General features: G+C 48.4%; 3 protein-coding genes across 3 annotated transcripts; all 3 read right to left on the bottom strand.

Moving 5' to 3' along the window:
- Positions 1-1,375: 1,375 nt before the first annotated feature.
- Positions 1,376-19,954, bottom strand: dnajc27 (DnaJ (Hsp40) homolog, subfamily C, member 27; the record flags this gene model as incomplete). The annotated part of the gene is made up of 7 exons (XM_079583243.1): positions 19,523-19,954; positions 17,747-17,829; positions 17,611-17,680; positions 9,070-9,234; positions 8,409-8,531; positions 5,698-5,858; positions 1,376-1,508 (listed from the first exon to the last, which is right to left on the bottom strand). The coding sequence occupies exons 1-7, from the start codon at positions 19,607-19,609 to the stop codon at positions 1,376-1,378; spliced, it is 822 nt and encodes a 273-aa protein (XP_079439369.1). The 5' UTR covers positions 19,610-19,954.
- A 2,395-nt stretch (positions 19,955-22,349) lies between these two features.
- Positions 22,350-32,748, bottom strand: cd247 (CD247 molecule). Its single transcript, XM_079583245.1, has 8 exons — positions 32,632-32,748; positions 30,821-30,912; positions 30,703-30,744; positions 28,164-28,226; positions 28,061-28,093; positions 26,228-26,281; positions 23,157-23,189; positions 22,350-22,423 (listed from the first exon to the last, which is right to left on the bottom strand). Exons 1-8 carry the CDS (start codon positions 32,696-32,698, stop codon positions 22,370-22,372), a joined length of 438 nt encoding a protein of 145 aa, XP_079439371.1. The 5' UTR covers positions 32,699-32,748; the 3' UTR covers positions 22,350-22,369.
- A 4,459-nt stretch (positions 32,749-37,207) lies between these two features.
- creg1 (cellular repressor of E1A-stimulated genes 1) lies at positions 37,208-57,808 on the bottom strand. The gene is made up of 5 exons (XM_079583244.1): positions 57,606-57,808; positions 54,315-54,506; positions 50,544-50,663; positions 48,546-48,659; positions 37,208-37,369 (listed from the first exon to the last, which is right to left on the bottom strand). Exons 1-5 carry the CDS (start codon positions 57,720-57,722, stop codon positions 37,274-37,276), a joined length of 639 nt encoding a protein of 212 aa, XP_079439370.1. The 5' UTR covers positions 57,723-57,808; the 3' UTR covers positions 37,208-37,273.
- Between the last annotated feature and the right edge of the window lie 7,779 nt (positions 57,809-65,587).

Here is a 65,587-nt window from a genome sequence, read left to right as displayed (position 1 = left end):
ACACGTGACCCCAAACACGCGTGACCCCAAACACACGTGACCCCAAACACACGTGACCCCAACACACGTGACCCCAAACACACGTGACCCCCTACACACGTGACCCCAAACACACGTGACCCCTCACAAACCCCCTCAGAGCAGAGGAACTGGTTAAGGATTTTTTATTACGGACTGAACTCGGTCCGAAAGTTTGGTCTCTTCAGTTTGGCACAAAAACAACATTTAACAAATAAATAAATAATTTTAAATAACTTTAAATATTTTCATCAACGATAAGAAAACGACAGAGAAGAGAGAAAGGGGGAGAGAGGGAGGAGAGAGAGAGGGAGGGAGGAAGAGAGGGAGGAGAGAGGGAGGAGAGGGAGGAGGAGAGAGAGGGAGGAGAGGGAGAGAGGGAGGGAGGAGGAGAGAGAGAGAGGGAGGAAGAGAGAGGGAGGAGGAGAGAGGAGAGAGAGAGAGGGAGGAGAGAGAGGGAGGAGAGAGGGAGGAGAGAGGGAGGAGGAGAGGGAGGAGAGGGAGGAGGAGAGAGGGAGGGAGGAAGAGAGGGAGGAGAGGGAGGAGGAGAGAGGGAGGGAGGAAGAGGGAGGGAGGAGAGAAAGGAGGAAGAGACGGAGGGAGGAAGAGAGGGAGGGAGAGAGGGAGGAGGAGAGAGAGGGAGGGAGGAAGAGAGGGAGGAGAGGGAGGAGAGAGAGGAGAGGGAGGGAGGAGGAGGAGAGAGAGGGAGGGAGGAAGAGAGGGAGGAGAGGGAGGAGGAGAGAAAGGAGAAGAGGGAGGGAGGAGGAGAGGGAGGAGGAGAGAAAGGGGGAGAGAGGGAGGGAGGAGAGAGAGAGGGAGGAGAGAGAGAGGGAGGAGAGAGAGGGAGGAGAGAGAGAGGGAGGAGAGAGGGAGGGAGGGAGGAGGAGAGAAAGGAGGAGAGAGGGAGGAACAGGGTAGAGGAAAGGGAGGGAGGGAGAGAGGGAGGAGGAGAGAGAAGTGCTTCATAACAAACATTAATCTTTTGTCTTTGTTCAATGGTGGATCATGTTCATTTCAGTCGGGTCTGAGGCTCTTGACCCTTTGGGCTCCTGTTGTACATGTTTTAGTGATGTTTACTTGATGTTCTTCAGCAGGGACGTCCTTGAGGTGACTCTGGATCCTGTTGTACATGTTTTAGTGTTGTTTACTTGATGTTTTTCAGCAGGGACGTCCTGGAGGTGACTCTGGCTCCTGTTGTACATGTTTTAGTGATGTTTACTTGATGTTTTTCAGCAGGGACGTCCTGGAGGTGACTCTGACTCCTGTTGTACATGTTTTAGTGATGTTTACTTGATGTTTTTCAGCAGGGACGTCCTGGAGGTGACTCTGGCTCCTGTTGTACATGTTTTAGTGATGTTTACTTGATGTTTTTCAGCAGGGACGTCCTGGCGTTGACCACGGCCTTAAATGCGTCTTCACTTCCTGGAGCCACGCATTTGTCTGGATGCAGCAGAACGGCCAACTTCCTGTAGGCTTTATTCACTTCCTCCCTGCACAGGAAGTGACACAGTGGTTAGTCACATAAACCCTTTAACTTCCTGTAGGCTTTATTCACTTCCTCCCTGCACAGGAAGTGACACAGTGGTTAGTCACATAAACCCGTTAACTTCCCGTAGGCTTTATTCACTTCCTCCCTGCACAGGAAGTGACACAGTGGTTAGTCACATAAACCCTTTAACTTCCTGTAGGCTTTATTCACTTCCTCCCTGCACAGGAAGTGACACAGTGGTTAGTCACATAAACCCTTTAACTTCCTGTAGGCTTTATTCACTTCCTCCCTGCACAGGAAGTGACACAGTGGTTAGTCACATACACCTGTTAACTTCCTGTAGGCTTTATTCACTTCCTCCCTGCACAGGAAGTGACACATAAACCCGTTAGCTTCCCCGCTCATTCACAGCTCGCTACTTAAATTATCGTGTTGTAAATTAATAATTAGGAGAAAAAATTTGATTTATTTTTATTCACATTTTTATCTCTCTTTTCCAGTTGAATTCCTCCTTTCCTCCTGGGTTCGTGGTGAGCGGAGCTGAGAGTGATTCCCTTTAAACTCTAACACCGTTATTTCAGTGTAAAAGCCTTGAGGTAAAAACCGCACTAGAATAAGGATGTTGAACATCGCCGCCTCAGTGAGATACTGCTGTGCTCCCTAGCATTAGCCACGTTAGCATTAGCCACGTTAGCATTAGCCACGTTAGCATTAGCCACGTTAACATTAGCCACGTTAAGTTAGCCACGTTAGCACTAGCCACGATAGCATTAGCCACGTTAGCATTAGCAACGTTAACATTAGCCACGTTAGCATTAGCCACGTTAGCATTAGCCACGTTAGCATTAGCCACGATAGCATTAGCCACGTTAACATTAGCCACGTTAAGTTAGCCACGTTAGCATTAGCCACGTTAGCATTAGCCACGTTAGCATTAGCCACGTTAGGATTAGCCACGATAGCATTAGCCACGTTAGCATTAGCCACGTTAGCATTAGCCACGATGGCATTAGTCACGATAGCATTAGCCACGTTAGCATTAGCCACGTTAGCATTAGCCACGTTAGCATTAGCCACGTTAGCATTAGCCACGAAAGCATTGGCCACGATAACATTGGCCACGATAACATTAGCCCCTGACCCACCTGGTGATGCCCGGTTTGACCCCTGACCCTCCTGGTCATGCCCGGTTTGACCCCTGACCCTCCTGGTGACGCCCGGTTTGACCCCTAACCCACCTGGTGATGCCCGGTTTGACCCCTGACCCACCTGGTGACGCCCGGTTTGACCCCTGACCCTCCTGGTGACGCCCGGTTTGACCCCTGACCCTCCTGGTGACGCCCGGTTTGACCCCTGACCCTCCTGGTGACGCCCGGTTTGACCCCTGACCCTCCTGGTGACGCCCGGTTTGACCCCTGACCCTCCTGGTGACGCCCGGTTTGACCCCTGACCCCCCGGTTTGACCCCTGACCCTCCTGGTGGCGCCCGGTTTGACCCCTGACCCTCCTGGTGACGCCCGGTTTGACCCCTGACCCACCTGGTGACGCCCGGTTTGACCCCTGACCCTCCTGGTGACGCCCGGTTTGACCCCTGACCCACCTGGTGACGCCCGGTTTGACCCCTGACCCTCCTGGTGACGCCCGGTTTGACCCCTGACCCTCCTGGTGACGCCCGGTTTGACCCCTGACCCTCCTGGTGACGCCCGGTTTGACCCCTGACCCTCCTGGTGACGCCCGGTTTGACCCCTGACCCTCCTGGTGACGCCCGGTTTGACCCCTGACCCTCCTGGTGATGCCCGGTTTGACCCCTGACCCTCCTGGTGATGCCCGGTTTGACCCCTGACCCACCTGGTGACGCCCGGTTTGACCCCTGACCCTCCGGTTTGACCCCTGACCCTCCTGGTGATGCCCGGTTTGACCCCTGACCCCCCGGTTTGACCCCTGACCCTCCTGGTGACGCCCGGTTTGACCCCTGACCCTCCTGGTGACGCCCGGTTTGACCCCTGACCCTCCTGGTGATGCCCGGTTTGACCCCTGACCCTCCTGGTGACGCCCGGTTTGACCCCTTACCCACCTGGTGGCGCCCGGTTTGACCCCTGACCCACCTGGTGACGCCCGGTTTGACCCCTGACCCTCCTGGTGATGCCCGGTTTGACCCCTGACCCCCCGGTTTGACCCCTGACCCTCCTGGTGACGCCCGGTTTGACCCCTGACCCTCCTGGTGACGCCCGGGTTGACCCCTGACCCTCCTGGTCATGCCCGGTTTGACCCCTGACCCTCCTGGTGACGCCCGGTTTGACCCCTGACCCTCCTGGTCATGCCCGGTTTGACCCCTGACCCTCCTGGTGATGCCCGGTGTGACCCCTGACCCTCCTGGTGACGCCCGGTTTGACCCCTGACCCCCCGGTTTGACCCCTGACCCTCCTGGTGACGCCCGGTTTGACCCCTGACCCTCCTGGTGGCGCCCGGTTTGACCCCTGACCCTCCTGGTGACGCCCGGTTTGACCCCTGACCCTCCTGGTGACGCCCGGTTTGACCCCTGACCCTCCTGGTGGCGCCCGGTTTGACCCCTGACCCACCTGGTGGCGCCCGGTTTGACCCCTGACCCACCTGGTGACGCCCGGTTTGACCCCTGACCCTCCTGGTGACGCCCGGTTTGACCCCTGACCCTCCTGGTGACGCCCGGTTTGACCCCTGACCCTCCTGGTGACGCCCGGTTTGACCCCTGACCCTCCTGGTGACGCCCGGTTTGACCCCTGACCCTCCTGGTGATGCCCGGTTTGACCCCTGACCCACCTGGTGACGCCCGGTTTGACCCCTGACCCTCCTGGTCATGCCCGGTTTGACCCCTGACCCTCCTGGTCATGCCCGGTTTGACCCCTGACCCTCCTGGTGACGCCCGGTTTGACCCCTGACGCTCCTGGTGACGCCCGGTTTGACCCCTGACCCTCCTGGTGGCGCCCGGTTTGACCCCTGACCCTCCTGGTGACGCCCGGTTTGACCCCTGACCCACCTGGTGACGCCCGGTTTGACCCCTGACCCTCCTGGTGACGCCCGGTTTGACCCCTGACCCTCCTGGTGACGCCCGGTTTGACCCCTGACCCTCCTGGTGGCGCCCGGTTTGACCCCTGACCCACCTGGTGGCGCCCGGTTTGACCCCTGACCCTCCTGGTGACGCCCGGTTTGACCCCTGACCCTCCTGGTAATGCCCGGTTTGACCCCTGACCCACCTGGTAATGCCCGGTTTGACCCCTGACCCACCTGGTAATGCCCGGTTTGACCCCTGACCCACCTGGTAATGCCCGGTTTGACCCCTGACCCACCTGGTGACGCCCGGTTTGACCCCTGACCCTCCTGGTGGCGCCCGGTTTGACCCCTGACCCACCTGGTGACGCCCGGTTTGACCCCTGACCCACCTGGTGACGCCCGGTTTGACCCCTGACCCTCCTGGTGATGCCCGGTTTGACCCCTGACCCACCTGGTGGCGCCCGGTTTGACCCCTGACCCTCCTGGTAATGCCCGGTTTGACCCCTGACCCACCTGGTAATGCCCGGTTTGACCCCTGACCCACCTGGTGACGCCCGGTTTGACCCCTGACCCTCCTGGTGGCGCCCGGTTTGACCCCTGACCCTCCTGGTGACGCCCGGTTTGACCCCTGACCCTCCTGGTGGCGCCCGGTTTGACCCCTGACCCTCCTGGTGGCGCCCGGTTTGACCCCTGACCCTCCTGGTGGCGCCCGGTTTGACCCCTGACCCTCCTGGTGACGCCCGGTTTGACCCCTGACCCTCCTGGTGACGCCCGGTTTGACCCCTGACCCACCTGGTGATGCCCGGTTTGACCCCTGACCCACCTGGTGGCGCCCGGTTTGACCCCTGACCCACCTGGTGGCGCCCGGTTTGACCCCTGACCCACCTGGTGGCGCCCGGTTTGACCCCTGACCCACCTGGTGACGCCCGGTTTGACCCCTGACCCACCTGGTGGCGCCCGGTTTGACCCCTGACCCACCTGGTGACGCCCGGTTTGACCCCTGACCCACCTGGTGATGCCCGGTTTGACCCCTGACCCACCTGGTGACGCCCGGTTTGACCCCTGACCCTCCTGGTGACGCCCGGTTTGACCCCTGACCCACCTGGTGATGCCCGGTTTGACCCCTGACCCTCCTGGTGGCGCCCGGTTTGACCCCTGACCCACCTGGTGGCGCCCGGTTTGACCCCTAACATGTCCCAGGAGTCCTTGCTGGTGCGGATGCGGCGGATGGTGTCGGCCTGTTCCTTGGTGAAGCCGACGCCGCTGTCGGCCACGGGACGTTTCCCACCGTTCTCACACATGTCCACGATCGACGAGAAGAACGACTGGGAACAAGTAAACAACAACAAACCGTAAACAACAACAAACCGTAAACAACAACAAACCGTAAACAACAACAAACCGTAAACAACAATAAACAATCGTAACTGGAACATCTCGTTGATGCCTCTCCGCTCTGAGCTGAAGGTGAGGGACAGTTTGAGGGACAGTCTGTTACCTGGAACATCTCGTTGATGCCTCCGCTCTGAGCTGAAGGTGAGGGACAGTCTGTTACCTGGAACATCTCGTTGATGCCTCCGCTCTGAGCTGAAGGTGAGGGACAGTTTGAGGGACAGTGTTACCTGGAACATCTCGTTGATGCCTCTGCTCTGAGCTGAAGGTGAGGGACAGTTTGAGGGACAGTGTTACCTGGAACATCTCGTTGATGCCTCTGCTCTGAGCTGAAGGTGAGGGACAGTTTGAGGGACAGTCTGTTACCTGGAACATCTCGTTGATGCCTCTGCTCTGAGCTGAAGGTGAGGGACAGTCTGTTACCTGGAACATCTCGTTGATGCCTCTGCTCTGAGCTGAAGGTGAGGGACAGTTTGAGGGACAGTCTGTTACCTGGAACATCTCGTTGATGCCTCTGCTCTGAGCTGAAGGTGAGGGACAGTGTTACCTGGAACATCTCGTTGATGCCTCCGCTCTGAGCTGAAGGTGAGGGACAGTTTGAGGGACAGTCTGTTACCTGGAACATCTCGTTGATGCCTCCGCTCTGAGCTGAAGGTGAGGGACAGTGTTACCTGGAACATCTCGTTGATGCCTCCGCTCTGAGCTGAAGGTGAGGGACAGTTTGAGGGACAGTGTTACCTGGAACATCTCGTTGATGCCTCTGCTCTGAGCTGAAGGTGAGGGACAGTTTGAGGGACAGTCTGTTACCTGGAACATCTCGTTGATGCCTCCGCTCTGAGCTGAAGGTGAGGGACAGTTTGAGGGACAGTCTGTTACCTGGAACATCTCGTTGATGCCTCTGCTCTGAGCTGAAGGTGAGGGACAGTCTGTTACCTGGAACATCTCGTTGATGCCTCCGCTCTGAGCTGAAGGTGAGGGACAGTCTGTTACCTGGAACATCTCGTTGATGCCTCCGCTCTGAGCTGAAGGTGAGGGACAGTTTGAGGGACAGTGTTACCTGGAACATCTCGTTGATGCCTCTCCGCTCTGAGCTGAAGGTGAGGGACAGTTTGAGGGACAGTGTTACCTGGAACATCTCGTTGATGCCTCTGCTCTGAGCTGAAGGTGAGGGACAGTTTGAGGGACAGTCTGTTACCTGGAACATCTCGTTGATGCCTCTGCTCTGAGCTGAAGGTGAGGGACAGTCTGTTACCTGGAACATCTCGTTGATGCCTCTGCTCTGAGCTGAAGGTGAGGGACAGTCTGTTACCTGGAACATCTCGTTGATGCCTCTCCGCTCTGAGCTGAAGGTGAGGGACAGTTTGAGGGACAGTCTGTTACCTGGAACATCTCGTTGATGCCTCTGCTCTGAGCTGAAGGTGAGGGACAGTCTGTTACCTGGAACATCTCGTTGATGCCTCTGCTCTGAGCTGAAGGTGAGGGACAGTGTTACCTGGAACATCTCGTTGATGCCTCCGCTCTGAGCTGAAGGTGAGGGACAGTTTGAGGGACAGTGTTACCTGGAACATCTCGTTGATGCCTCCGCTCTGAGCTGAAGGTGAGGGACAGTGTTACCTGGAACATCTCGTTGATGCCTCCGCTCTGAGCTGAAGGTGAGGGACAGTTTGAGGGACAGTGTTACCTGGAACATCTCGTTGATGCCTCTGCTCTGAGCTGAAGGTGAGGGACAGTTTGAGGGACAGTCTGTTACCTGGAACATCTCGTTGATGCCTCTGCTCTGAGCTGAAGGTGAGGGACAGTTTGAGGGACAGTGTTACCTGGAACATCTCGTTGATGCCTCTGCTCTGAGCTGAAGGTGAGGGACAGTCTGTTACCTGGAACATCTCGTTGATGCCCTCTCCGCTCTGAGCTGAAGGTGAGGGACAGTCTGTTACCTGGAACATCTCGTTGATGCCTCCGCTCTGAGCTGAAGGTGAGGGACAGTTTGAGGGACAGTGTTACCTGGAACATCTCGTTGATGCCTCTCCGCTCTGAGCTGAAGGTGAGGGACAGTTTGAGGGACAGTCTGTTACCTGGAACATCTCGTTGATGCCCTCTCCGCTCTGAGCTGAAGGTGAGGGACAGTTTGAGGGACAGTGTTACCTGGAACATCTCGTTGATGCCTCTCCGCTCTGAGCTGAAGGTTAGGGACAGTTTGAGGGACAGTCTGTTACCTGGAACATCTCGATGATGCCTCTCCGCTCTGAGCTGAAGGTGAGGGACAGTCTGTTACCTGGAACATCTCGTTGATGCCTCTCCGCTCTGAGCTGAAGGTGAGGGACAGTTTGAGGGACAGTCTGTTACCTGGAACATCTCATTGATGCCTCTGCTCTGAGCTGAAGGTGAGGGACAGTTTGAGGGACAGTCTGTTACCTGGAACATCTCGTTGATGCCTCTCCGCTCTGAGCTGAAGGTGAGGGACAGTTTGAGGGACAGTCTGTTACCTGGAACATCTCGTTGATGCCCTCTCCGCTCTGAGCTGACGTCTCAAAGTAATGGAAGCCTCTGGACTCGGCCCAAAGTCGACCTTCTCCTTCATCCACCACACGTCGCTTGGTCAGGTCCACCTGGAACAGAACCAAAAAAACGTCATATCACTGAGGCTCCACCAGGGGGAGCAGACCCTAAAACCACAACCTCAGGCTAACTCTGAAAACGAGAACGTTCAGGAGTAAAACATACTGAGTAGTATGACAGATTCCAGAACTAAACACGTTCAAGTTAAACTCTGGAATTCTTTGAGTGTGGAATTTAAATGTGTTCACAAATGTAGAAAGATAGACAAATGAGGCTGTTTTTGTGATTTGGTGTTTGGTGACCTGGTGAGAAGTTGGCGTTGAATTATGGGGAATCAAATGTTTAAGTTGTTATTAGTAACAGATAATACAAGATTTCTCTTCCCTCTGGTATTTTATGTTCATGTTACGTAATGATATGACATGAACAAATAAATAAATGAAAAATCCCTCAGCAGCTGCAGAGGAGAACGTTTAGCTGCAAAAACAGACGGTAGTTGTTGTTTTGATGGGGACTGTACTATGTAAAGTCTTTCGGTCCAGTCCCGGTTTAGTCCTGGTCCAGTCTCAGTCCCGTCCTTGTCCGGACCTTGTTGGCGCAGACGATGAAGACGATGCTGTCGACGTTGGCCTGGGAGCCCATCTCCTGCTTCATTTCCCCGAGCCACGAATCCAACGCCTCGAAACTCTCCCTCAGCCCCACGTCGTAGACCAGCAGCACCCCCTGGGAGTCTTTGTAGAACTCGTTACGCACCTGAAACACGAGACACAGGGTTATTAAAGTCCCCAGACACAGCTCTGTATCTCTGTTCCTTTAGCGCCCCCTACAGACGATCATCACTCCTTCTGTTGGACATTCACAGCTCTGTATCTCTGTTCCTTTAGCGCCCCCTACAGACGATCATCACTCCTTCTGTTGGACATTCACAGCTCTGTATCTCTGTTCCTTTAGCGCCCCCTACAGACGATCATCACTCCTTCTGTTGGACATTCACAGCTCTGTATCTCTGTTCCTTTAGCGCCCCCTACAGACGATCATCACTCCTTCTGTTGGACATTCACAGCTCTGTATCTCCTGTTCCTTTAGCGCCCCCTACAGACGATCATCACTCCTTCTGTTGGACATTCACAGCTCTGTATCTCCCCGTTCCTTTAGCGCCCCCTACAGACGATCATCACTCCTTCTGTTGGACATTCACAGCTCTGTATCTCTGTTCCTTTAGCGCCCCCTACAGACGATCATCACTCCTTCTGTTGGACATTCACAGCTCTGTATCTCTGTTCCTTTAGCGCCCCCTACAGACGATCATCACTCCTTCTGTTGGACATTCACAGCTCTGTATCTCCTCTGTTCCTTTAGCGCCCCCTACAGACGATCATCACTCCTTCTGTTGGACATTCACAGCTCTGTATCTCTGTTCCTTTAGCGCCCCCTACAGACGATCATCACTCCTTCTGTTGGACATTCACAGCTCTGTATCTCCCCGTTCCTTTAGCGCCCCCTACAGACGATCATCACTCCTTCTGTGGGACATTCACAGCTCTGTATCTCCTGTTCCTTTAGCGCCCCCTACAGACGATCATCACTCCTTCTGTTGGACATTCACAGCTCTGTATCTCCTTTGTTCCTTTAGCGCCCCCTACAGACGATCATCACTCCTTCTGTTGGACATTCACAGCTCTGTATCTCTGTTCCTTTAGCGCCCCCTACAGACGATCATCACTCCTTCTGTTGGACATTCACAGCTCTGTATCTCCTGTTCCTTTAGCGCCCCCTACAGACGATCATCACTCCTTCTGTTGGACATTCACAGCTCTGTATCTCCCCGTTCCTTTAGCGCCCCCTACAGACGATCATCACTCCTTCTGTTGGACATTCACAGCTCTGTATCTCTGTTCCTTTAGCGCCCCCTACAGACGATCATCACTCCTTCTGTTGGACATTCACAGCTCTGTATCTCTGTTCCTTTAGCGCCCCCTACAGACGATCATCACTCCTTCTGTTGGACATTCACAGCTCTGTATCTCCTGTTCCTTTAGCGCCCCCTACAGACGATCATCACTCCTTCTGTTGGACATTCACAGCTCTGTATCTCCCCGTTCCTTTAGCGCCCCCTACAGACGATCATCACTCCTTCTGTTGGACATTCACAGCTCTGTATCTCTGTTCCTTTAGCGCCCCCTACAGACGATCATCACTCCTTCTGTTGGACATTCACAGCTCTGTATCTCTGTTCCTTTAGCGCCCCCTACAGACGATCATCACTCCTTCTGTGGGACATTCACAGCTCTGTATCTCCTGTTCCTTTAGCGCCCCCTACAGACGATCATCACTCCTTCTGTGGGACATTCACAGCTCTGTATCTCTGTTCCTTTAGCGCCCCCTACAGACGATCGTCACTCCTTCTGTTGGACATTCACAGCTCTGTATCTCCTCGTTCCTTTAGCGCCCCCTACAGACGATCATCACTCCTTCTGTTGGACATTCACAGCTCTGTATCTCTGTTCCTTTAGCGCCCCCTACAGACGATCATCACTCCTTCTGTTGGACATTCACAGCTCTGTATCTCCTGTTCCTTTAGCGCCCCCTACAGACGATCATCACTCCTTCTGTTGGACATTCACAGCAGGGGGACTGGGTTAGGGGGACTGGGTTAGGGGGACTGGGTTAGAGGGACTGGGTTAGGGGGACTGGGTTAGGGGGACTGGGTTAGGGGGACTGGGTTAGGGGGACTGGGTTAGAGCAGGGGGACTGGGTTAGGGGGACTGGGTTAGGGGGACTGGGTTAGAGGGACTGGGTTAGGGGGACTGGGTTAGAGCAGGGGGACTGGGTTAGGGGGACTGGGTTAGGGGGACTGGGTTAGGAGGACTGGGTTAGGGGGACTGGGTTAGAGGGACTGGGTTAGAGCAGGGGGACTGGGTTAGAGGGACTGGGTTAGGGGGACTGGGTTAGGGGGACTGGGTTAGAGCAGGGGGACTGGGTTAGAGCAGGGGGACTGGGTTAGGGGGACTGGGTTAGAGCAGGGGGACTGGGTTAGGGGGACTGGGTTAGGGGGACTGGGTTAGGGGGACTGGGTTAGGGCAGGGGGACTGGGTTAGGGCAGGGGGACTGGGTTAGGGGGACTGGGTTAGGGGGACTGGGTTAGAGGGACTGGGTTAGAGGGACTGGGTTAGAGCAGGGGGACTGGGTCAGGGGGACTGGGTTAGGGGGACTGGGTTAGGGGGACTGGGTTAGGGCAGGGGGACTGGGTTAGGGGGACTGGGTTAGGGGGACTGGGTTAGGGGGACTGGGTTAGGGGGACTGGGTTAGGGGGACTGGGTTAAGGGGACTGGGTTAGAGCAGGGGGACTGGGTTAGGGGGACTGGGTTAGGGGGACTGGGTTAGGGGGACTGGGTTAGGGGGACTGGGTTAGAGCGACTGGGTTAGAGGGACTGGGTTAGGGGGACTGGGTTAGGGGGACTGGGTTAAGGGGACTGGGTTAGAGCAGGGGGACTGGGTTAGGGGGACTGGGTTAGGGGGACTGGGTTAGGGGGACTGGGTTAGGGGGACTGGGTTAGAGCGACTGGGTTAGAGGGACTGGGTTAGGGGGACTGGGTTAAGGGGACTGGGTTAGAGCAGGGGGACTGGGTTAGGGGGACTGGGTTAGGGGGACTGGGTTAGGGGGACTGGGTTAGGGGGACTGGGTTAGGGGGACTGGGTTAAGGGGACTGGGTTAGAGCAGGGGGACTGGGTTAGGGGGACTGGGTTAGAGCAGGGGGACTGGGTTAGGGGGACTGGGTTAGAGGGACTGGGTTAGAGGGACTGGGTTAGGGGGACTGGGTTAGAGCAGGGGGACTGGGTTAGGGGGACTGGGTTAGAGGGACTGGGTTAGAGCAGGGGGACTGGGTTAGGGCAGGGGGACTGGGTTAGAGCAGGGGGACTGGGTTAGGGGGACTGGGTTAGGGGGACTGGGTTAGGGGGACTGGGTTAGGGGGACTGGGTTAGAGGGACTGGGTTAGAGGGACTGGGTTAGAGGGACTGGGTTAGGGGGACTGGGTTAGGGGGACTGGGTTAGGGGGACTGGGTTAGAGGGACTGGGTTAGAGGGACTGGGTTAGAGGGACTGGGTTAGAGGGACTGGGTTAGAGGGACTGGGTTAGAGGGACTGGGTTAGGGGGACTGGGTTAGAGGGACTGGGTTAGGGGGACTGGGTTAGAGGGACTGGGTTAGAGGGACTGGGTTAGAGGGACTGGGTTAGAGGGACTGGGTTAGAGGGACTGGGTTAGGGGGACTGGGTTAGAGGGACTGGGTTAGAGGGACTGGGTTAGAGGGACTGGGTTAGAGGGACTGGGTTAGAGGGACTGGGTTAGAGGGACTGGGTTAGAGGGACTGGGTTAGGGGGACTGGGTTAGAGGGACTGGGTTAGAGGGACTGGGTTAGAGGGACTGGGTTAGGGGGACTGGGTTAGAGGGACTGGGTTAGAGGGACTGGGTTAGGGGGACTGGGTTTGGGGGACTGGGTTAGGAGGACTGGGTTAGAGCAGGGGGACTGGGTTAGGGGGACTGGGTTAGGGCAGGGGGACTGGGTTAGGGGGACTGGGTTAGAGGGACTGGGTTAGAGCAGGGGGACTGGGTTAGGAGGACTGGGTTAGAGCAGGGGGACTGGGTTAGGGGGACTGGGTTAGAGGGACTGGGTTAGAGGGACTGGGTTAGAGGGACTGGGTTAGAGGGACTGGGTTAGAGGGACTGGGTTAGAGCAGGGGGACTGGGTTAGGAGGACTGGGTTAGAGCAGGGGGACTGGGTTTGGGGGACTGGGTTAGAGGGACTGGGTTAGGGGGACTGGGTTAGGGGGACTGGGTTAGGGGGACTGGGTTAGGGGGACTGGGTTAGAGCAGGGGGACTGGGTTAGGGGGACTGGGTTAGAGCAGGGGGACTGGGTTAGGGGGACTGGGTTAGAGCAGGGGGACTGGGTTAGAGGGACTGGGTTAGAGCAGGGGGACTGGGTTAGGGGGACTGGGTTAGGGGGACTGGGTTAGAGCAGGGGGACTGGGTTAGGGGGACTGGGTTAGAGCAGGGGGACTGGGTTAGGGGGACTGGGTTAGAGCAGGGGGACTGGGTTAGAGGGACTGGGTTAGAGCAGGGGGACTGGGTTAGAGGGACTGGGTTAGGGGGACTGGGTTTGGGGGACTGGGTTAGAGGGACTGGGTTAGAGCAGGGGGACTGGGTTAGGGGGACTGGGTTAGGGGGACTGGGTTAGGGGGACTGGGTTAGGGGGACTGGGTTAGGGGGACTGGGTTAGAGCAGGGGGACTGGGTTAGGGGGACTGGGTTAGAGCAGGGGGACTGGGTTTGGGGGACTGGGTTAGGGGGACTGGGTTAGGGCAGGGGGACTGGGTTAGGGGGACTGGGTTAGGGGGACTGGGTTAGGGGGACTGGGTTAGGGGGACTGGGTTAGAGGGACTGGGTTAGAGGGACTGGGTTAGAGGGACTGGGTTAGGGGGACTGGGTTAGAGCAGGGGGACTGGGTTAGGGGGACTGGGTTAGGGGGACTGGGTTAGGGGGACTGGGTTAGGGGGACTGGGTTAGAGGGACTGGGTTAGGGGGACTGGGTTAGAGGGACTGGGTTAGAGGGACTGGGTTAGGGCAGGGGGACTGGGTTAGGGGGACTGGGTTAGGGGGACTGGGTTAGGGGGACTGGGTTAGGGGGACTGGGTTAGAGGGACTGGGTTAGGGGGACTGGGTTAGAGGGACTGGTTTAGGGGGACTGGGTTAGGGGGACTGGGTTAGAGGGACTGGGTTAGGGGGACTGGGTTAGGGGGACTGGGTTAGAGGGACTGGGTTAGGGGGACTGGGTTAGGGGGACTGGGTTAGGGGGACTGGGTTAGAGGGACTGGGTTAGGGGGACTGGGTTAGAGGGACTGGGTTAGGGGGACTGGGTTAGAGGGACTGGGTTAGAGGGACTGGGTTAGAGGGACTGGGTTAGGGGGACTGGGTTAGGGGGACTGGGTTAGGGGGACTGGGTTAGAGGGACTGGGTTAGGGGGACTGGGTTAGGGGGACTGGGTTAGGGGGACTGGGTTAGAGGGACTGGGTTAGAGGGACTGGGTTAGAGGGACTGGGTTAGAGGGACTGGGTTAGAGGGACTGGGTTAGAGGGACTGGGTTAGGGGGACTGGGTTAGAGCAGGGGGACTGGGTTAGGGGGACTGGGTTAGGGGGACTGGGTTAGAGCAGGGGGACTGGGTTAGGGGGACTGGGTTAGGGGGACTGGGTTAGAGCAGGGGGACTGGGTTAGGGGGACTGGGTTAGGGGGACTGGGTTAGAGCAGGGGGACTGGGTTAGAGCAGGGGGACTGGGTTAGGGGGACTGGGTTAGGGGGACTGGGTTAGGGGGACTGGGTTAGGGGGACTGGGTTAGAGGGACTGGGTTAGAGGGACTGGGTTAGAGGGACTGGGTTAGGGGGACTGGGTTAGGGGGACTGGGTTAGAGGGACTGGGTTAGGGGGACTGGGTTAGGGGGACTGGGTTAGGGGGACTGGGTTAGAGGGACTGGGTTAGGGGGACTGGGTTAGAGGGACTGGGTTAGGGGGACTGGGTTAGGGGGACTGGGTTAGAGGGACTGGGTTAGGGGGACTGGGTTAGGGGGACTGGGTTAGGGGGACTGGGTTAGGGGGACTGGGTTAGGGGGACTGGGTTAGGGGGACTGGGTTAGGGGGACTGGGTTAGGGGGACTGGGTTAGGGGGACTGGGTTAGGGGGACTGGGTTAGGGGGACTGGGTTAGGGGGACTGGGTTAGGGCAGGGGGACTGGGTTAGGGGGACTGGGTTAGAGGGACTGGTTTAGGGGGACTGGGTTAGGGGGACTGGGTTAGGGGGACTGGGTTAGGGGGACTGGGTTAGGGGGACTGGGTTAGGGGGACTGGGTTAGGGCAGGGGGACTGGGTTAGGGGGACTGGGTTAGGGGGACTGGGTTAGAGGGACTGGTTTAGGGGGACTGGGTTAGGGGGACTGGGTTAGGGGGACTGGGTTAGGGGGACTGGGTTAGGGGGACTGGGTTAGGGGGACTGGGTTAGGGCAGGGGGACTGGGTTAGGGGGACTGGGTTAGAGGGACTGGGTTAGGGGGACTGGGTTAGGGGGACTGGGTTAGGGGGACTGGGTTAGGGGGACTGGGTTAGAGCAGGGGGACTGGGTTAGGGGGACTGGGTTAGGGGGACTGGGTTAGGGGGACTGGGTTAGGGGGACTGGGTTAGGGGGACTGGGTTAGGGCAGGGGGACTGGGTTAGGGGGACTGGGTTAGGGGGACTGGGTTAGGGGGACTGGGTTAGGGGGACTGGGTTAGGGCAGGGGGACTGGGTTAGGGGGACTGGGTTAGGGGGACTGGGTTAGGGGGACTGGGTTAGGGGGACTGGGTTAGAGCAGGGGGACTGGGTCAGGGGGACTGGGTTAGAGCAGGGGGACTGGGTTAGGGGGACTGGGTTAGGGGGACTGGGTTAGGGGGACTGGGTTAGGGGGACTGGGTTAGAGCAGGGGGACTGGGTTAGGGGGACTGGGTTAGGGGGACTGGGTCAGGGGGACTGGGTTAGGGGGACTGGGTTAGGGGGACTGGGTTAGAGGGACTGGGTGAGAGCAGGGGGACTGGGTTAGGGGGACTGGGTTAGGGGGACTGGGTTAGAGGGACTGGGTTAGAGGGACTGGGTTAGAGGGACTGGGTTAGGGGGACTGGGTTAGAGGGACTGGGTTAGAGGGACTGGGTTAGAGGGACTGGGTTAGGGGGACTGGGTTAGAGGGACTGGGTTAGAGGGACTGGGTTAGGGGGACTGGGTTAGGGGGACTGGGTTAGAGGGACTGGGTTAGGGGGACTGGGTTAGAGGGACTGGGTTAGAGGGACTGGGTTAGGGGGACTGGGTTAGGGGGACTGGGTTAGAGCAGGGGGACTGGGTTAGGGGGACTGGGTTAGGGGGACTGGGTTAGGGGGACTGGGTTAGGGGGACTGGGTTAGGGGGACTGGGTTAGGGGGACTGGGTTAGGGGGACTGGGTTAGGGGGACTGGGTTAGAGCAGGGGGACTGGGTTAGGGGGACTGGGTTAGGGGGACTGGGTTAGGGGGACTGGGTTAGAGCAGGGGGACTGGGTCAGGGGGACTGGGTTAGGGGGACTGGGTTAGGGCAGGGGGACTGGGTTAGGGCAGGGGGACTGGGTTAGGGGGACTGGGTTAGGGGGACTGGGTTAGGGGGACTGGGTTAGGGGGACTGGGTTAGGGGGACTGGGTTAGGGGGACTGGGTTAGGGGGACTGGGTTAGGGGGACTGGGTTAGGGGGACTGGGTTAGGGGGACTGGGTTAGGGGGACTGGTTTAGGGGGACTGGGTTAGGGGGACTGGGTTAGGGGGACTGGGTTAGGGGGACTGGTTTAGGGGGACTGGGTTAGGGGGACTGGGTTAGGGGGACTGGGTTAGGGGGACTGGGTTAGGGGGACTGGGTTAGGGGGACTGGGTTAGGGGGACTGGGTTAGGGGGACTGGGTTAGAGGGACTGGGTTAGGGGGACTGGGTTAGGGGGACTGGGTCAGGGGGACTGGGTTAGGGGGACTGGGTTAGGGGGACTGGTTTAGGGGGACTGGGTTAGGGGGACTGGGTTAGGGGGACTGGGTTAGGGGGACTGGGTTAGGGGGACTGGGTTAGGGGGACTGGGTTAGAGGGACTGGGTTAGGGGGACTGGGTTAGGGGGACTGGGTCAGGGGGACTGGGTTAGGGGGACTGGGTTAGGGGGACTGGGTGAGAGCAGGGGGACTGGGTTAGGGGGACTGGGTTAGGGGGACTGGGTGAGAGCAGGGGGACTGGGTTAGGGGGACTGGGTCAGGGGGACTGGGTTAGAGCAGGGGGACTGGGTTAGGGGGACTGGGTTAGGGGGACTGGGTTAGAGCAGGGGGACTGGGTTAGGGGGACTGGGTTAGAGCAGGGGGACTGGGTGAGAGCAGGGGGACTGGGTTAGGGGGACTGGGTTAGGGGGACTGGGTTAGGGGGACTGGGTTAGGGGGACTGGGTTAGGGGGACTGGGTTAGGGGGACTGGGTTTGGGGGACTGGGTTAGAGGGACTGGGTTAGAGCAGGGGGACTGGGTTAGGGGGACTGGGTTAGGGGGGCTGGGTTAGGGGGACTGACCTCGTAGAAGAAAGGGTGCCCGGCCATGTCGAAGATGTTCACTTTGATCTCTCGGTCTCGCACCTGCACTCTGCAAAAACAACAGGGTCAGGACTCTGCAGCGCCCCCTCCTGGACAGACCTGTTCATGCACTCACTTGGTGACTCCATAGTCGATGCCGATGGTCGCCAGGTATTTGGGCACGAAGCGCTTCTCACAATAACGTTTGATGATGCAGCTCTGGAGAAACAACACAAAAATACAAACCGGGACTAGAACCTGTGACCTCCAGGACCACAACAAGTGACCTCCAGGACCACAACTAGTGACCTGTGACCTCCAGGACCACAACAAGTGACCTGTGACCTCCAGGACCACAACAAGTGACCTGTGACCTCCAGGACCACAACTAGTGACCTGTGACCTCCAGGACCACAACCTGTGACCGCAGGGACATCTCTTCTTTTTTAAACTAAAGTATTTTCAGATTCTTCTACTACAATTATTACCTAATAATCAGATGAGGTTTTTATGATTAAAACTCCGGGTTTTCCATGAGCCACAGCAGCTTGGACTTTTTAGAGAAACTGAATGTGTATTTATGTATTTGACAGGGACATTGTAGACGCTGTTTTTGCCTTTTTGTTTCCATCCTACAGGCCGGTGTAACGTCGAGATGCACTTCTTTGTCGAGCTGCACTGACAGTATCAGCGCATGTGCTCATGTCTTTGTCTCTCATTAAAAACGAGTTATGAACAGCTGGTAAACTTTGTCTTGCATAAAATTACGTAACTAAAGAGCAGACGACTCTTTCCCCAGCAACTTTTATTACATTTAAACGGTCATGCTTTATGATTATTGACTTGTACTTTTTTTTTGTTTTTAAAGCCTATATTTACAACAGACAGATTTTTAAAGGCAAATTGTTTTAGCAGCTGCATCATTTACTATTTACATGGAGAATAAACTGCCTAATTCGACAGTAAAGTTTATGAAATCATGTTTTTTGCTGAAAAAGCGTAACTCGACGGCTGAATGTAAAATGACTCGATAGTTCTGCACATGCGCAGCAACGAGAAGTAGTGCAACTCGACAAGCCGTCTGTTTCCATTGTACACCGGTGCGATGCCACATTTGAAAGCCAGACCTTGAGTGTAAGATGATGATCTGTGAGGGTCAAATGGTGGATCGAATATAGATCATTCTTTCATTACATGACACTGGCCTGAGAAAAGTCACAATTTATCCCACAAATACCACATAAAAATGTAGAAAACCTGGTTATTTTACACATGCTTCGATTGGACCAGAGCCGACTGAAGCTGCAGTTATGTTTGTATTTATATCTGTGTTTATATCTGTGTGATATAATGCTGTATTGACACATGCTGAAGGGTTTTTTCTGTTATGAAGCTGGTCATGTTTGTGTTTATATCTGTGTGATATAATGCTGTATTGACACATGCTGAAGGGTTTTTTCTGTTATGAAGCTGCAGTTATGTTTGTATTTATATCTGTGTGATATAATGCTGTATTGACACATGCTGAAGGGTTTTTTCTGTTATGAAGCTGGTCATGTTTGTGTTTATATCTGTGTGATATAATGCTGTATTGACACATGCTGAAGGGTTTTTTCTGTTATGAAGCTGGTCATGTTTGTGTTTATATCTGTGTGATATAATGCTGTATTGACACATGCTGAAGGGTTTTTTCTGTTATAAAGCTGCAGTTATGTTTGTATTTATATCTGTGTGATATAATGCTGTATTGACACATGCTGTAGGAGTATTTCTGTTATAAAGCTGCAGTTATGTTTGTAGTTATATCTGTGTTTATATTTGTGTGATATAATGTTGTATTGGCACATGCTGAAGGGTTTTTTCTGTTATGAAGCTGGTCATGTTTACATACATGAGATAAAATGGACCGTACCTTCCCCACCTCCGCGTTGCCCAGGCTGATCACCTTCACCCGCAGAGACTTCTTTCCCTCTCGCCGCTTCGTGGCCGCAGTCTCCATTTTCACAAAGTTATTTCACAGAAACATGAAGCATCGACTGTTTTCACGGAGGTCTGTGGCTAATGCTAACAGGCTAACGGCGCTCACGGGCTTCAAACTCCACACAGCCGCGGGGACACGGCAACAAACGGGACATTCAATAAAGATTTCGCTCTAAATCGGCAGAAACTGGGGGCATGTGTCTGACTTTGGGTGTTTTTCTGCGCTTTTTTGTGGAAAACGCTGCGGCAGAGGTTCCTGGCCGTGATGCTAAAGGCTAATGTTGTTAGCTGCGGCCGGTGTTACGGTGAAATGTGCCCCCGCTGCAGAATGTGTTCACGGCGTTTGGATTCAGGGAAACTTGGCTAACTGACCCGCTATAATTTAACCTAACAACATAAAACGCATCTATGTTCTATTCAAACTGCTAAACGAGTCTCAAAGTCTACTTTTATCAGAACATAGCCAGCATTAGATGATGGTTCAGTGACAGAATGTGCTCCCCGTTTATTTTGTCACTGTTTTGATCAAAGTATACACACTGAACAATTTAATGTAGAGGCTATCGATATGGTCGAATGTATGAGTGTCACGGCTCATGATGTGTATCAAGCCATAAAAAAGCTGACAGACAATAAAACCTGTGGTGCTGATGCTATTTTTGCTGAACATCTGAAAAATGCCAGCAATAGACTATCTCCCCTTCTGGCAATTTGCTTCACCAGCTGTATGACCCATGGGATTCTGCCTGATGCACTCCTTTCTATCACCCTGGTCCCAGTCATAAAGGACAAAGCGGGTAGAATGGGAAGCTCGGACAACTATAGGCCCATTGCCCTTGCCAGCATTGTATCAAAGGTCCTTGAGAAAGTACTGTTGTGTAGATTACAAGATGTGATATACTCTGCAGATAACCAATTTGGTTTCAAGGCAAAGCATGGCACAGACTTATGCATATTTGCCTTAAAGGAAATTATCAGAAAGTATAAGAGTAAAAACTCCTCTATGCTCATATGCTTCATTGATGCATCCAAGGCATTTGACCGTGTGAACCATGTAAAGTTATTTATCAAGCTGCGTCAGCGAGGAGTACCTAAGTATATATTGAGAAGCTTAGCCTCCTGGTACGCCCACCAGGTGATGCAGGTGAGATGGGGCAGTAGTGTGTCGGCTCCATTTGGTGTTTCCAATGGAGTGAGACAAGGTGGAATCCTCTCTCCTGTACTGTTTAGTTTGTATATGGATGAATTGTCACAACTGTTAAATGTGTGCAGGACCGGCTGTATGATTGGGTCTACTCTTGTAAATCATCTCATGTACGCCGATGATGTTGTTGTTTTTAGTCCAAGCAGTGCTGGGATGCAGGAACTTTTAAACGTGTGTTCCAAATATGGTGTGGACTATGACATCAAATATAATGCAAACAAGAGTGTCATAATGATTTGCAGAACAAGAGACGATAAGGTTTTGAACTTTCCGTCATTTAATTTGTGCGGGAATAATCTGACCTTGTGCAGCAAATACAAATATTTGGGACATTTTATCTCTGATGATTTGGCAGACGATGATGACGTGCTCCGACAGTGCCGCATGATGTATGTGCAGGCTAATATTCTTGTGCGCAGGTTTGGTGCGTGTACAAATGTAGTGAAAAGGACACTGTTTAATGCCTATTGTACCCCACTTTATACAGCACACCTGTGGTCAAACTATAAACGTTCGAGCATACGGAAACTTAACGTGGCATATAACGACTGTCTAAGAATTTTGCTGAAAAGACCTCGATGGGAGAGTGCCAGCCACTTATTTGTTTCTGCTGGCATCCGAACTTTTCATGCTGTTTTGAGAAATTTAATGTACAGATTTATATGTCGGCTCAACAGCTGTGCCAATATGATTATTATGAGCTTGACAAACGTCAAAGTCAGTGCCACGCGCTACCAGTCTGAACTGTGGCAGCATTGGTACAGTTGTCTGCTCTAAATGTTGTTGTGTGTTTGTTTTTTCGTTTTTAACTGGACCTCGAGTCTGCAATAAAGGTTGATGAAAGAAGAACGAGAGTCTCAGGGAAGTGTTTATTATAAAACTCTAACATCTATTCCAAACATTACAGAAAACACGTATTCTCATAAAAAAACAGAACAATTAAAGCTTTTACAAAGTGGATAAATTCTCAGGAAATACAATGGGCCCAGTTTTACACAAGTTACAAATTAATTTTCATGAGCTATATTTTGTATTTAACCGACCCACGTTTTAAAAAGGATCATTATTATTCTGGAACTAATTATCTTTATATCATGAGTGAAACTGGGCCCTAAATAAAGGACTGTTCAAACATTTCTCATTCTCAATTATGAAAGAAAACACTTTTTAAAGAAACAAAGATGTTTTTCTTCAGGCCAACGCAGACGGTGGTTTTCTACGGCAGTTAATCATGATTATGTCTTTACTGGAATAATGTTTGAGTCATGTAATGTTAACGTTCAAACGGAGAGAAACTGGTGCAGGTAAGTGGTGTAGGTGTTGTAGGTGTTGTAGGTGGTGTAGGTGTTGTAGGTGGTGTAGGTGGTGTAAGTGGTGTAGGTGTTGTAGGTGGTGTAAGTGGTGTAGGTGTTGGTTACAGACACAAAGGCATGAGGTTATTATTCAAGACAAGAGGAAAACACTGAGGATTTGTTTTGTCTTCTATAAATGTGACGCTAAAAGTTCTGCAGAAACAGAGTCACGTGATCATGAGGCTGCAGTGTCGTGCGTTGGCCTGGTGGTGGCGCTGTGGGGTCAGCGCTGCTGCTGCAGAGAATCGTAAGTGTCTCTGGTGGCTGCGCTCAGGCCCTGCACAAACCAACAACAACCCAGTACAGATGACTGTCTGAACAAAAGCCCTAAAACCGTCGAATATGAACAAAAAAAAACATTTAAACCAACAACAACCCAGTACAGATGACTGTCTGAACAAAAGCCCTAAAACCGTCGAACATGAACAAAAAAAACATTTAAACCAACAACAACCCAGTACAGATGACTGTCTGAACAAAAGCCCTGAAACCGTCGAACATGAACAAAAAAAACATTTAAACCAATTACTGTGAAACAAGTTCATACGTTTATCAGGCCGACTGTGAGTAACAGCTGGTTATGAAGGAGGGTTAGGATCTTTCTACTGCCGATGCCGATTTGCATGGCCGATATTTTTGACCGATATTTTTGACTGATTTTTCCAAATGTTTGGTCTATAATCCAGTATTTTGCCGCTCCAGCAGTGGCCATTTATTACTTTAGGTGAATCATTAGCTGCCATTAGCATTAGCATATAATTGCTAGCATTAGCATGTTGTTGCTAGCCGCGGTATTTTGCTTGCTGCTTCAGAATGAGACACAGCAGGCCCATATTCACCGAGCTGCAGTGAAACTCACGGATTGTTGCGTTTTCATTCTTTTTCCATCTCATTTTGTTGCTATTTTGACACTTTTTTCCAGAAGCTTTTCAGATTTGGGTAAAGCCAAACTGGAGAAAATGTGCTCGGTTCAGGAGGTTAATGAAATAATGAAATAGAGATAATTGTACCTGATAAACCTGCTCGTTCTTCCTCTGTCTCTGCTGCAACAAACACATCAAACTCATAAGTAATGTTTAGTTAACAGCAATAAAGTGTGAAGTAATGTTTAGTTAACAGTAATAAAGTGTAAGTAATGTTAGTTAACAGTAATAAAGTGTGAAGTACCTCTTTCCTATAAGTAATGTTAGTTAACAGTAATAAAGTGTAAGTAATGTTAGTTAACAGTAATAAAGTGTGAAGTAATGTTAGTTAACAGTAATAAAGTGTGAAGTAATGTTTAGTTAACAGTAATAAAGTGTGAAGTAATGTTAGTTAACAGTAATAAAGTGTGAAGTAATGTTAGTTAACAGTAATAAAGTGTAAGTAATGTTTAGTTAACAGTAATAAAGTGTAAGTAATGTTAGTTAACAGTAATAAAGTGTGAAGTAATGTTTAGTTAACAGTAATAAAGTATGAAGTAATGTTAGTTAACAGTAATAAAGTGTAAGTAATGTTTAGTTAACAGTAATAAAGTGTGAAGTAATGTTAGTTAACAGTAATAAAGTGTGAAGTAATGTTTAGTTAACAGTAATAAAGTGTGAAGTAATGTTAGTTAACAGTAATAAAGTGTGAAGTAATGTTAGTTAACAGTAATAAAGTGTAAGTAATGTTTAGTTAACAGTAATAAAGTATGAAGTAATGTTAGTTAACAGTAATAAAGTGTAAGTAATGTTTAGTTAACAGTAATAAAGTATGAAGTAATGTTAGTTAACAGTAATAAAGTGTAAGTAATGTTAGTTAACAGTAATAAAGTGTAAGTAATGTTTAGTTAACAGTAATAAAGTGTAAGTAATGTTTAGTTAACAGTAATAAAGTGTGAAGTACCTCTTTCCTATAAGTAATGTTAGTTAACAGTAATAAAGTGTAAGTAATGTTAGTTAACAGTAATAAAGTGTGAAGTAATGTTTAGTTAACAGTAATAAAGTATGAAGTAATGTTAGTTAACAGTAATAAAGTGTAAGTAATGTTTAGTTAACAGTAATAAAGTGTGAAGTAATGTTAGTTAACAGTAATAAAGTGTGAAGTAATGTTTAGTTAACAGTAATAAAGTGTGAAGTAATGTTAGTTAACAGTAATAAAGTGTGAAGTAATGTTAGTTAACAGTAATAAAGTGTAAGTAATGTTTAGTTAACAGTAATAAAGTATGAAGTAATGTTAGTTAACAGTAATAAAGTGTAAGTAATGTTTAGTTAACAGTAATAAAGTATGAAGTAATGTTAGTTAACAGTAATAAAGTGTAAGTAATGTTAGTTAACAGTAATAAAGTGTAAGTAATGTTTAGTTAACAGTAATAAAGTGTAAGTAATGTTTAGTTAACAGTAATAAAGTGTGAAGTACCTCTTTCCTATAAGTAATGTTAGTTAACAGTAATAAAGTGTAAGTAATGTTAGTTAACAGTAATAAAGTGTAAGTAATGTTAGTTAACAGTAATAAAGTGTGAAGTACCTCTTTCCTATAAGTAATGTTAGTTAACAGTAATAAAGTGTAAGTAATGTTAGTTAACAGTAATAAAGTGTAAGTAATGTTAGTTAACAGTAATAAAGTGTAAGTAATGTTAGTTAACAGTAATAAAGTGTAAGTAATGTTAGTTAACAGTAATAAAGTGTGAAGTACCTCTTTCCTATAAGTAATGTTAGTTAACAGTAATAAAGTGTAAGTAATGTTAGTTAACAGTAATAAAGTGTGAAGTAATGTTAGTTAACAGTAATAAAGTGTGAAGTAATGTTAGTTAACAGTAATAAAGTGTGAAGTACCTCTTTCCTATAAGTAATGTTTAGTTAACAGTAATAAAGTGTAAGTAATGTTTAGTTAACAGTAATAAAGTACAAGTAATGTTTAGTTAACAGTAATAAAGTGTAAGTAATGTTTAGTTAACAGTAATAAAGTATGAAGTAATGTTAGTTAACAGTAATAAAGTACAAGTAATGTTTAGTTAACAGTAATAAAGTGTAAGTAATGTTAGTTAACAGTAATAAAGTATGAAGTATTGTTAGTTAACAGTAATAAAGTGTGAAGTAATGTTAGTTAACAGTAATAAAGTGTGAAGTACCTCTTTCCTATAAGTAATGTTTAGTTAACAGTAATAAAGTGTAAGTAATGTTTAGTTAACAGTAATAAAGTGTAAGTAATGTTTAGTTAACAGTAATAAAGTATGAAGTATTGTTAGTTAACAGTAATAAAGTGTGAAGTAATGTTAGTTAACAGTAATAAAGTGTGAAGTACCTCTTTCCTATAAGTAATGTTTAGTTAACAGTAATAAAGTACAAGTAATGTTAGTTAACAGTAATAAAGTGTAAGTAATGTTTAGTTAACAGTAATAAAGTACAAGTAATGTTTAGTTAACAGTAATAAAGTGTAAGTAATGTTTAGTTAACAGTAATAAAGTGTAAGTAATGTTAGTTAACAGTAATAAAGTGTGAAGTACCTCTTTCCTATAAGTAATGTTTAGTTAACAGTAATAAAGTACAAGTAATGTTTAGTTAACAGTAATAAAGTGTAAGTAATGTTTAGTTAACAGTAATAAAGTATGAAGTAATTTTAGTTAACAGTAATAAAGTATGAAGTAATGTTAGTTAACAGTAATAAAGTGTAAGTAATGTTTAGTTAACAGTAATAAAGTATGAAGTAATGTTTAGTTAACAGTAATAAAGTATGAAGTAATGTTTAGTTAACAGTAATAAAGTATGAAGTAATGTTTAGTTAACAGTAATAAAGTATGAAGTAATGTTTAGTTAACAGTAATAAAGTGTGAAGTAATGTTAGTTAACAGTAATAAAGTGTGAAGTAATGTTAGTTAACAGTAATAAAGTGTAAGTAATGTTTAGTTAACAGTAATAAAGTATGAAGTAATGTTTAGTTAACAGTAATAAAGTATGAAGTAATGTTTAGTTAACAGTAATAAAGTATGAAGTAATGTTTAGTTAACAGTAATAAAGTATGAAGTAATGTTTAGTTAACAGTAATAAAGTGTGAAGTAATGTTAGTTAACAGTAATAAAGTGTGAAGTAATGTTAGTTAACAGTAATAAAGTGTGAAGTACCTCTTTCCTGGGCAGCTCGCGGTACTCACTGTCATCTCCGCGCCGAGTCAAGCCCTGACAAAACACACTCATTTATATTATGTTATATTAATAATAAAGCCTTAAATGTGACTCAATGCAACATAAATCTAAAGTTCTGGTCCAGCTGCAGTTATGTTTGTTTCGTTTGTTTCGTTTGTTTCGTTTGTTTCGTTTGTTTCGTTTGTTTCGTTTGTTTCGTTTGTTTCGTTTGTTTCGTTTGTTATGTTTGTTATGTTTGTTATGTTTGTTGTGTTTGTTTTGTTTGTTATGTTTGTTATGTTTGTTATGTTTGTTATGTTTGTTTTGTTTGTTGTGTTTGTTGTGTTTGTTGTGTTTGTTTTGTTTGTTTTGTTTGTTGTGTTTGTTGTGTTTGTTGTGTTTGTTGTGTTTGTTGTGTTTGTTGTGTTTGTTGTGTTTGTTTTGTTTGTTTTGTTTGTTTTGTTTGTTTTGTTTGTTTTGTTTGTTGTGTTTGTTTTGTTTGTTGTGTTTGTTGTGTTTGTTGTGTTTGTTGTGTTTGTTGTGTTTGTTGTGTTTGTTGTGTTTGTTGTGTTTGTTGTGTTTGTTATGTTTGTTATGTTTGTTTTGTTTGTTATGTTTGTTATGTTTGTTATGTTTTGTTTGTTTTGTTTGTTTGTTATGTTTGTTTTGTTTGTTATGTTTGTTATGTTTGTTATGTTTGTTATGTTTGTTATGTTTGTTTTGTTTGTTTTGTTTGTTTTGTTTGTTGTGTTTGTTGTGTTTGTTGTGTTTGTTGTGTTTGTTGTGTTTGTTGTGTTTGTTTTGTTTGTTTTGTTTGTTTTGTTTGTTTTGTTTGTTTTGTTATGTTTGTTTTGTTTGTTTTGTTTGTTGTGTTTGTTGTGTTTGTTGTGTTTGTTGTGTTTGTTGTGTTTGTTGTGTTTGTTGTGTTTGTTGTGTTTGTTGTGTTTGTTGTGTTTGTTGTGTTTGTTTTGTTTGTTTTGTTTGTTTTGTTTGTTTTGTTTGTTTTGTTTGTTTTGTTTGTTTTGTTTGTTTTGTTTGTTTTGTTTGTTGTGTTTGTTGTGTTTGTTGTGTTTGTTGTGTTTGTTGTGTTTGTTGTGTTTGTTGTGTTTGTTTTGTTTGTTATGTTTGTTATGTTTGTTTTGTTTGTTTTGTTTGTTTTGTTTGTTATGTTTGTTATGTTTTGTTTGTTTTGTTTGTTTGTTTTGTTTGTTTTGTTTGTTTTGTTTGTTATGTTTGTTATGTTTGTTATGTTTGTTATGTTTGTTTTGTTTGTTTTGTTTGTTATGTTTGTTATGTTTGTTATGTTTGTTATGTTTGTTTTGTTTGTTGTGTTTGTTGTGTTTGTTGTGTTTGTTGTGTTTGTTGTGTTTGTTGTGTTTGTTTTGTTTGTTTTGTTTGTTATGTTTGTTATGTTTGTTGTGTTTGTTGTGTTTGTTGTGTTTGTTGTGTTTGTTGTGTTTGTTGTGTTTGTTTTGTTTGTTTTGTTTGTTATGTTTGTTATGTTTGTTTTGTTTGTTTTGTTTGTTGTGTTTGTTGTGTTTGTTGTGTTTGTTGTGTTTGTTGTGTTTGTTGTGTTTGTTGTGTTTGTTGTGTTTGTTATGTTTGTTTTGTTTGTTTTGTTTGTTATGTTTGTTTTGTTTGTTTTGTTTGTTGTGTTTGTTGTGTTTGTTATGTTTGTTTTGTTTGTTATGTTTGTTATGTTTGTTTTGTTTGTTTTGTTTGTTATGTTACGCTGGCCCTGAGGACTGAGGTTCCTCTGCCTGATGGAACGTCTCAGTTAGGTCTAATTAGTAACAAGAACGTGTGAGAAGCTTCATGATCGAAAGGATTTACCGTGTAGAGCGAGTCGTCGTGTCGCCGCGCGCCCTGGAAACAGAAACATGAACGTTACGCTCAGTGGAGGCGATTTGAGACTGAAATGATCAGAAAGACTCACTCGAGCTCCGCGTTCAGCGTCGAAGCGAAGCCCGTCGTATCCGGGGTCTTGGCCACGAAGACTCTGAAAGTCCAGAAACACGTCTTTAAGCACGAATGTTCTTTACATGGAGCGTTAACCTACAGCCAGTTACAGCTCCACCAACTCCACCAGCTCCACCAGCTCCACCAGCTCCACCAGCTCCACCAGCTCCACCAGCTCCACCAACTCCACCAGCTCCACCAACTCCACCAGCTCCACCAACTCCACCAACTCCACCAACTCCACCAGCTCCACCAACTCCACCAGCTCCACCAACTCCACCAGCTCCACCAGCTCCACCAGCTCCACCAGCTCCACCAGCTCCAGCAGCTCCAGCGACTCCCGATGTTCCTGATGTTCTGATGTCCTTTTCTACCTTCATCAGGCCTAAAGCGCTTTACAGCAAAGATCCACTCACCCATTCATACACTAGTGCAGACCCTGGAGCTGAGGACGGGGAAGTGTCTTGCCCAAGGACACAACAACAGCGTGCCCATTCAGGAGCTGGGATTCGAACCCTCGACCTTCTGACAGACAAGCTGAACTTTAAAGATGATACAGACATGCTGTGTCAGCAGCACCTCTTCCATGTGGACTTTATTCCAGAAATCCTGTGTTGAGTCAGGGCTAACGTTCTCCCAGACCAGAGGAGAAGGTGGTTCTCCCAGACCAGAGGAGAAGGTGGTTCTCCCAGACCAGAGGAGAACGTGGTTCTCCCAGACCAGAGGAGAACGTGGTTCTCCCAGACCAGAGGAGAACATGGTTCTCCCTGACCAGAGGAGAACGTGGTTCTCCCAGACCAGAGGAGAAGGTGGTTCTCCCAGACCAGAGGAGAACGTGGTTCTCCCAGACCAGAGGAGAACGTGGTTCTCCCAGACCAGAGGAGAACGTGGTTCTCCCAGACCAGAGGAGAACGTGGTTCTCGTGGTCTGGGAGAACGTGGTGAAACTCAACGTTAAATCCAAAATGTCCCTGAGGTGGACAGTGGATCTGAGCTCCGCAGACGTGACACAATTACAAAGACTCACCTTTTTCCTAATCCAATAAGGCAGTAAGAATTATCACTAAAGCAGATTAATATCACCAACAAACCCTATTTTTGTAGAGCTTAATCTACTGAAAATCCATGATCTTGATGATCTACATACATGAGTAAAAGTGTATAAGGCCCATAATAATAATCTCCTCCTCCCATCCAGGAGCTTTTGGAACAAAGTCAGTAGAACCTCAGAGGAACCAGTGTTTTCAGAAAAGCAAAAGCTCGAAAGAATTAAAAAAGTCGATGTATTTCTGTAAGAGCCGTCCCAAACAGTCAAAGCTTTTAAAAAGATTTATAAATCTACTAAATGAATAACATTCCATAACGGATGAAATCTTCTGTTTGATGCTTGTTATAAATGTTTGTTTCTGGTGGACGTCTGTAAACTGGGTTAGGCAGAAGAACTTCAGCCTAAACCGTTTCACACGTGTTGTCCATGAATAATGTTTGTTTCATGTTTAAACTTGTACGACGTCACTTTCTGAAAAGCTTTGAGCTTCTGTCCAACGACCCAAACATCTGCAGATCTTTACCCAAACATCTGCAGATCTTTACCCAAACATCTGCAGATCTTTACAAACACCCAAACATCTGCAGATCTTTACCCAAACATCTGCAGATCTTTACAAAGACCCAAACATCTGCAGATCTTTACCCAAACATCTGCAGATCTTTACCCAAACATCTGCAGATCTTTACCCAAACATCTGCAGATCTTTACCCAAACATCTGCAGATCTTTACAATGACCCAAACATCTGCAGATCTTTACAAAGACCCAAACATCTGCAGATCTTTACCCAAACATCTGCAGATCTTTACCCAAACATCTGCAGATCTTTACCCAAACATCTGCAGATCTTTACCCAAACATCTGCAGATCTTTACAATGACCCAAACATCTGCAGATCTTTACAATGACCCAAACATCTGCAGATCTTTACAATGACCCAAACATCTGCAGATCTTTACCCAAACATCTGCAGATCTTTACAATGACCCAAACATCTGCAGATCTTTACAAAGACCCAAACATCTGCAGATCTTTACAATGACCCAAACATCTGCAGATCTTTACAAAGACAGAGAATAAACATCTGCAGATCTTTACCCAAACATCTGCAGATCTTTACCCAAACATCTGCAGATCTTTACCCAAACATCTGCAGATCTTTACCCAAACATCTGCAGATCTTTACAATGACCCAAACATCTGCAGATCTTTACAATGACCCAAACATCTGCAGATCTTTACCCACACATCTGCAGATCTTTACCCACACATCTGCAGATCTTTACAAAGACAGAGAATAAACATCTGCAGATCTTTACCCAAACATCTGCAGATCTTTACCCAAACATCTGCAGATCTTTACCCAAACATCTGCAGATCTTTACAAAGACCCAAACATCTGCAGATCTTTACCCAAACATCTGCAGATCTTCACAAAGACAGAATAAACATCTGGAAGTGACTCACGCTGTAGAGGCCGTCGTCCGCCGCAGCTTTGGGCCTGAAAAACTAAAGCAAAGTCATGTTAGAGAGTCGTCTAGACTGGGCTTTGGCTTCTGTAACAGCCCGGTCCAGACGACTGTACCTTCTCCCGCACAAACATGGCGGTGATGAAGAGTCCATAGAGTCCGAGGAACCCGTCCAGGATGAAGCAGAGTCTGGGATTGTACACGAGCTCTAAGGGTCAGAGGTCACAAGAACCATGTTAAACTTTTTCAACTACAAGTTGTAGTTACACAGGGTTCCCACTCTTTACTTGAAATCACTGTCAAGGTCATTTCCAAGATTTTCAAGGACATTTTAAAGTGCAAAAAAATACAAAGTAAGCGATCACATCTGCGGAAACCTGCCCTCCCCAGTGAGTCCCTTTGTGAGTTCCTCTTCATTTTGATCCGTGATCAGATAATGTAATCCATGGTGACAGACGTAGTTGTTTAGGTCTGAAGAGAAAAGGAGCAAACACATGGCGTCTGCAGGTTCGAGGAATCATACAAAAACTGAGGTTCATTGGGGGAAAACAACAAAAAGCGAGCTGAGTTCGGGTTGACCAGGTCTAAACCAGAACTGAACCAGGACCAGGTCAGGACAAAGACAATAATGAATTAGGTGTAAACCAGCTATGAACCAAATGCAGTCCAGATCTTATCCCATGAAAATGGGATAAGATCTGGTGCAATCTGATGCATTTTGAGATGCATTTTTTTTTGCCAACCTTGGGAGAACTGGAGAAACTGAACCTCAGCCAGGATTAAAAAATATGACGGCCTCCATATGCATTTACAGTATATGAGGCACAATGTATAAGGGCACCACAAATGCTTAATGCATGACCTCCACAAGAGACGGTGGACGGGCTGTAACTTAACTGTGATTGACCCATCGTGACGCCAATACAATGTTCTGCCATTCAGATTTTAATACACTTTATTGGCAAAGACAACCTAAAAACACAATAGTGGTTTCCAGCACAGTGGAGGAGCTCTATGGACCTGATTCATGTACAATTCGTGCAAACACTTAATATATATATGGGAGGTAAAATACAAGTATAGACCAAAGTGTAAAATCAATATTTTAAAAATGATTGAATAAATGAAGTCTATGACGTCTCGTACATGTTTTGTTAATCACAGGCTGTTGGTTAGATTTGGCTACAGCTCTGAGACTGAGCCCAAAGGAAAACTTAGTGCTTGTGTCCAGTGGGTCAACTCTGGACGCAGGCTAAGAACGCCCTGTACTGGAACTGGTCGGGCCTCTTTTATTCCAGAGGCTGTTGCGAAGGTAAAGGATCATATGTTGCTCAGTGAAGCTGCTGCACATGAGGCTTTACTTGATCTTCTTCTGACTGTGTGACTGATGATGCTGTGACTGTAGGATCTTTGTCCCAAACACAATTGTCTCACTGTGTTTTAATTGTTTGTTTTTGCTTCATTATGTGTGGACTCCTGCTGCATAATCATTTCCTCCGGGACATTAATAAAGTTGAACCTTGAACCTTAACACTCGCTACTGTAGGCGCGTGGTCATTGTTTTGGTTTCCGAGAGAAGCGCGTTAGTGAAGCTGCATGAGAGATGCATTCAGGGACTGAAAGAAGTGCGGGAAAGGCGACTTTTTTCCCCACAAACGCGGAAAATCGGGACAAATATAACAGTGTAATTATTTAAAATAATGACATTTATATTTATCTACAACGGCAACATAAATGAAGCAGAAATATTTTCAGAGGCTACTTTTTTTTTCAAGGACGTTTGACGTTTTTCTCCATGACTTGAAAAGAGACATGTTATTTTCCAGGTTTTCCAGATTTTCAAGGACGCGTGGGAACCCTGGGGGAGTCAAAGGCCCTGATGAAAAGCCGTAATTCTTTAAAGGAAACTCGGTTAAATAAACTTCACCTGTGGAGGCGGAAACGGTCCCGGCGCCGAGCACGAGCATCACCATGACGACGCTGCTCCCCTGCATCTTCAGCTTTGCCAAAGTACTTCAAATACTTCAAATACTCCTCTGATACTCCACAGATACTCGCAGGACTCGGGCCGCAGCCGTGCTGACGTTCTCCTGCAGGGGGCGAGCTGTAAACAAGGAACAGAACCCCAGAGTCAAGACTAAACACGGTGATGTAACCCCCCCTGAACCCAGCACATTTTCCCCAGTTCAGCTTTACCCAAATCTAAAAGCTTCTGGAAAAAGGCGTCAAAATGGAGACAGAACGAGACGTAAATGAGGATGTGACGAAACGCAATGAAAAACCTGAACCCGAACAATAGAGCGGCATCACTGAGGAAAAACATCCCTTTAAATCTAACCCTGTGAGGAAAAACATCCCTTTAAATCTAACCCTGAGGAAAAACATCCCTTTAAATCTAACCCTGTGAGGAAAAACATCCCTTTAAATCTAACCCTGAGGAAAAACATCCCTTTAAATCTAACCCTGTGAGGAAAAACATCCCTTTAAATCTAACCCTGAGGAAAAACATCCCTTTAAATCTAACCCTGTGAGGAAAAACATCCCTTTAAATCTAACCCTGAGGAAAAACATCCCTTTAAATCTAACCCTGTGAGGAAAAACATCCCTTTAAATCTAACCCTGTGAAAAACATCCCTTTAAATCTAACCCTGTGAGGAAAAACATCCCTTTAAATCTAACCCTGTGAGGAAAAACATCCCTTTAAATCTAACCCTGAGGAAAAACATCCCTTTAAATCTAACCCTGTGAGGAAAAACATCCCTTTAAATCTAACCCTGAGGAAAAACATCCCTTTAAATCTAACCCTGTGAGAAAAAACATCCCTTTAAATCTAACCCTGAGGAAAAACATCCCTTTAAATCTAACCCTGTGGAAAAACATCCCTTTAAATCAAACCCTGTGAGGAAAAACATCCCTTTAAATCTAACCCTGAGGAAAAACATCCCTTTAAATCTAACCCTGTGGAAAAACATCCCTTTAAATCTAACCCTGAGGAAAAACATCCCTTTAAATCTAACCCTGTGAGGAAAAACATCCCTTTAAATTTAACCCTGAGGAAAAACATCCCTTTAAATCTAACCCTGTGAGGAAAAACATCCCTTTAAATCAACTTTTCAGACGAGGCGTCTAGAAGCTTTTAGATTTGGGTAAGTACTAAGTAATCTTTATTTATACAGCACCTTTCACAGGCAAAGGCCACAAAGTGCTTCACAACACAGTTAAAGCAGAAATTACAAACAATATAAAAGGGGTCAAAACAACACAGAAATCACAGCAGCCCAAAAGTAGCTCATTAAAAGCTTGAACAAATAAATGTGTCTTAAGTTCACTTTTGAAAGAATCAACAGAGTCAATAGAAGATCATTCCAGAGCCTGGAGCAACAGCCTGGAAGGATCGGTCGCCTCTAGTACGAAAACTTGTACGAGGAACCTTTAGCAGATTCTGATCCACAGACCTCAGAGCCTCACAGGGTGTAAGGCTGGACCAGAGCACTGAGATAAGGAGGAGCCTGACCCTCAGACCTCAGAGCCTCACAGGGGTGTCAGGCTGGACCAGAGCACTGAGATAAGGAGGAGCCTGATCCTCAGACCTCAGAGCCTCACAGGTGTCAGGCTGGACCAGAGCACTGAGATAAGGAGGAGCCTGACCCTCAGACCTCAGAGCCTCACAGGGGTGTCAGGCTGGACCAGAGCACTGAGATAAGGAGGAGCCTGATCCTCAGACCTCAGAGCCTCACAGGTGTCAGGCTGGACCAGAGCACTGAGATAAGGAGGAGCCTGATCCTCAGACCTCAGAGCCTCACAGGTGTCAGGCTGGACCAGAGCACTGAGATAAGGAGGAGCCTGATCCTCAGACCTCAGAGCCTCACAGGTGTCAGGCTGGACCAGAGCACTGAGATAAGAAGGAGCCTGATCCTCAGACCTCAGAGCCTCACAGGGTGTAAGGCTGAACCAGAGCACTGAGATAAGAAGGAGCCTGATCCTCAGACCTCAGAGCCTCACAGGGAGTCAGGCTGGACCAGAGCACTGATATAAGAAGGAGCCTGATCCTCAGACCTCAGAGCCTCACAGGGAGTCAGGCTGGACCAGAGCACTGACATAAGGAGGAGCCTGACCCTGCACGGCTCTGAAGGCTAGAACCAGAACTTTAAACTTGATCCTAAAAGACACTGGCAGCCGATGAAGCTGTTTTAAAATAGCAGATATGTGGGTCCTCCTGAATTCTCACTGCAGAGTTTTGCACTGATTGCAGTCGAGAAGCTCCTTCTTGTTAAGACATGAAAACAAACCGTTACAGTCGTCTAAACGTGAAGACACAAATGCATGGATGATCAGCTCCAAATCATTACGTGAGACCATATTCCTAAGTTTAGAGATGTTCCTCAGTTGAAAGAAGCAGTTCCTGGTTAGCTGCTCACAGTGCTGCACTAATGACATGTCTTTGTCAAAAATAACTCCCAAGTTTCGAAGGCTCGGTTTCGCAGACTGGCCTAAGTCACCCAGGAACTGTTTAATCCCTGGAACTGAATCATCAGGTGTGATTACCAGGGTTTCCGTTTTGCCTGTATTTAGCTGCAAAGAGTTATCGCTGAGCCGTTGTTTTATTTCCAATGGAGTAAAGCTGAACTGAACAGACTCTGCTGTGTCTTTAAGATAAGATGTGTCGCCTCTGGACGACTGAGAGCCTGTAAGTTCAGTCACTCCTGGACGACTGAGAGTCTAAGTTCAGTCACTCCTGGACGACTGAGAGCCTGTAAGTTCAGTCACTTCTGGACGACTGAGAGCCTGTAAGTTCAGTCACTCCTGGACGACTGAGAGCCTGTGAGTTCAGTCACTCCTGGACGACTGAGAGCCTGTGAGTTCAGTCACTCCTGGACGACTGAGAGCCTGTAAGTTCAGTCACTCCTGGACGACTGAGAGCCTGTAAGTTCAGTCACTCCTGGACGACTGAGAGCCTGTAAGTTCAGTCACTCCTGGACGACTGAGAGCCTGTAAGTTCAGTCACTCCTGGACGACTGAGAGCCTGTGAGTTCAGTCACTCCTGGACGACTGAGAGCCTGTGAGTTCAGTCACTCCTGGACGACTGAGAGCCTGTAAGTTTAGTCGCCTCTGGACGACTGAGAGCCTGTAAGTTCAGTCACTCCTGGACGACTGAGAGCCTGTAAGTTCAGTCACTCCTGGACGACTGAGAGCCTGTAAGTTCAGTCACTCCTGGACGACTGAGAGCCTGTGAGTTTAGTCACTCCTGGACGACTGAGAGCCTGTAAGTTCAGTCACTTCTGGACGACTGAGAGCCTGTAAGTTCAGTCACTCCTGGACGACTGAGAGCCTGTAAGTTCAGTCACTCCTGGACGACTGAGAGCCTGTGAGTTTAGTCACTCCTGGACGACTGAGAGCCTGTAAGACTCCGTAAACGATGACGGTTGTTTTTAGCGGAGCTGGAGGAGTTTAGTCACTTCCTTTCTGTCGTTTTCAAAGATTTTGAATCAATATGAACAAAGTTCAGGTTTAGTTTAACCTCTTAACTCCCACTTTAAACCAGCTTTACCCAAATGTAAAAGGACAACGGCATTTGAAAGCTAAGATCTACAAAACTAACCCGTCTTCATGGCTCGTTTGTGGCTCGTTCGTGGCTTCCTTGTTGATTTGTTCATTGCTCTTTAGTCGTGTTTTGTCTCTTTTTGTCGTGTTTTGTCTCTTTAGTCGTGTTTTGTCTCTTTAGTCGTGTTTTGTCTCTTTTTGTCGTGTTTTGTCTCTTTTAGTCGTGTTTTGTCTCTTTAGTCGTGTTTTGTCTCTTTAGTCGTGTTTTGTCTCTTTTTGTCGTGTTTTGTCTCTTTAGTCGTGTTTTGTCTCTTTAGTCGTGTTTTGTCTCTTTTTGTCGTGTTTTGTCTCTTTTGGTTATTGTTCATTTTCCATCTCATTTTTGCAGCACATTTTTGTGGCTCTTTTGCCACGTTTTTTTAGATTTGGGTAAAGACGAACTGTAGAAAATGTGGTTGAACCAAACCTTTAGTTCATGTGTGTTTTCATAAAAACAGTTGTTCCAATGTAGAATCATAAGTATTTGACACATTTAGAGAAAATAAACGTTACTCACTGAGTTTAGTTGAACTTGTTGCAGGTTTTTTGTCCGTTTTGTCGCAGACGAGTCGTCGCTGAAGCTGCAGAGGCTTCGATGAAACGAGAAACTGAGACAAACTGAGAGACTGATGGAAGCTCTGAAACAGGAAGTGGTGAAGCAGGTGTCGAAAACCCAGAGCAGCAGGAAACCGACAAAACCGAATGAGCGCGAGCAGAGACAAAGACACTCGTTTAGAATCACCTTTATTATGTTACTCTCTTCATCTGAGCCACTCCCAACAAACACACTTTTATTTTCTATAAAAATAAAGTCACAGCAAAAAGAGAGAGTTCAAAAAACAAAGAAAAGTCTTAAAATCCAAAGAAATGATTCAGTTTTTTCCTCCAAAGACACAAAGATCACATCAGAAAGAGAGAATATATTAATGTAAAGACACATCAGTCCATCAGAAAGACTCCAGTTCCCATCATGCCTCAGCACTTCCTCTTCAGGGCCAGTACTTCCTGTTTTCCTCCGGAGACGCTTGAAAATATTCGTCTGGACTCACAGTCTTCACCCCCCCGAAGTAATCCAGCACCCAGACCTGCAGCAGAGAAAAGGGTCACAACTGAGGAAGAACTGGACAAACGGGCCAGAACCGGGCCAGAACGGGTCAGAACTGGACAAACGGGCCAGAACCGGGCCAGAACCGGGTCAGAACCGGGTCAGAACTGGGTCAGAACTAAAGAAACCGGGTCAGAACTGGACAAACGGGCCAGAATCGGGTCAGAACTAAAGAAACCGGGTCAGAACTGGGTGAGAACTAAAGAAACCGGGTCAGAACTGGACAAACCGGGTCAGAACCGGGTCAGAACTAAAGAAACCAGGTCAGAACCGGGTCAGAACCAGTTCCTCATCCATCAACACTAGACCAGCCTCATTAATATGCAAATCAGTGACATTAAACAACATTTGTTTTCATTTATATTTGTAAGTTATTAGTTTTGGCCACTAGGGGAGACACTCGTCTACTAGACTTATGTAATTAGTCTATATTAAGTCTTTACTTTCGTGAACAGCAACATGAAAAAAAAAAGAAGTAAAACTAATTAACAAAATAGACTCTGATAAAGCCCGTCTTTATTTGTTTCCTCCAAACCAGCTGAGTCTTTAAGCGCCGGGTTAACAGTTATTGTGCCCATTAGGAGGAGATTCATTAGTTTTACCCCAATCTAAAAGCTGGACTGGAGAGGAACAGGGGAGACAGACAGAGTCACAGACAGAGTCACAGACAGAGTCACAGAGTCACAGAGTCACAGAGTCACAGAGTCACAGACAGAGTCACAGACAGAGTCACAGAGTCACAGAGTCACAGAGTCACAGACAGAGTCACAGAGTCACAGACAGAGTCACAGAGTCACAGAGTCACAGACAGAGTCACAGAGTCACAGAGTCACAGAGTCACAGAGTCACAGACAGAGTCACAGAGTCACAGACAGAGTCACAGAGTCACAGAGTCACAGAGTCACAGACAGAGTCACAGAGTCACAGACAGAGTCACAGAGTCACAGAGTCACAGAGTCACAGACAGAGTCACAGAGTCACAGACAGAGTCACAGAGTCACAGAGTCACAGAGTCACAGACAGAGTCACAGACAGAGTCACAGAGTCACAGAGTCACAGACAGAGTCACAGAGTCACAGAGTCACAGAGTCACAGACAGAGTCACAGACAGAGTCACAGACAGAGTCACAGAGTCACAGAGTCACAGAGTCACAGACAGAGTCACAGACAGAGTCACAGACAGAGTCACAGACAGAGTCACAGAGTCACAGAGTCACAGAGTCACAGACAGAGTCACAGACAGAGTCACAGAGTCACAGAGTCACAGACAGAGTCACAGAGTCACAGAGTCACAGAGTCACAGAGTCACAGAGTCACAGAGTCACAGACAGAGTCACAGAGTCACAGAGTCACAGAGTCACAGAGTCACAGAGTCACAGAGTCACAGAGTCACAGAGTCACAGACAGAGTCACAGAGTCACAGACAGAGTCACAGAGTCACAGAGTCACAGACAGAGTCACAGAGTCACAGAGTCACAGAGTCACAGACAGAGTCACAGACAGAGTCACAGAGTCACAGACAGAGTCACAGACAGAGTCACAGAGTCACAGACAGAGTCACAGACAGAGTCACAGACAGAGTCACAGACAGAGTCACAGACAGAGTCACAGAGTCACAGACAGAGTCACAGAGTCACAGAGTCACAGACAGAGTCACAGAGTCACAGACAGAGTCACAGAGTCACAGACAGAGTCACAGAGTCACAGAGTCACAGTCAGAGTCACAGACAGAGTCACAGAGTCACAGACAGAGTCAGAGACAGAGTCAGTGTCACAGACAGAGTCACAGACAGAGTCACAGAGTCACAGAGTCACAGAGTCACAGAGTCACAGACAGAGTCACAGACAGAGTCACAGACAGAGTCACAGACAGAGTCACAGAGTCACAGACAGAGTCACAGAGTCACAGACAGAGTCACAGAGTCACAGAGTCACAGACAGAGTCACAGAGTCACAGACAGAGTTGCAGACAGAGTCACAGAGTCACAGAGTCACAGACAGAGTCACAGAGTCACAGACAGAGTCACAGACAGAGTCACAGACAGAGTCACAGACAGAGTCACAGAGTCACAGACAGAGTCACAGACAGAGTCACAGAGTCACAGACAGAGTCACAGAGTCACAGAGTCACAGACAGAGTCACAGACAGAGTCACAGAGTCACAGACAGAGTCACAGAGTCACAGAGTCACAGACAGAGTCACAGACAGAGTCACAGACAGAGTCACAGACAGAGTCACAGAGTCACAGAGTCACAGAGTCACAGAGTCACAGACAGAGTCACAGAGTCACAGAGTCACAGAGTCACAGACAGAGTCACAGACAGAGTCACAGAGTCACAGACAGAGTCACAGACAGAGTCACAGTCAGAGTCACAGAGTCACAGACAGAGTCACAGAGTCACAGACAGAGTCAGACAGAGTCACAGACAGAGTCACAGAGTCACAGACAGAGTCACAGAGTCACAGACAGAGTCACAGACAGAGTCAGAGTCACAGACAGAGTCACAGACAGAGTCACAGACAGAGTCAGAGTCACAGACAGAGTCACAGACAGAGTCACAGAGTCACAGACAGAGTCACAGAGTCACAGACAGAGTCACAGAGTCACAGAGTCACAGAGTCACAGACAGAGTCAGACAGAGTCACAGAGTCACAGAGTCACAGACAGAGTCACAGAGTCACAGAGTCACAGACAGAGTCACAGAGTCACAGACAGAGTCACAGAGTCACAGAGTCACAGACAGAGTCACAGACAGAGTCACAGACAGAGTCACAGAGTCACAGAGTCACAGACAGAGTCACAGAGTCACAGAGTCACAGACAGAGTCACAGAGTCACAGAGTCACAGACAGAGTCACAGACAGAGTCACAGACAGAGTCACAGACAGAGTCACAGAGTCACAGAGTCACAGAGTCACAGACAGAGTCACAGAGTCACAGACAGAGTCACAGAGTCACAGACAGAGTCACAGAGTCACAGACAGAGTCACAGAGTCACAGACAGAGTCACGGAGTCACAGACAGAGTCACAAAGCGCTTTACGTGAGACATGGGAGTTTTTAACAGACTGTACTGTCCCAGCCTGGCCAACTGAAAGATTAGACCCCTTCAGCCCCAGCCCGACCCCTTCAGCCCCAGCCCCCTTCAGCCCCAGCCCCTTTAGCCCCAGACCCCTTCAGCCCCAGACCCAGCCCCAGACCCAGCCCCCTTCAGCCCCAGACCCCTTCAGCCCCAGACCCAGCCCCAGACCCAGCCCCCTTCAGCCCCAGACCCCTTCAGCCCCAGACCCAGCCCCATCAGCCCCAGCCCCTTTAGCCCCAGACCCCTTCAGCCCCAGACCCGTTCAGCCCCAGACCCAGCCCCTTTCAGCCCTTGTGTTTGCCCCCCTTTGCGACCGCAGCGGTCCCACTCTGCTCCTGTGGAAACGCCACTAAAGTGAGGGTCGGGTTTTGGTGGGGTTTTGGTCGGGTTTTAGGTCGGGTTTTGGTCGGGTTTTGGTGGGGTTTTGGTGGGGTTTTGGTCGGGTTTTGGTCGGGTTTTAGGTCGGGTTTTGGTGGGGTTTTGGTGGGTTTTGGTCGGGTTTTGGTGGGTTTTGGTCGGGTTTTGGTGGGTTTTAGGTCGGGTTTTGGTGGGGTTTTGGTCGGGTTTTGGTGGGGTTTTGGTGGGGTTTTGGTGGGGTTTTGGTCGGGTTTTGGTCGGGTTTTAGGTCGGGTTTTGGTGGGGTTTTGGTCGGGTTTTGGTCGGGTTTTAGGTCGGGTTTTGGTGGGTTTTGGTCGGGTTTTGGTGGGTTTTGGTCGGGTTTTACGTCGGGTTTTAGGTCGGGTTTTGGGTCGGGTTTTAGGTCGGGTTTTGGGTCGGGTTTTAGGTCGGGTTTGGTGGGGTTTTGGTCGGGTTTTGGGTCGGGTTTTGGTCGGGTTTTAGGTCGGGTTTGGTGGGGTTTTGGTCGGGTTTTACGTCGGGTTTTACGTCGGGTTTTAGGTCGGGTTTTGGGTCGGGTTTTGGGTCGGGTTTTGGGTCGGGTTTTGGTCGGGTTTTGGTGGGGTTTTGGTCGGGTTTTAGGTCGGGTTTTAGGTCGGGTTTTGGGTCGGGTTTTGGGTCGGGTTTTAGGTCGGGTTTTAGGTCGGGTTTTGGTGGGGTTTTGGTCGGGTTTTAGGTCGGGTTTTAGGTCGGGTTTTGGTGGGTTTTGGTCGGGTTTTGGGTCGGGTTTCGGGTCGGGTTTCGGTCGGGTTTTAGGTCGGGTTTTAGGTCGGGTTTTGGTCGGGTTTCGGGTCGGGTTTCGGGTCGGGTTTCAGTCGGGTTTTAGGTCGGGTTTTGGTCGGGTTTTGGTCGGGTTTTGGGTCGGGTTTCGGGTCGGGTTTCAGTCGGGTTTTACGTCGGGTTTTGGGTCGGGTTTTGGGTCGGGTTTTGGTCGGGTTTTAGGTCGGGTTTTGGTGGGGTTTTGGTCGGGTTTTAGGTCGGGTTTTAGGTCGGGTTTTGGTGGGGTTTTGGTCGGGTTTTAGGTCGGGTTTTGGTGGGTTTTGGTCGGGTTTTGGGTCGGGTTTCGGGTCGGGTTTCGGTCGGGTTTTAGGTCGGGTTTTAGGTCGGGTTTTGGTCGGGTTTCGGGTCGGGTTTCGGGTCGGGTTTCAGTCGGGTTTTAGGTCGGGTTTTAGGTCGGGTTTTGGTCGGGTTTTAGGTCGGGTTTTGGTCGGGTTTTGGTCGGGTTTTAGGTCGGGTTTTGGGTCGGGTTTTGGGTCGGGTTTTGGGTCGGGTTTTGGGTCGGGTTTTGGGTCGGGTTTTGGGTCGGGTTTTGGTCGGGTTTTAGGTCAGGTTTTGGTGGGGTTTTGGTGGGGTTTTGGTGGGTTTTAGGTCGGGTTTTGGTCGGGTTTTGGTCGGGTTTTGGTCGGGTTTTGGTCGGGTTTTGGTGGGGTTTTGGTCGGGTTTTGGTGGGGTTTTGGTGGGTTTTAGGTCGGGTTTTGGTCGGGTTTTGGTCGGGTTTTAGGTCGGGTTTTAGGTCGGGTTTTGGTCGGGTTTTAGGTCGGGTTTTGGTGGGTTTTAGGTCGGGTTTTGGTCGGGTTTTAGGTCGGGTTTTGGTGGGGTTTTGGTCGGGTTTTGGTCGGGTTTTAGGTCGGGTTTTGGTGGGTTTTGGTGGGTTTTGGTGGGTTTTGGTCGGGTTTTACGTCGGGTTTTAGGTCGGGTTTTGGGTCGGGTTTTAGGTCGGGTTTGGTGGGGTTTTGGGTCGGGTTTTAGGTCGGGTTTGGTGGGGTTTTGGTCGGGTTTTGGTCGGGTTTTAGTCGGGTTTTGGTCGGGTTTTGGTCGGGTTTTGGGTCGGGTTTTGGGTCGGGTTTCGGGTCGGGTTTCAGTCGGGTTTTACGTCGGGTTTTAGGTCGGGTTTTGGGTCGGGTTTTGGTCGGGTTTTGGGTCGGGTTTTGGGTCGGGTTTTGGTCGGGTATTAGGTCGGGTTTTAGGTCGGGTTTTGGTGGGGTTTTGGTCGGGTTTTAGGTCGGGTTATAGGTCGGGTTTTGGTGGGGTTTTGGTCGGGTTTTAGGTGGGGTTTTGGTCGGGTTTTGGTCGGGTTTTGGGTCGGGTTTCAGTCGGGTTTTAGGTCGGGTTTTGGTCGGGTTTTGGTCGGGTTTTGGTCGGGTTTTGGTCGGGTTTTAGGTCGGGTTTTGGTCGGGTTTCGGTCGGGTTTTAGGTCGGGTTTTAGGTCGGGTTTTGGTCGGGTTTCGGGTCGGGTTTCGGGTCGGGTTTCAGTCGGGTTTTAGGTCGGGTTTTGGTCGGGTTTTGGTCGGGTTTTGGTCGGGTTTTGGTCGGGTTTTAGGTCGGGTTTGGTCGGGTTTTGGTCGGGTTTTGGTGGGGTTTTAGGTCGGGTTTCGGTCGGGTTTCGGTCGGGTTTTGGTCGGGTTTTGGTCGGGTTTTGGTCGGGTTTTAGGTCGGGTTTTAGGTCGGGTTTTGGGTCAGGTTTTAGGTCGGGTTTTAGGTCGGGTTTTGGGTCGGGTTTTAGGTCGGGTTTGGTGGGGTTTTGGTCGGGTTTTGGTCGGGTTTTAGTCGGGTTTTGGTCGGGTTTTGGTGGGGTTTTGGTGGGGTTTTAGGTCGGGTTTTGGTCGGGTTTTGGTCGGGTTTTGGTCGGGTTTTGGTCGGGTTTTGGTCGGGTTTTGGTCGGGTTTTAGGTCGGGTTTTGGGTCGGGTTTTGGGTCGGGTTTTGGGTCGGGTTTTGGGTCGGGTTTTAGGTCGGGTTTGGTGGGGTTTTGGTCGGGTTTTGGTCGGGTTTTGGGTCGGGTTTTAGGTCGTGTTTTGGGTCGGGTTTTAGGTCGGGTTTTGGGTCGGGTTTTAGGTCGGGTTTTAGGTCGGGTTTTGGTCGGGTTTTGGTCGGGTTTTGGTCGGGTTTTGGTCGGGTTTTAGGTCGGGTTTGGTCGGGTTTTGGTGGGGTTTTGGTGGGGTTTTAGGTCGGGTTTTGGTCGGGTTTTGGTCGGGTTTTGGTCGGGTTTTGGTCGGGTTTTGGTCGGGTTTTGGTCGGGTTTTAGGTCGGGTTTTAGGTCGGGTTTTGGGTCGGGTTTTGGGTCGGGTTTTGGGTCGGGTTTTGGGTCGGGTTTTAGGTCGGGTTTGGTGGGGTTTTGGTCGGGTTTTGGTCGGGTTTTGGTCGGGTTTTGGGTCGGGTTTTAGGTCGGGTTTTGGGTCGGGTTTTGGGTCGGGTTTTAGGTCGGGTTTTAGGTCGGGTTTTGGTGGGGTTTGGGTCGGGTTTTAGGTCGGGTTTTGGTCGGGTTTCGGGTCGGGTTTCAGTCGGGTTTTAGGTCGGGTTTCGGTCGGGTTTTGGTCGGGTTTTAGGTCGGGTTTGGTGGGGTTTTGGTCGGGTTTTGGTGGGGTTTTAGGTCGGGTTTTGGTCGGGTTTTGGTCGGGTTTCGGGTCGGGTTTCGGTCGGGTTTTGGTCGGGTTTTGGTGGGGTTTTAGGTCGGGTTTCGGTCGGGTTTTGGTCGGGTTTTGGTTGGGTTTTAGGTCGGGTTTTGGTCGGGTTTTAGGTCGGGTTTTAGGTCGGGTTTTGGTCGGGTTTTAGGTCGGGTTTTGGGTCGGGTTTTGGGTCGGGTTTTGGGTCGGGTTTTAGGTCGGGTTTGGTGGGGTTTTGGTCGGGTTTTGGTGGGTTTTAGTCGGGTTTTGGTCGGGTTTTGGGTCGGGTTTAGGGTCGGGTTTTGGGTCGGGTTTTGGGTCGGGTTTTGGGTCGGGTTTTGGGTCGGGTTTTAGGTCGGGTTTTGGTCGGGTTTTGGTCGGGTTTTAGGTCGGGTTTTGGTCGGGTTTTGGTCGGGTTTTAGGTCGGGTTTTAGGTCGGGTTTTGGGTCGGGTTTTGGTGGGGTTTTGGTCGGGTTTTGGTGGGTTTTAGTCGGGTTTTGGTCGGGTTTTGGGTCGGGTTTTAGGTCGGGTTTTGGGTCGGGTTTTGGGTCGGGTTTTGGGTCGGGTTTTGGTCGGGTTTTAGGTCGGGTTTTGGTGGGTTTTGGTGGGGTTTTGGTCGGGTTTTAGGTCGGGTTTTGGTGGGGTTTTAGGTCGGGTTTCGGTCGGGTTTTGGTCGGGTTTTGGTGGGTTTTGGTCGGGTTTTGGTGGGTTTTAGGTCGGGTTTTGGTGGGTTTTAGGTCGGGTTTCGGTCGGGTTTTGGTCGGGTTTTAGGTCGGGTTTTAGGTCGGGTTTTGGTCGGGTTTTAGGTCGGGTTTTAGGTCGGGTTTTGGTCGGGTTTTGGTCGGGTTTTAGGTCGGGTTTTAGGTCGGGTTTTGGGTCGGGTTTTGGGTCGGGTTTTGGGTCGGGTTTTAGGTCGGGTTTGGTGGGTTTTAGTCGGGTTTTGGTCGGGTTTTGGGTCGGGTTTTAGGTCGGGTTTTGGGTCGGGTTTTGGGTCGGGTTTTGGGTCGGGTTTTGGGTCGGGTTTTGGTCGGGTTTTGGGTCGGGTTTTGGGTCGGGTTTTGGGTCGGGTTTTAGGTCGGGTTTTGGTCGGGTTTTAGGTCGGGTTTTAGGTCGGGTTTTGGTCGGGTTTTAGGTCGGGTTTTGGTCGGGTTTTAGGTTGGGTTTTGGTCGGGTTTTAGGTTGGGTTTTTGGTGGGGTTTTAGGTCGGGTTTTAGGTCGGGTTTTAGGTCGGGTTTTAGGTCGGGTTTTGGTGGGTTTTGGTCGGGTTTTAGGTCGGGTTTTGGTCGGGTTTTAGGTCGGGTTTTGGTCGGGTTTTAGGTCGGGTTTTGGTCGGGTTTTGGTCGGGTTTTGGTCGGGTTTTAGGTCGGGTTTTGGTGGGGTTTTGGTGGGGTTTTGGTGGGGTTTTAGGTCGGGTTTTGGTCGGGTTTTGGTCGGGTTTTAGGTCGGGTTTTGGGTCGGGTTTTGGGTCGGGTTTTAGGTCGGGTTTGGTGGGGTTTTGGTCGGGTTTTGGTCGGGTTTTGGTCGGGTTTTGGGTCGGGTTTTGGGTCGGGTTTTAGGTCGGGTTTTGGGTCGGGTTTTGGGTCGGGTTTTAGGTCGGGTTTTAGGTCGGGTTTTGGTGGGGTTTTGGTCGGGTTTTAGGTCGGGTTTTGGTGGGGTTTGGGTCGGGTTTTAGGTCGGGTTTTGGTCGGGTTTCAGTCGGGTTTCAGGTCGGGTTTTGGTCGGGTTTTGGTCGGGTTTTAGGTCGGGTTTGGTGGGGTTTTGGTGGGGTTTTGGTGGGGTTTTAGGTCGGGTTTTGGTCGGGTTTCGGGTCGGGTTTCGGTCGGGTTTTGGTCGGGTTTTGGTGGGGTTTTAGGTCGGGTTTCGGTCGGGTTTTGGTCGGGTTTTGGTCGGGTTTTAGGTCGGGTTTTGGTCGGGTTTTAGGTCGGGTTTTAGGTCGGGTTTTGGTCGGGTTTTGGTCGGGTTTTGGGTCGGGTTTTAGGTCGGGTTTTGGGTCGGGTTTTGGGTCGGGTTTTGGGTCGGGTTTTGGGTCGGGTTTTAGGTCGGGTTTGGTGGGGTTTTGGTCGGGTTTTGGTGGGTTTTAGTCGGGTTTTGGTCGGGTTTAAGGTCGGGTTTAAGGTCGGGTTTTGGGTCGGGTTTTGGGTCGGGTTTTGGGTCGGGTTTTGGTTCGGGTTTTGGTCGGGTTTTGGGTCGGGTTTTGGGTCGGGTTTTAGGTCGGGTTTTGGTCGGGTTTTAGGTCGGGTTTTAGGTTGGGTTTTGGTGGGGTTTTAGGTCGGGTTTTAGGTCAGGTTTTAGGTCGGGTTTTGGTCGGGTTTTAGGTTGGGTTTTGGTGGGGTTTTGGTGGGGTTTTAGGTCGGGTTTTGGTGGGGTTTTGGTCGGGTTTTAGGTCGGGTTTTGGTCGGGTTTTAGGTCGGGTTTTAGGTCGGGTTTTACGTCGGGTTTTGGTCGGGTTTTAGGTCGGGTTTTAGGTCAGGTTTTAGGTCGGGTTTCAGGTCGGGTTTTAGGTCGGGTTTTGGTCGGGTTTTGGTCGGGTTTTGGTCGGGTTTTGGTCGGGTTTTAGGTCGGGTTTCAGGTCGGGTTTTAGGTCGGGTTTTGGTCGGGTTTTAGGTCGGGTTTTAGGTCGGGTTTTGGTCGGGTTTTGGTGGGGTTTTGGTCGGGTTTTAGGTCGGGTTTTGGTCGGGTTTTAGGTCGGGTTTTGGTCGGGTTTTAGGTCGGGTTTTAGGTCGGGTTTTGGTCGGGTTTTGGTCGGGTTTTAGTCGGGTTTTGGTCGGGTTTTGGGTCGGGTTTTAGGTCGGGTTTTGGTCGGGTTTTAGTCGGGTTTTGGTCGGGTTTTAGTCGGGTTTTGGGTCGGGTTTTGGGTCGGGTTTTGGTCGGGTTTTAGGTCGGGTTTTGGTGGGGTTTTGGTCGGGTTTTAGGTCGGGTTTTGGTGGGGTTTTAGGTCGGGTTTCGGTCGGGTTTTGGTCGGGTTTTGGTGGGTTTTGGTCGGGTTTTGGTGGGTTTTAGGTCGGGTTTTGGTCGGGTTTTAGGTCGGGTTTTGGTCGGGTTTTAGGTCGGGTTTTGGTGGGTTTTAGGTCGGGTTTCGGTCGGGTTTTAGGTCGGGTTTTGGTCGGGTTTTAGGTCGGGTTTTAGGTCGGGTTTTGGTCGGGTTTTGGTCGGGTTTTAGGTCGGGTTTTAGGTCGGGTTTTGGGTCGGGTTTTGGGTCGGGTTTTGGGTCGGGTTTTAGGTCGGGTTTGGTGGGTTTTAGTCGGGTTTTGGTCGGGTTTTGGGTCGGGTTTTAGGTCGGGTTTTGGGTCGGGTTTTGGGTCGGGTTTTGGGTCGGGTTTTGGGTCGGGTTTTGGTCGGGTTTTGGGTCGGGTTTTGGGTCGGGTTTTGGGTCGGGTTTTAGGTCGGGTTTTGGTCGGGTTTTAGGTCGGGTTTTAGGTCGGGTTTTGGTCGGGTTTTAGGTCGGGTTTTGGTCGGGTTTTAGGTCGGGTTTTAGGTCGGGTTTTAGGTCGGGTTTTAGGTCGGGTTTTAGGTCGGGTTTTGGTGGGTTTTGGTGGGGTTTTGGTCGGGTTTTAGGTCGGGTTTTAGGTCGGGTTTTAGGTTGGGTTTTGGTCGGGTTTTGGGTCGGGTTTTGGGTCGGGTTTTAGGTCGGGTTTTGGTCGGGTTTTAGGTCGGGTTTTAGGTCGGGTTTTGGTCGGGTTTTAGGTCGGGTTTTGGTCGGGTTTTAGGTCGGGTTTTAGGTCGGGTTTTAGGTCGGGTTTTAGGTCGGGTTTTAGGTCGGGTTTTGGTGGGTTTTGGTGGGGTTTTGGTCGGGTTTTAGGTCGGGTTTTGGTCGGGTTTTTGGTGGGGTTTTAGGTCGGGTTTTAGGTCGGGTTTTAGGTCGGGTTTTAGGTCGGGTTTTGGTGGGTTTTAGGTCGGGTTTTAGGTCGGGTTTTAGGTCGGGTTTTGGTGGGTTTTAGGTCGGGTTTTTGGTCGGGTTTTTGGTCGGGTTTTAGGTCGGGTTAGGTCGGGTTTTGGTCGGGTTTTAGGTCGGGTTTTGGTCGGGTTTTGGTCGGGTTTTAGGTCGGGTTTTGGTCGGGTTTTAGGTCGGGTTTTGGTGGGTTTTGGTCGGGTTTTGGTCGGGTTTTAGGTCAGGTTTTAGGTCGGGTTTTGGTGGGGTTAAGGTCGGGTTTTAGGTCGGGTTTTTGGTCGGGTTTTAGGTCGGGTTTTTGGTCGGGTTTTAGGTCGGGTTTCAGGTCGGGTTTTAGGTCGGGTTTTAGGTCGGGTTTTAGGTCGGGTTTTGGTCATGTTTTAGGTCGGGTTTTAGGTCGGGTTTTACCAGGGTGATGTTGAACTTGGCGAAGAACCAGCCGTGATCCTGAGGCCAGTCCATCATCTCCGGGTGTCGACTGAACAGAGACTTCTTTGCAAAGTCCGCCTCCGACCCGTTCACCTGCAACAAGACACAAGCTGTGACATCAGCAGGACCTGGACCAGGACCAGGACCAGGACCAGGACCAGGACCAGGACCAGGACCGTGACCAGGACCTGGACAAGGACCAGGACCAGGACCAGGACCAGGACCGTGACCTGGACCAGGACCAGGACCAGGACCAGGACCAGGACCAGGACCTGGACCAGGACCAGGACCAGGACCGTGACCTGGACCAGGACCAGGACCAGGACCAGGACCGTGACCTGGTCCTGTATTTGTAGTACTTACAGGCAGTACTGAGCCTGACAGGATGATGTAGTAGTAGTAGTATTTGTAGTACTTATGGGCAGTACTGAGCCTGACAGGATGATGTAGTAGTAGTAGTATTTGTAGTACTTACAGGCAGTACTGACCCTGACAGGATGATGTAGTAGTAGTAGTAGTAGTATTTGCAGTACTTACGGGCAGTACTGACCCTGACAGGATGATGTAGTAGTAGTAGTATTTGTAGTACTTACAGGCAGTACTGACCCTGACAGGATGATGTAGTAGTAGTAGTAGTAGTATTTGTAGTAGTATTTGTAGTACTTACGGGCAGTACTGAGCCGGACAGGATGATGTAGTAGTAGTAGTATTTGTAGTACTTACAGGCAGTACTGACCCTGACAGGATGAGGTAGTAGTAGTATTTGTAGTAGTATTTGTAGTACTTACGGGCAGTACTGAGCCGGACAGGATGATGTAGTAGTAGTAGTATTTGTAGTACTTACAGGCAGTACTGAGCCTGACAGGATGATGTAGTAGTAGTAGTAGTATTTGTAGTACTTACGGGCAGTACTGACCCTGACAGGATGATGTAGTAGTAGTATTTGTAGTAGTATTTGTAGTACTTACGGGCAGTACTGAGCCGGACAGGATGATGTAGTAGTAGTAGTATTTGTAGTACTTACAGGCAGTACTGACCCTGACAGGATGATGTAGTAGTAGTAGTATTTGCAGTACTTACGGGCAGTACTGACCCTGACAGGATGATGTAGTAGTAGTAGTATTTGTAGTAGTATTTGTAGTACTTACGGGCAGTACTGAGCCGGACAGGATGATGTAGTAGTAGTAGTATTTGTAGTACTTACGGGCAGTACTGAGCCGGACAGGATGATGTAGTAGTAGTAGTATTTGTAGTAGTATTTGTAGTACTTACGGGCAGTACTGAGCCTGACAGGATGATGTAGTAGTAGTAGTATTTGTAGTACTTACAGGCAGTACTGAGCCTGACAGGATGATGTAGTAGTAGTAGTATTTGTAGTAGTATTTGTAGTACTTACAGGCAGTACTGAGCCGGACAGGATGATGTAGTAGTAGTAGTATTTGTAGTACTTACGGGCAGTACTGACCCTGACAGGATGATGTAGTAGTAGTAGTATTTGTAGTACTTACGGGCAGTACTGACCCTGACAGGATGATGTAGTAGTAGTAGTAGTATTTGTAGTACTTACGGGCAGTACTGACCCTGACAGGATGATGTAGTAGTAGTAGTATTTGCAGTACTTACGGGCAGTACTGAGCCTGACAGGATGATGTAGTAGTAGTAGTATTTGTAGTACTTACAGGCAGTACTGAGCCGGACAGGATGATGTAGTAGTAGTAGTATTTGCAGTACTTACGGGCAGTACTGAGCCTGACAGGATGATGTAGTAGTAGTAGTATTTGTAGTACTTACAGGCAGTACTGAGCCGGACAGGATGATGTAGTAGTAGTAGTATTTGCAGTACTTACGGGCAGTACTGAGCCGGACAGGATGATGTAGTAGTAGTAGTATTTGTAGTACTTACGGGCAGTACTGAGCCGGACAGGATGATGTAGTAGTAGTAGTATTTGTAGTAGTATTTGTAGTAGTAGTACTTACGGGCAGTACTGAGCCGGACAGGATGATGTGAGCACACAAAGGGCTCTGAGGATCGTATCCGGAGTCTCTGCAATAATCAGTCTGAGCCAGAGACATGGACATGGAGGACACGGGACTGACCTGAAAATACACAGAATACTTCATGTACTCATTGTACACCAGATACTTCATGTACTCATTGTACACCAGATACTTCACATATCATTGTGGATTGATTACATTTAGTCTTAAAGAACCACTGAGCTGACAAATACTTTAAATACTGTATAGAAGTACATGTATGTACTACTATAGAACTGCAGACAACCTGAAAAACAAACATCAAAGTGACACAAGACACTTTAGTTTTAGGAGAAATATAAATGTTGAAGTATCAGTTGAAGTAAGTGTAAAGCTTTTATTTTGGAAGAACTTCACTCACTGATATTTAACGCTGTCTGAGAGTTTGTTCAGAGATAAAGTATCTCACATGTATGTACTGCACAGTCATGTACTGCAGTACATGACTGTGCAGTACATGACTGTGCAGTACATGACAGTGCAGTACATGACTGTGCAGTACATGACAGTGCAGTACATGACTGTGCAGTACTGTCAGGGGCGGGTCATGTGACCCACAGTGTGATATAATCTGCTGAGTCAGAGTTACATAAATGACACAAACCTGGAAAAACAGTAAAAACAGTAAAAACAGTCACAGAGAAATGCTGATGGAACAAAGTGCACAGTCGTAAATAAAGTTCAGATCACGGGAAGAAACGCTGACTCAGACGGATCGGGACACGGTGGCTCAGTGGTTAGAGGGTGGCTCAGTGGTTAGAGGGTGGCTCAGTGGTTAGAGGGGGGCTCAGTGGTTAGAGGGTGGCTCAGTGGTTAGAGGGGGGCTCAGTGGTTAGAGGGGGGCTCAGTGGTTAGAGGGGGGCTCAGTGGTTAGAGGGGGCTCAGTGGTTAGAGGGGGGCTCAGTGGTTAGAGGGGGGCTCAGTGGTTAGAGGGGGCTCAGTGGTTAGAGGGGGCTCAGTGGTTAGAGGGTGGCTCAGTGGTTAGAGGGGGCTCAGTGGTTAGAGGGGGCTCAGTGGTTAGAGGGTGGCTCAGTGGTTAGAGGGGGGCTCAGTGGTTAGAGGGTGGCTCAGTGGTTAGAGGGTGGCTCAGTGGTTAGAGGGGGCTCAGTGGTTAGAGGGGGCTCAGTGGTTAGAGGGGGCTCAGTGGTTAGAGGGTGGCTCAGTGGTTAGAGGGGGGCTCAGTGGTTAGAGGGGGGCTCAGTGGTTAGAAGGGGGCTCATGTGTCTGTGTCTTATGAAGGATCAGGTCTGTGTCAGGAAGAAGAGTCCGGTGTGGGGGGAACATCTTCTTTTGGATTCCAATGGCCAATGGGGAACAGAAGATGAGGTGGTCGAGGTCCCATAATGGGAGGACAGGCCCCTACATGGGAGGTACCACCGAAACATAACTGAAGTGGCGGATATCAAGAAATCTTACAAATGGCTGGACAGAGCCGGACTAAAGGACAGCACAGAGGCTCATCACTGCAGGTGTAAGAACATAACTGCAGGTGTAAGATCATAACTGCAGGTGTAAGAACATCACTGCAGGTGTAAGAACATAACTGCAGGTGTAAGATCATAACTGCAGGTGTAAGAACATAACTGCAGGTGTAAGAACATAACTGCAGGTGTAAGATCATAACTGCAGGTGTAAGATCATAACTGCAGGTGTAAGAACATCACTGCAGGTGTAAGAACATAACTGCAGGTGTAAGATCATAACTGCAGGTGTAAGAACATAACTGCAGGTGTAAGAACATAACTGCAGGTGTAAGATCATAACTGCAGGTGTAAGAACATAACTGCAGGTGTAAGAACATAACTGCAGGTGTAAGATCATAACTGCAGGGTGTAAGGTGTAAGAAGCTTACATGGAGCGCCATAACCAAGTGGCTGGTATAGTGTACAGGAACATCTGTGCAGAGTATCATAGTGTACAGGAACATCTGTGCAGAGTATCATAGTGAACAGGAACATCTGTGCAGAGTATCATAGTGAACAGGAACATCTGTGCAGAGTATCATAGTGAACAGGAACATCTGTGCAGAGTATCATAGTGTACAGGAACATCTGTGCAGAGTATCATAGTGTACAGGAACATCTGTGCAGAGTATCATAGTGAACAGGAACATCTGTGCAGAGTATCATAGTGAACAGGAACATCTGTGCAGAGTATGGGCTGGAAACACCTCCAAAGGTGGTGGAGAACGACCGAGCCAGGAGGAGGAAATACATCAGACATCTCGGTCCAGAAAAGTGCAGTTCTAGGAACAGCAAAGATACTGAACCCTCAAGCTCCCAGGCCGACGGGAGAGGACCCGAGCAGGAGGAAGAAAAGGAGTGAGGAAGAGTTTTTTTGAGGGGGGGTGACATCATCATGACTTGTTTCTCAAATTTCAGCTCACAGAAATTTGACAAACAAGTCAATGCTGTGCGATGCAGTCACATCCAGACACTCCCACATAACCCCAATGGCCCACAATATCTGTCCAAGCTTCTGTCCATTCACCACCCATGCAGAGCCCTGTGCTCCTCCTCTCAGATGGTTCGGATGTGCCCAGGTCTCGGTCCAGGCAGTGGGGCGGTCCAGGCAGTGGGGCGGTCCAGGCAGTGGGGCGGTCCAGGCAGTGGGGCGGTCCAGGCAGTGGGGCGGTCCAGGCAGTGGGGCGGTCCAGGCAGTGGGGCGATCAGGGCAGTGGGGCGATCAGGGCGATCAGGGCATAAACTATGGAACTCACCACTGACCTGCCACTGTTCAAGTCCAGACTCAAGTTACTTCTTACTTAGAACATCTAACACTGATCCATTTGGTTTGTGAGCCGGTGTGTGTGGTGTCATCTGTAGGGGGCGTGTCTCACCTGTAGGTCCTTCACAGAGATCTCCATGGGTGTGAGGTACAGGTAGGGCGTGTGTAGGGGGCGTGTCTCACCTGTAGGTCCTTCACAGAGATCTCCATGGGTGTGAGGTACAGGTAGGGCGTGTGTAGGGCGTGTGTAGGGCGTGTGTAGAGCATGTTTAGGGCATGTGTGTAGGGCGTGTGTAGGGCGTGTGTAGGGCGTGTGTAGGGCGTGTGTGGGGCATGTGTAGGGCGTGTGTAGGGCGTGTGTAGGGGCGTGTCTCACCTGTAGGTCCTTCACAGAGATCTCCATGGGTGTGAGGTACAGGTAGGGCGTGTGTAGGGGGCGTGTCTCACCTGTAGGTCCTTCACAGAGATCTCCATGGGTGTGAGGTACAGGTAGGGCGTGTGTAGGGGGCGTGTGTAGGGCGTGTGTAGGGCGTGTGTAGGGCGTGTGTAGGGCGTGTGTAGGGCGTGTGTAGGGCGTGTGTCTCACCTGTAGGTCCTTCACAGAGATCTCCATGGGTGTGAGGTACAGGTAGGGCGTGTGTAGGGGGCGTGTCTCACCTGTAGGTCCTTCACAGAGATCTCCATGGGTGTGAGGTACAGGTAGGGCGTGTGTAGGGCGTGTGTAGGGCGTGTGTAGGGCGTGTGTAGGGCGTGTGTAGGGCGTGTGTAGGGCGTGTGTAGGGCGTGTGTAGGGCGTGTGTAGGGCATGTGTAGGGCGTGTGTAGGGCGTGTGTAGGGGCGTGTCTCACCTGTAGGTCCTTCACAGAGATCTCCATGGGTGTGAGGTACAGGTAGGGCGTGTGTAGGGCGTGTGTAGGGCGTGTTTAGGGCGTGTGTAGGGCGTGTGTAGGGCGTGTGTAGGGCGTGTGTAGGGGCGTGTCTCACCTGTAGGTCCTTCACAGAGATCTCCATGGGTGTGAGGTACAGGTAGGGCGTCCCGCTGCTCTGGGCTGTCGGGCCGTCGCTGATGGAGAACACATTGGAGAACGGCTGACCCACGACCGGCTCACGGCTCGACATCGTGGCCAGAGAGGCCCAGTCGCACAGGTGGGCCACGAAGCGGGCCACGCGGGCCACCTGCACCACATCATCATCATCATTATATTATGCACATATGAACATCAGCGCCAGGTGGGCCATGTGGGCCACGCGGGCCACCTGCACCACATCATCATCATCATTATATTATGCACATATTGACATCAGCGCCAGGTGGGCCACATGGGCCACATGGGCCACGCGGGCCACATGGGCCACGCGGTGCAGGTGTCGGGCCACCTGCACCGACATAAACACAACATCATCAATAAACACATGGACTTCATCATCAACATTATATTAAAGCTGTATTTTATAAATATTCCCACTGCTGTAAAGTGTTCCTACTAAAGTTCCTCCTCCTCTTTCTGAGTGTGAGGTCCGACACCAGTGGCCTCACTAGAGGAACATCCAGAGGAGACCGTGTCATTCCACTCAGTCAGCTTTCTCTTTTAAAGCTTCAAAAGATCGGAACAACATCCCAACAATCAGAGAAATCAACAGTTATAACATGTTCCGTTCATCATTAAAACGAGGCTCCTGAGCTTCAAACATGCCAGACCTGAAGGTCCGCCGCCGTACTTTTACCTGAGTGGAAATAAAAAGTAGAGACTATAATAAGGTAAAAGCGGTGAAACAACAAAACTCTGACCAAGTGCAGCAAAAACCTTTGATTTAGAACATTTTACAGAAGATCTTCCTTCATGGTTAGGGTTAGTCTTCAGTGTGAGGCTGTAGGACATGGACTCAGCGCCACCTCATGTTTTACTGAAGTCAAACGTCAAAGTCCTCCAGGAGCGACAGTAAAGAGGAGCTCACAATAAATCATGTAAATGTTCACACGTGACTTTCACAAAGCGCCGCTGATGGAAACTCTCGGAGCTTTAAAAGACCAAACAAACTCTGAGCTTTAAAAGGCCAAACAAACTCTGAGCTTTAAAAGACCAAACAAACTCTGAGCTTTAAAAGACCAAACAAACTCTGAGCTTTAAAAGACCAAACAAACTCTGTGAGCTTTAAAAGACCAAACAAACTCTGAGCTTTAAAAAACCAAACAAACTCTGAGCTTTAAAAGACCAAACAAACTCTCGGAGCTTTAAAAGACCAAACAAACTCTGAGCTTTAAAAAACCAAACAAACTCTGAGCTTTAAAAGACCAAACAAACTCTGAGCTTTAAAAGACCAAACAAACTCTCTGAGCTTTAAAAGACCAAACAAACTGTCTGAGCTTTAAAAGACCAAACAAACTCTGAGCTTTAAAAGACCAAACAAACTCTGAGCTTTAAAAGACCAAAAAAACTCTGAGCTTTAAAAGACCAAACAAACTCTGAGCTTTAAAAGACCAAACAAACTCTGAGCTTTAAAAGACCAAACAAACTCTCTGAGCTTTAAAAGACCAAACAAACTCTGAGCTTTAAAAGACCAAAAAAACTCTGAGCTTTAAAAGACCAAACAAACTCTGAGCTTTAAAAGACCAAACAAACTCTCTGAGCTTTAAAAGACCAAACAAACTCTGAGCTTTAAAAGACCAAACAAACTCTGAGCTTTAAAAGACCAAACAAACTCTGAGCTTTAAAAGACCAAACAAACTCTCTGAGCTTTAAAAGACCAAACAAACTCTGAGCTTTAAAAGACCAAAAAAACTCTGAGCTTTAAAAGACCAAACAAACTCTGAGCTTTAAAAGACCAAACAAACTCTGAGCTTTAAAAGACCAAACAAACTGAGCTTTAAAAGACCAAATAAACTCTGAGCTTTAAAAGACCAAACAAACTCTCTGAGCTTTAAAAGACCAAACAAACTCTGAGCTTTAAAAGACCAAACAAACTGAGCTTTAAAAGACCAAACAAACTCTGAGCTTTAAAAGACCAAACAAACTGTCTGAGCTTTAAAAGACCAAACAAACTCTGAGCTTTAAAAGACCAAACAAACTGTCTGAGCTTTAAAAGACCAAACAAACTGTCTGAGCTTTAAAAGACCAAACAAACTCTGAGCTTTAAAAGACCAAACAAACTCTCGGAGCTTTAAAAGACCAAACAAACTCTGAGCTTTAAAAGACCAAACCACATAAAGTCTGTAAACCGTCTCTCAGACAGAGGGAGAAGCACCCACATGTTCACTAACAGGAACGTTACTTTCAAATATGTCATTTATTTTCAATTGCGCCATAAATGGTGTGAAAAAAAGACATAAAATCCTGTGGAAATCGAGAAATTGACTAAAATACAGAAAAACTAAATGATTAAGTAAAGGAAGAACAAGGAGACAAACGGTTTTATATTTGATCAAAATGAAACATTTGCCACTGAAATATTTACTCTATTATGTTTACTCCAGAAACAGATACTTCAATATCATTTTACTGAAGACGTAAAAAGTACCATTAACAACTAAGGGGATAAGTTAACACAAATGTATAAATCTATTATTATTTTGTTTTGAAGTGAACCCCATGTGAAAATAACAGATACAAGGAAAGTCACCCAAATAACCAGGACTTTTATGAAACAAAGGAAATATTGTAAAAATGTGGATTATAGTGGAGTATGAAATGATATAGATGTAAACAGTATGTTCATATTATATATAATATCATAAGACTATTTCACATTTATATAGAGAAAATCAAGAACCAAATATAATAACTTAAAGAAGTTATAATAAACTTCTATAAACTATGGCAGTTTAATATGGTACTTTATTTAATTATGTTTATATATGGAATAAATAATGTGAGAATGTGAACTTAGAGCCACAATGTACATGTAGTGTGTAATGTCAGCACAACAAAAGAGTGTTCAGGTGTTAGTCCTGAGCCGCTGTGACTGAGCCGCTGTGGGTCGACCTGAGATGCTGTAATTATAATAACTATAATGTTAGTTAGTTAGTTTAGTTAGAGTATAAAGTACTAACCTCCTCGTGCGGGGGGATCTGCAGTCTGTATGCTCTCCCTGAGGTAATACACTTGTATAATAATAACTATAATGTTAGTTAGTTGGTTAGTTAGTTTAGTTAGAGTATAAACTAACCTCCTCGTGCGGGGGGATCTGCAGTCTGTATGCTCTCCCTGAGGTAATACACTTATATAATAATAACTATAATGTTAGTTAGTTAGTTAGTTAGTTAGAGTATAAACTAACCTCCTCGTGCGGGGGGATCTGCAGTCTGCAGCCGGGCACAGACGCGCACATCCCGCAGCAGAACAAGCCGCTCAGCCCGAGGACCAGCGCCAGACCAGGCCGTTTCGGAGCGCTCATTCTCGGCTTCAGTCTGAGGACAAACCGCGTCCGAAGGAGAGACACAACAACATAAACAAGTGCAGCGTGTGCGTCGCTGAGATAAGACTCCGGAAGTAGATACGGCAGCCCTTTCACAATAAGAGCCTGAAGAGGAGCTCCAGAGGCAGAGCGAGGCCCAGGGCGGACTGTAGCGGGAGATCAGCGCTCACAGGCGGGGTAAGGCTCTGGGGAGGGGACGGGGAAACAAGTCCTGCCAAATCTGTCACAATGTCAAATTATTGATTTTATTTTGAAGGTTAGAGCCGCGGTCCCGGAAATGAAACTTCAGTGCAACATTTATGTTGAAAAGATACAAGAAATTCACTGAAATATTACGATTCATTTCCAAACAGAAAAAAAGAAAAGCACGTCTGAAAACACACTCAGGCTGTTGTTGGCTTTATCATATGTTATTGTAATCTGCTTGTGCCTTTATGGTCGATAGTATTTATGTTATTTTGATGTAAGTTATGTGTTGTTTATGTTTCACATGGCGCCATTGAACAAAACAACAAAAACATACAACTCCTCGTTTGAACCTGTTCATGACAATGGCAATAAAAACTGTTCTGAAAAAACTCTGGACTCAGGTTTTAGGTCATGTTTTGGTTTGATTGAGATGTTCTTCTTTATACAGGTTCTTACACTTGCCAACATTGGGTTGTGAAAAATCAGGAGATTTTGTTCATGGTGCCAGGTGTAATTGTTGATGTTATTTCTTATGTTCACCTGATGGAAGAACCCTCGTCCGGGGTCGAGCCGCCCCCACCTGTCCAGGCGTGAGCTCAACCCCCTGAAGACACCAGGGAGGAGGCCTGGGGGAGGGGCAGGAAGTGAAGAACAACTGTATTAAAGAGCTCCCAGCGTCAGCTTTAGAGCAGTGGTTCTCAACCTGGGGGTCGCGAGACGAATTATGGGGCTCGCCAGATCATGTAGATTAAATATAGCCTAAATACTTTTTTTTAGCGTATATTATAATATTTTATTGTCTCATGTGTTGCTATTTTACCAGAGTGCCATTATATGTTCGTAATTTGATGAATTTTATTTTATCCATTTGTTTATTTCTTTGTTTTTAAGAATTATGTGGCTAATGTTCCGATTTCTCACGGTGTGACCCGGGCGGGGGGTCACGAACCCCTTTTACTGTTATAATGGGGGTCACGAACCCCTTTTACTGTTATAATGGGGGTCGCAGCTCCAAAAGGTTGAAAACCACTGCTTTAGATCAGTGTTTTTCAACCTTTTTTGACCAAGGCACGTTTTTTTCATTGAAAAAATCACGAGGCACCAACAGCAGACAATATAAAAACATGTGACCCTGTAGCCGATATTCAGTCGTTCACATCAAAGTGTCTTGAATAGGAACACGTATAGTCTCACTACCCACAATGCCACAGTCAACACACACACACTTGATCAACACACACACACACGTGATCAACACACGTGATCAACACACGTGATCAACACACACGTGATCATCACACGTGATCAACACACGTGATCAACACACACACGTGATCAACACACGTGATCAACACACGTGATCAACACACGTGATCAACACACGTGATCAACACACGTGATCAACACACGTGATCAACACACGTGATCAACACACACACGTGTGAGCACATGTGACAGACGTGACAGAGTCTGGAGACGCCCTGGAGAACGTTCTGCTGCTGCAACATCATCCAGCATGACCGGTTTGGTGGTGGGTCAGTGATGGTCTGGGGAGGCATTTCATTGGAGGGCCGCACAGCCCTCCATGTGCGAGCCAGAGGTTCCCTGACTGGCATTGGGGACCGGGATGAGATCCTCAGACCTATTGTAAGACCATATGCTGGTGCTGTGGGCCCTGGGTTCCTTCTGATGCCTGATAATGCCAGGCCACATGTGGCAAGAGTGTGTCAGCAGGTCCTTCATGATGAAGGTATTGATGTTCTGGACTGGCCTGCCCGTTCCCCAGACTTAAATCCAATAGAGCACATCTGGGACATCATGTCTCGGTCCATCCATCAACGCCACGTGGCACCACAGACTGTCCAGGAGCTGACTGATGCTCTAATCCAGGTCTGGGAGGAGATCCCTCAGGAGGACATCCGTGGTCTCATCAGGAGCTGCCCAGGCGTTGTAGGGAGTGCATTCAGGCACGTGGAGGCCACACACACCACTGAGGATGATACAGACTCGTTTTGAGGGATTTCTACAGAATCTGGATCAACCAGTGACCTGATTTGTCACTTTGATTTTGACTATAATTTTGGATCCAGACCTCCAGGGGCTGAGAATTTGATTTCCATTTATCATTCTTATGTTATTTTGTTCTCAACACATTGCCCTACACTATGAATAAAGATTTTCATCCGAAAAATCGAATTGATTGACATCTAGGATGTGTTTTGTGAGTGTGCCCTAAGTTTTGTGAGCAGTGTATATATATAAAAAAGAGGAAACAGTAGAGATATATGTTAAAGTTTATTGAAACAGAGACAAATAAATAAGTAAATGACATCATTCGGGTGAGCTGAAGCAGAGGAAGAGTCGGCATAAAACCTGGAATCCCCAAAGACCCAAACCACGATCCCACATGTCCCCGAGGAACCCAGATTAAACCCAGTTTAAACCCGTTGGTTTTCTAGTTTTCAGCCTCTCTATCCACAGTTTCTCCTGTCTCCTTCTCTGTGCCTCCGACCACGCAGCGCAGGACTCCAGGCCAAACATAGAGAACCCCTCCAGCGGATGTGGAAGGTAATGAGAAACAAGTAAAGTGATATTTTTCTATTGCTGATATTGTACAAATGCTGTTTAAGTCTAGTTAGTAAAGTTTGACCCGTTTCCCCCACGTAGAGTATGCGGCAGCGTCTACACTGGACTGCATATACCACATTCCTACACTGGAGTGAAGCATGGAAATAAACTGGTGCACCTACCCCACCTAGTGGGTTAAAAACAAACTGCGCCTGTCTGTGAGCCCAATGTTTGGTAGAGTGGTCTGTGGGATTCACGTCCAGGAATTTGGACCTGACCAGCAAGTCACGGAAGTTTTTGTTTTTTCTATAGGCTGCAAGCTGTCTGTAACCACCCAGGTAGGTTTCAGGGCCGAACTTTTGTTGGAAATTATTTTTAATGCGTTTTTGCAGTGGCAAATATGGGGCGGAGTGAGTGAAAACAAAAGGAATAATTTTGTTCTGCCCTCTCACAGGACGCAATGTACTTTGTGCTAGGTCTAATTGATTGGAGTGAGGAGTTCTCGCTGATTGGCCGGAAGCCCCACCCTGCGCAGCCAATGAGCGCAAGGTGCTGCTTTTGATTGAACGGAGGAAGCGACGCGAGTAGCCCCGCCGACGGAGGCTGGAAAAAAGGACCCCAATGGCTTCGTGCAGGTGAGTGGGACTAGAACAAATACGATAGAATCTAATAATTTGTGACTTTACAATACCCTTGAACGTGTGTTTAGGGTGATAACTGCCTTTATGCAGAAGCGCATGAGTATCAGTGCTTTTAAAGTAAACTTTAGTGGAGAACTTTTTAGCCTCTGGAGCGCGTGTGTCTGTCTCAAAATACACGGTAGTGTCTAGAAAGTTAACCATTTGCTCATGTAATTCGTATTTTACTTTGATAGTTGCGTGATGGTTGTTCAGAATGTCTATAAACGTTTTAAAGTCATCCACTGAGCCCGCCCACGCACCGATAATGTCATCCAAAAACCTGTAATAGAACAGGGGTTTGATAGGACATTTGTCAAGCGCTTCTCTTTCCCATTCGCTCATATATATGTTGGCATAAGACGGAGCGTATCTATGGCCCATAGCGGTGCCATGGACCTGGAGGTAAGTTTTGCCGTTAAATTCAAAGTCATTGTAACGAAGACAAATCTCGAGTAGTTCTAAAATTTCTTTATCAGGACGTTTGGGGTCGGGGTACCGGTGAAACAGTTTCCCCACCGTTTGTAAGCCCAGATCAATATCTATGTTGGTATACAAACTAGTGACATCGATGGTAAAGAGTTTGGAGTGCGCGGGCAGGCTCAGGGGACAATCGGCCTACCGTTTGGAACCCTGGAGGGAATGGTCCAGCTCTCAGGATCTTTATGGATTTTAGGTAGGAGATAGAACTGTCTTTGGCGCGGATCAGCTGGGCCGAACAGAAAATCTCTCTGCTTGGCTGATATGTATTTTTTACTATGTAGATGTAGAAGAATGGACTTCACTCTCTGAGAGGTTACAGCCTGCAGGCTCTGCGGTATCAGCTTATAATAGGTTGGATTTGACAGCTGCCGATTGGCCTCAAAAAGGTACTGTTGTTTATCCATAATCACAATTTTGGAGCCTTTATCGGCTGGTTTGATGATTATGTTAGGATTACTTCTAAGTGTTCTAATGATAACCGCATATTGTTTATCCTGCTCATTAGGTGCTGTAAATTCAGGGACGAAGTTATTCAAACACTCCACATCTCTCCGGATCAATTCCCTAGTGTCGCCCTCGAGTTGTTCCCACTGTGGTTCCCAGGTAGAGGGACGCACAAAGTTCACAATGTCGTTATCGGAGCCTTGGAAATATTCAGCCAATTTAATGCGCCTGTGATAAGAATACAGGTCCCTTCTAAGTTCTTCACGGTTAAAGCGTATCGGCCTAGGAATAAATGTAAGCCCCCTGTTTAGTAGATCCGCCTGGGCCCCGGTCGGACAAAACAGAGTAGATAGGTTCAAGATATTTGAAGAAGAAGTTAAGGAATAATCCCGCTCACGTTCCTGCATCACAGCCACCGTCGGACCAGAGACAGCCCCCGTCGGCGGGTCGCCAACCTCCGGTCCCAGATTGGGCTGGACGGCTAATGTAAATTTATGTCGATTTGAAGCTGAGCACACCAGTTCCTAACAACGGCGTGTGCAGTAGATCGAGTCCAATGAATGAGGTCGTTAGTAGTGACAATGGAAGAATTTGGCAATTTAGTCAAATAGGAGTAATGTTGACGAATAAAGTCGTTAATGGTGTTAAGCGCACGGGTTTGAGGCCAGGACAATTGAGTTGAAAAATTAATAAGTGCTACGTAAATCTGAGCGTTGGGGAATTTTTGTCGACCTAAATTGTGAATAACACGAAGTTGTTTTATGGATGTTCTATGGGGATCTTGATCTCTGTTATTTAGCCCGACCGACAGCACCACAACCTTCACATGCGGATGAATTTTGGTCTTGGCCATCACCTGTTTGAAATGGTAGAAAGTGGCCCCAGGGAAACAATCTATTTCGACTGCGTCATTTTGAAAGCTCCCTATTCTGGCCAAATTGGAGTCGTCGAGGATGTAAATTGGTCTGGAGCACTGGAATTCCCAGTCGCATATTTTCCTAGTAGGTCTAGCTTTGTGGACTCTGGGTACTCTCACAGAATGAGCCGTCAGGTCCGCACAGAGCGCCGGTGCCCGGTCGTGAGAGGGCCCACCCCCATGGGGAAGCGATGAGGGCTCAGGGTGGTTTTGTGATGCCCTAGAGAGTACGGCAGTGTTATGCCTGATGGGCTCTCTTGTCATCATAGCCCCCATCACCACTTTCCCATGTGTGGGTGAGCCCGTAGGCCAAAGCAACTCGGCGCCCGGTGCGGAGCGGGACCCCGGATCTGCGGGAGGTACAGAGGTAAGAACGTCATTGTTAGAGGATTGGCTATGTTCAGATAGGACTTCCGTAACAGTTTGCAAAATGGCAACATTAGAGAGGTGAGTACCTCTATCATTCCTAATTAAAGAGTTTGAGGTGAATAGGCCAGACCTGTTAATTAATTTTGGAGAAGTGTCTCTATTTACAGGTACGCTACCAGGGACGACGTTACCGGCTCCAGAGAGAGACCACGCGACCCCAACTCCTGGACCACGGCTTGGGACGCGACCGGAAGTGCAGTCGAGAAGGTAAGTAGGGGAGGGGGGAGGAGGAAGGGGATGTGTAAACCAGCTGTACCATTACTGTTATGTTTAGGTAGCGAGCCACAGTTCCCGTGCTTCACAACCTGGATCGCTGGAGACAACGGAACAGGTGGTGGAAGCCGTGGAGGGAGTGGCTCGGCTTGAGACGGAACAGAAGGAGAGGGGATAGGACACAACTCAGGAGTCGAGGAGGTAAGTGGGACTTCGGTAAAGGGGGGTAGTGGGGGAGAAGGAGCTATGCTAAACATTCTATCCCTAACTTGTGTAGGATTTCCAGCAGGACCCGGTAAACCGCCCATGTGCGCAGTGACCGTGTCCACCATGGGACTCCGCGCCCCCAGACTCAGAGATCTGGAGTAGGTTGGAGACGCACGGGCAGGAGCACGGTCACTACGAGGACCGGATTGTCGGCTATCTGAGAGGGAGGGAAACTGTACTGCATCCTCCACAGAAAGGTTTTGGTCAAGCGATGGCAACGTGTCTGAAATGTGGGACGGCTCGTCCTGGTTCTGTAACAGTGATTGAACCACAGTGGCTGTGTTTGGGTCAAGGCGGCCTTTGTAGCGCTTTTTGGCCCAGCCCAAGGCCACCCTAAAGGCCGTTGTGTTAAACGGCATATTGTGGTAAGTAGAAATAACCCTACTGTAGTGGTTCTGTAATATGTTTAGGTTTTCAGACAGCCAGTACCTGGTGTTTTTGTCCACCGCTCGACGTACTTCCTCTGTGGGGGAGGAAGGACGAATGAAAAGGGTAAGTTTTCTAACCTGTTTTAACATGCCCTTAGGCGGATTCTGAGTTTGGATAACCCTCTCAATCACGGAAAGATGATGTACAGCTTGGATAAGCTTAAACATAGCTTTTGCTAGTCCCCGTGTGGGCTCATCAAACGACTGATTCCCGTGTACAAAATGGGCGGCCGGATCTGCAGAGAAAACCCTAGCTGTCCCTAAAGCTAATCTGGGTTGTGAGTCTAACCCTACTCCTTCCCCTGGACCACGCCGAGATGCCCGCGGCCTAACAACCCCGCCCCGTTTGTGTGTATGCAGTGTGCCCACCTGACGTGACGATGCCATGGCTCCTCAAACAGACTGGATTCCCCACGACCACGGCCCGGACCAAGATGGCGCTGGATACTGCACGCGATCGGTGTTGCTCAGGTGTCAGTCCAGGTGGTTGTGGCCGAGGCCTAGTCTATGGGGTGGCTCCAACCGGGCAGGTGAGTGCGGAGGGTGGTGTCAGGGCAAAGCACCCACAGCAAACAGGGCTTAGTGGTGTTCAATAGTTTAAAAAGTCTCTTTTATTTGAAGTTTTTGAGGTTAAAATCTTTGAAAATTTGCAAATTAATCCAAACTGAAAAAATACTCCGGAGATTCAAAAAAAGGAAAAAATTAAAGGGTTAAGAACCCGACAGGCATCCCGGTGCGATCCAAGGGAGATCCCTAACGTTTCGCACGTGCTGGTGCTTCTTCAGAGGGGATGCATGGAGCACACACACAGAGTGTGACTGGTGTTTTACAAGGTTTGCTTGGAAAGCTACAGATCTATAAATCTGTGCCTGTCCACCAGCTGCACCTAATTAGTGATCAGGGTAAACTCACGCCCATTTGGAGGGAAACAGAATGATTGGACAGGAATGGGGAAGGGGATGGACAGGGGAGGGGCTTGTAAAGAAGGAAACAATTATGGAAGAAAACAATGTGTGATAAAATGTTTGTTATTATTGATGATATTATTGATGTTATGAAGGGAGGGATAACTGTAAAAAACAACAAAAAAGAGGGATTAGTAGATACCTGCAAAGAGAGACATGATTAGGGGGTCAACAAATGACCATAATTAAGCCTAAGTTTAAGAACCACATGTGACATATGATGCTGCCGGTCGGGCCGAGCAAGGAGGTCAGGAGGAGACAGAAG

Source organism: Gobius niger, assembly GCF_951799975.1.
Source record: "Gobius niger genome assembly, contig: SCAFFOLD_121, whole genome shotgun sequence".
In the NCBI taxonomy this organism is placed as follows: Eukaryota; Metazoa; Chordata; class Actinopteri; order Gobiiformes; family Gobiidae; genus Gobius; species Gobius niger.
This window is presented reverse-complemented; position numbering and strand designations above follow the sequence as displayed.

Bases quoted from the DNA above. Each gene is read 5' to 3' on its own strand.
- cd247 (XM_079583245.1), bottom strand. From the start codon at position 32,698: ATGCAGGGGAGCAGCGTCGTCATGGTGATGCTCGTGCTCGGCGCCGGG. The intron at 26,282-28,060 runs GTAAATCCTTTC...GTGTTTTGTCAG, and splicing joins ACGACGACTCGCTCTACACG to GGCTTGACTCGGCGCGGAGA. The intron at 22,424-23,156 runs GTACAATTATCT...TGGTTTGTGCAG, and splicing joins AGAACGAGCAGGTTTATCAG to GGCCTGAGCGCAGCCACCAG.
- creg1 (XM_079583244.1), bottom strand. From the start codon at position 57,722: ATGAGCGCTCCGAAACGGCCTGGTCTGGCGCTGGTCCTCGGGCTGAGC. The intron at 48,660-50,543 runs GTAAGTACTACT...GTCTTGTTGCAG, and splicing joins TGTCCGGCTCAGTACTGCCC to GTGAACGGGTCGGAGGCGGA. The intron at 37,370-48,545 runs GTAAAACCCGAC...TCTCTGCTGCAG, and splicing joins CCAAGTTCAACATCACCCTG to GTCTGGGTGCTGGATTACTT.